Here is a 64,228-nt window from a genome sequence, read left to right as displayed (position 1 = left end):
GGTTTTCAAGCTTACTGAAAAGGTCACTCTACCCCATAACTGCTAATCGATAGATGAACACTTTAAGTTAGAAAGTTGTTATTGAATGTTATTGAAAAGTAACATTTTTTGTTCGAAACATTTTTCCCCAAACCGTACAAAAGTTTGGCGAAAAATTGTTTTTTCGTATCAAAATTGTTATTTCGTATAATTGTTTCTGTGGAATTTAGGCACTCTTCGAAATAAAATTTTCCAATAAACCCCATCAAAGTGGTTTGATTTTTTATAAAGACCATTTTTGTTCAAATTGAATGAACAAACGCACAAAAGCTAGATTTTTGCTATCAATTACTGCCTAAACTATTCGTTTTACAAAAAAATGTTTGCGTTTTATAAAGAACAACTTTCTAATTTAAAGCGTTCATCTAATGTTTGTCAGTTATGAATCAGAGTGAGATTTTAATTGAATCTGAAAACGATTTCGATGTTGGTATAATATATGTGCCTTGGAAACTAACATTTTTGTTTGAGGCATCTCTTCCTCGAATACATTTATTTATCGATGTCTCAAGCATATCGCCCAGGCTTGCTTCCATGTGTACTAAAAAAATGGGACTAGGAGTTAAATAAATGCAAAAAAATCAAAAAAAATAAATAAATTTTATATATTTTTTTTATTAATCATCTATAAAATAAATAATGACAATAAAATAAGTACTTTGATACCTATAAGTAAAAATATTGGTTGTCACAAATAAATATATTTTAAATCACTTGAAAATCGGATCAAAAATACATTCGACAAAATTTAAAATTAAAAAAAAAAAAAAACCAAAAATTAATTGAGTTGAAATCGATTGTATATTGAAAAATTACAATTTTGACGTACATTCAATACGGGGTAAAAAAAACATTTCAGTTTAAACTCAATTAATCCGGGTTTTACTTAAATAAATTAGATGTTATTTTATTTAACTGTGTTTTGTTTGTTTGATTATCGCTCTGCATTTTTATTTTAATTTTTATCACAAATTTATAATATTGCCATTCATTTTAATTTTATAATTTTTTTTCTTGATTTTCGTTTCGAGTAATTATTTATGAAACAAATGCTTACAAAAATTTCAAAGGAACTTCGAAATTCGAAAACTTGGAAATGTAAAGTTTAAGTTGTGTACCTTAGAGCTTTTATCAAAAATCAATTTTATAAGTACAATTCGTTAAGGAAGGCTGTTTATTGGTTGCAATTTTGACGCCAGGGGTAACAAATTAAGCAAATATCCGTATTCATTATATGCAATAGGAATTACATAAGTGTTATAGCTTTTACAGCCACTTTTTGAAAAACAGAGAATTTAATTGCTAATTTTGTTACCTCTGGCGGAAAAAAGAAAATAATTTTTTCTAAAATCGAATAGATTCCGTGCAAAATTCAAACGAAAATCTAATTTTAAATGTTCTACAATTTTTTATCAGTTATAAACCTTTGTTGACTTTCAAATGACCCTGAGGTCCGAAGTTCAAGATCGCTACTATATGGTCCATTTGGTAATTTAAGCTTATAAGTACTGTAATTAAGTTCTAAAAATTAAAAATCATATTTCAGTTTACTTTATTGAGAAAAACAATTCGATTATTATCTCCACAATTTTCGTTTAGGAAAGATAAATCTGAGAAATCAAAAAACTTTAAGGAACAAATGTTTGTGACCTTAACGCTACGAAAATTTTGTAAACCTTTTGTTACAAAATAATTACATGTTTTTTTAAATAAATTAAATTTGTTTAGTCATATATTAATTTTCTGTATTTATTTTCTCTTTTAAAAATTTACTGAATAAAATTATTCAGATCTTAAATTAATAATAATTTTAATTTTCTCTTTTTATAAATATTTGTATATACATTGGCACTCGAGTTTTTCTTTCGATTTTCATGATTTTTATTTACAAAAAAGGTTCGAAGTGAATAGATATATGAACGGCATAATGGATGATTTTTCTCGAAATTATCTTAATTTTATTTATTTATTTTTTTTTTGGGATGCGATTCAAACTTTGTATAGAAGTTTTTTTTTCTTCAATGTGAAGCTATGTAAAAATTAATAAAAATTTTACAGTAAAACTGTAAAAAATATAGTATCTTGTCAAATATTTATTGTTTTTTTAATTACTTTGTGCATCTATTTTTTTGTTTATATTTTTCACAATAGTTTATCTTCTTATATTTAAATTTCGTAATTATTTATATTAATTAATGATTTAAATAAGTCGTATTTTTTTCTAATGTACAGATGAATTTTGTACTGATTTTTCGTTAAACTTTTTTATATCGTATAGGCAAAATTATTACAGACGTGATATACAAATTGCATATAAAAAAATAATAATATAACTGTCCAAAATTTATAAACTAAGTACATAATTTTTAAGTTTCATCCAAACTGTGAATTATTATTAATATAAATTGTATATATTTCCTCGTCTAAAGTGCTATGTGTTGCCCAATTTTTAAGTACGTATTTTCTTTTAAGTGATTTTGTTTTTCTAATGTGCAAATGTTTTCTTATTTTGTGTATATTTTCCAAGGAAATCTCCAAAAGATGAAATTTTTTTCGTATCTTAAAAATATTTTGGAAAGTCTTTACAAAAATCATCCTTATTTACTAAGTTTTTTTTAAATGTTAATAAAATAAAATCGAATTACGTTAATTGTGTCAAAGTAGAAGTAGCTATTCTATTTCCTCTAAACCGGTGCAAATAAGTTTCATTTAATAAATTCTATCAGTTTGGAAGATCGTTATAGTTATATTAAGGCGAATTTTAGTTTCATACTAATATAATTTTTACTTAAAAGGGCACAGTTGATACAAAAATCTTTACGGAGTCTTTAAGGAGAAAGGAAAATAGAAAACTGTCATTTGAAGTAATGAGGACTTCGATTTATCGGATTCTTTCCCGAACTTGCAACATCCATTTTCATATCAAGATAAATGTCAAAGATTAAACAGCTTTCATAATTCCTAAAAAGGCTTTTAAGATTTTGGGCAAATACTAGTAAATATGGGGATGTTCCGAGCTTAATGACGGATTTAACAGGTGAGCAAAGCCCCCCTCCCTCCCCAGAGGATTCAAAAAAATGTGAATACATTCATTTTCAGTGTAATGCTTAAAAAATTGATTTAAAATATTTTCTACGCATCAATTTGCTTAAAAACTAGAAAGTAGAGCACAAAATTCGAGGGGGAAGGGGGGTTTAGAAACTAAAATTTCATGGCCCCTAGGGAAATTTTGCCCACTGGGTCTTTTCCCTTAAATCCGCATCTGTCCGAGCTTAAGGCACCTGAATTTCTAAGGCAAATTTGTCAAGAACATCCGTTGGGAATGTCGATCTTCATCCATCTGACCAGATGAGGCATATTATTAATGAAATTTTATTAATTTATAAACATTCCTATTATAACTTTCTTATCAAAAAACCGTTAAGGGAAAATTTATTAAAATTAATTTAATTAAAAATAGCACTTTTCGAAAGAAAAATTATGATAAAAATTTTAAAAATCAATATAATTTTATAAAAAATATGTCTCATCTGCTTATCAGATGCGTGAAAAACCATCTTATACCGTCTCTCAGACCATAATAGACATTCCCAAACTTAAGGCATCTGATTTTAAGAGCACCGTATTTCTTGGATGATTGCATCTGGCGAATATGAAGATATTTCTCTCATTGAAACGAGAGAATGGAAGTTCATATGAAGAGGACCTCCAACGATTATGGGATTCATTCCCTATTTATAAGGCACCTGATTCAGTTCAAAGTATTTATAACTGATAGAATTCATTAAAAGAAATTTTCCACATTGACATAATTACTTCGTCTCGAATTCTTTTTAAAAATAAAAAATATTTACTGTTCTTGGTAATTAAAAAAAATATCTCGAATATGTCGAAAGTCAAAAGATCACATTCTAAAATAATACTATATGCAAAATTAATTATTTTTCTACAACAAATAGTCCACGCGAATTTTATTATTTTTAACAATCAAAATCATATTAAATGAAACCTTTTTTAACAATTTAATTTACAAATTACGTTATTTCTTCAATGGTTCCATTTCTTTTTCATTTAATGGTGGTTGTTTTTGATATGTACCCTTCAAAATTTCTTGAATTTCTTCGAGTGAACGACCTTTTGTTTCGGGTACGCAAAAGTAGATCCATGTAATTCCGATTACACATGAAATTGCAAATATTGAGAATGGTATATGATCACCAAATTTAACAGCTAAACTTTGATAGAAGATTGTTGTTACGAAAGCTGCCATAGCTAAATATAAATCCATAACACATAACGCTTTTGCTTTAATATTCGTTGGGAATAATTCACTAGGAACCATCATTGGAATAGCACCTAACCCTAAACTATACATAATTACATAGAATAACATACATGTAAGTGGAACCCAGCCGTATTCCTCTTCGATCTGTGGATTAATATTATATTGGATATAGAAATATGCGGTTTGTGCAACAAGTGCAAAAAAACATCCTCCTGCGGAAATCATTAAAAGAATTCGCCGTCCAAAGAGATCCACAACTAATGTACAGAATAAACTTGATAAAAATTGAACAAAACCAAAAATAATTGCACAAATTTCACCAGAAATTAAACCACCGGCTTTTTGGAAAATAATTTCTGAATAGACTAAAAATGCTGATACACCGGACATCTGTTGAACGGTTTTTAAACCAAGTAAAATACATAATGCTTTAAAGTTACTGCGTACAAAAAATAATTCACTCCATTTTGATTTATGTGACATTTGTTCATCAACTATGGCACTCATTTCATCAAATTCTTCATCGACATTTTCAAAACCACGGAAGGCTTTTAGTGATTTTTTCGCTTTCACTTTTTTACCTTTCATTAATAAATAATATGGTGTTTCTGGCATCCACATAAATATCACAATTAGGATCAATGGAAATACCGATGCAATTCCCGCCATTGCTTTAATTGATACCCATGGACCCACACTATAAATAAACACAGCACCAAAGTCCATCATCATTGTAATACTATTACCTAATTTACCACGTATATCATCTTCGGCAATTTCCCCTATATACATGGGTAAAATTGTATATGTAGAACCGTCCGCAATACCCACAATAAATCTTGCAACTAGAAGTGTTGTTACATTGTTTGCAAGAATAATCATTATCCATGCTGTTAAATATGGTATTGCTGTTAATAAGATCGCATTTTTACGACCAAAATATTCTGCAGAGAATGCACCCAATGGTGAACCGGGTAATTCTGCGATTAAACTAATTGAGGCTAACCACGATCCTTGATCCAGTGTAATTGGTATTGATGAATCATTGGCGTACAGTTTTGGTAGTGAAGGTGATGCCCATACGAAATGCATACCAGATGAGAACATCGACAACGTAGCTGTAAAAAAAAAATTAAAATGAGTATAAATTATTTTAATTGATAGGCAATATACATTACAAAAGTGTATACATTATAAAAAAAAAAAAATAGAAAATAGTCAAAATAATGTGATTTTTAATTTTTATAGGCAATATACATTACTTTTATGTTATACAGTATGGCATATAGTAAAACAATTTATCTACATATAAGAGTCAGGTAGGTTTATAGAATAAAAATTAAAAAGAACCTTTTTATAAGAACAAAAAGGTTATTTCAAGGTTCAATCATTTATTAATCTTATATATTATTACTCAGCTCTAGGAAGTTTTTTCTGTCCCATCCTTATCTACCTTATTCCATTATCAAATTCCATGACTCAACCCTCACTTTCAAGCTTATTATGTCTAGGTTTGACAAAATATACTCACGGTCTAAAACTGTACCGCTTAGGAAAAAACACACTAGACAAATAATTTGAGTGAAAAAATATCATAAATTTAAATAATAAGTTTATTAGGCAAACATGTTAGTTTTTACATGCTCTCTTATATTCTAGACACATAATTACTATTTTTAATACATGTTCTCCTAATATTAATTTAAGAACTTTTGAGTTTTTTCATTTCTACGAAATTTGTTGTTTGTTTTTTTTTACCCACGGGTACAGTGTAGCCACGGGTTACGGTAACTACGGGAGGGGAATTCCGTACGAGTCGAGCTAGTTTATGTATATTAGACTAGCTGTTCTTTGCTAGCTGTGCTGGATCTTCATTGTTCTCACTTAAACCTCCTTCCCCCCATGCATAAAACTCGAGATATTATATTATTTTATGAAACCAAATTATTTTGCTTATAAATGAAAATCGTTCAGCGAAATGGGCGGGTAACTGTGTTATTTTAATTCTATGTGTTATTCTGATGTATGAGCTATATTATTGTAAAATTTCATTAAAATCCATTGAGTAGTTTTCGAAATCATCATTTCGAAAATGGGCTAGCCAAGTCTAAAAGAATTTTTAAATTTGGACAAGTACTACTACTAGTACATTTTTAAATTAAGTAAAGTATAAATTAGTCTGTCTATCCAAAACAGTAGTTAGATTCCAACCTAAAGCCATTTGAAAAAGATCCAAACGACTTTATTTTCAAATGATTGAAAAATGATCCCTAATGTTAAAGTCATATCAGAATGTTAATTAACACACTGTATCTGTGATTTTAATATTTAAATTTGAATATAAAATTTACATTCACTTTAAATTTTGATTTTGCAAAAGATTGTTTGATTATATTAATATATATATATAAGAAATCTTGAATATAAGTTTGATGAATTATATAATATCTGATATATTAGACACACCTTATACCACAAATACTGAGTGTTACAAGAAAAAAAGGCTAAAGAACCTCAAAAAAATATAATAATCGAATGTTGAAATTGACATACAACTATCTTAATGCTTAATCAAACTAAAACTTTTAACTTCATTATATCGATTATACATACAAAACAAAATTATTTATTTGCGGAAATTCCCAAAAATGTGACGTTTTATATATCACTTAGTTGGCAAGGAGCAGAAAGGAGCGGGGAACTTATTTGACAAGAAGCAGAAACTTTTTTTCAATTTGTATTCATATTATTCCTTCCTTCCCCTCTATTTCACAAAATGACCGCTCCGCTATATATATACCCTAGCAGAGAAAATGCTCCACATCGAAGCTTATTTATCACTTGGACTAAGTTAGGATTCATGGATTTTGTTACGTTTTATACTCACAGTATATATATAATGGATATTACATGTAAATTGTAGCATTTGTAGATTCATGCAAAAAAATTCCACTAAGATAATTCCGTTAGATAGATTTTTCATTATTAAAAACCAGAGTACCGTTTTTTTTTTTTTTCTGTAACACTCAATAAATTTTTATTTAATAATAAATACCGTACTTGATAAAATATTATATTATTAATAATTTTCCACTGTGCATTTTTAACCGGTTCAAACCAGTTATACGAAAGTATAAGTTTCTAATTTCTCAAATTCAAATAAAAAATTTACTTCTTATTATACCATTTATATATGAAATATATCAAGGTATATTAAGTTTAGTCCCAAGTTTGTAACGATTAAAAATACTGATGGTACGAAAAAAATTTTGGTATAGGTGTTCATAGAATCATCTAATTAGCCCATTTTTGGTTGTCCGTCCGTCCGTCCATCTGTGAATACGATAAATCAAAAACGAAAAAAGTTAAAAAGCTGAAATTTTTACAGCGCTCTCAGGACGTAAAAAGTGAGGTCGTAACTGAGCAACATAGGTCAATTGGGTCTTGACCTATTATGCATCTTGTAAACCGTTAGAGATAGAACAAAAGTTTAAATATAAAAAATTTTTCTTATAAAAAAATAATCAACTTTTTGTAAACATCACTGTTTACTCACGAGGGCACATATTAGATGCAAATCTTATAGTATGTATTAATATGGGATTATCAGTTATGTATGTGTGACATGTATAGGTGTGTAATGGAATAGAATAATCAACACTGTCTATACATGGTATTTCAACAATTAACTCAGTCAATTGTTTGTTTTCACTTGTAATTATTCATATTCATAGATTATTATGGCTAATAAAAAAAATTGATTTTACGCACATATTTTTTTGCTATAACAAAGTTAATAAAAAAAATTAAAATGTGTTATTAAGGAAAAAAAGCATGTTTTTCATGATAAAAAAGTAACATTAAGGCTGTAAGAACACGCTATTGGTAGCTTCCAAAAAATTACAGACGTGTTACAAACATAATATATTCATTGTATTATTCACCAAGAACTCGCCGAATGTTGTATTTTGAACGATCTTGGAGGTCTTGGAAAAGTTTCTATCCGTGAAATGAATAAAAAAATTTCTTAAAAATAAAACGCAAAGCAACTGTTTGCTGTAAATCGCTTATGAAAGAAAAGAATGTTGCCATTTCAAAGGTATGAATCTCCAAAAAAAAAAAACTAATTAGCGGCGAGCTTCGTTGTATGAACATTAGAAAAACGCCAAGCTCGGTCCAAAGGATCGTTTAGAGGAAACACTATCAAATAAATGATCTTGTTCAGTTTTTATCACAGAGATACTAAGATCATAGAGTCGTAAAGACATAGGAAACGCAATAAGTGAGTTATAGACCGCAGAGAAAGAGACAAATAGGCGTTTATAAGTTAATACGTTTGTAAATACTGGTCTTTTCTCTATTTTATCTCTATCTCTGTCTTATCGAAGATAGCTATACGCGTCTATTTTTATGGTAATGAAGACCTAGACAATGTATGGGAGGGGAGCTAAATCCGTAGAGAGAGGACGGAATGGAAATCCGGCCGTTACCATAAAAAAGGTGAATTACGCTTGTAATTATCTTAAACAGGCCCAATTACTGCAAAAAACATTAGATTGTGTAAGAACATGACATCGTCGTAGCTTAAAACAAGATGTAACCAAGATTTTATCAACCAAAACTATTAATAAATAAATTGAATTTAATAATTGGAAAAAAAGTATAAATGATTTTTAAACACAAAATCAATCACATGTGATAAATGATTTAGTGAGAAATAATTTAAAGTAATTAACAATCAATTTTAATTTTTAATTATATTAATACACACTAAAATATTAATAATAATCATTATACCCTGTATATATGAAATATATATCAAGGTATACCAATTTTAGTTTAGTCAGTTTGGAACGCTTAGAAATATTTATGATATTAACAAAATTTTGGTATAGATGTTCATAAAACCATCTAATTAAACATCTCAAAAATGAAAAGAGATGTCAAGCTGAAAATATAGCGTGCTCAGGACGTAAAAAGTGAGTAAACGAGCAAGATAGGCCAATTGGATCTTTCGTCCGTAGGGTCCATCAGATAAACCATTAGAGATGAAACAAAAGTTTAAATGTAAAAAAATGTTTGTCATAAAAAAATAAACAACTTTTGTTTGAAACATTTTTTTCTTAAACATCATGGTTTGTTTATTCGTGTATATTTCTTAATTTTTCGGACAAACATTTTTTACTCATCAATTTTTTATCGTACCACGCAATTAAAAACTTTTCAGGTCCTTCAGATAGTTTGAAATTTTTTGCCAATAAACTCTCAAAATTTTGGTCGTTTTGAAACGACTGACAAATATTACGCCTGATTCTAGACTTATGTTATTTATATCCAATAAAATTGAATTAAATTAAATTGTTTTTAATTGAATGTTATAAAAATATTTTAAATTTAAAAAGACAAACAATATTTAAACTTAAACTGTTTATTTATAGTTTAATTATTACATATTTTAATTTATTATTACTTTAAATTAATTGATTGTCTTGTGATTATTATGCAACTTGGAATGCATGTACAAGATGATTTTTTAAAAAGTTACCAAATTAATTTTTCCAAAATCGGATTGGAATATCAAACGAGGGAGTCTAATCAAACGAGGGCCAACTTTGTTTTCTTAAATGAAACTATCGAGTTTTATAACCGGATTCTGATTCTTTGCCACATTTTTAACTAGACAAAAAGCTACTATGCCTATTTTTTTAGTTGTATGCATTTTTTTTCATGTTAAGGAATTTTGTACGGAAAAAGTTCATACAAGACCCACATTAATAACTAGAAATCAATATTTTTGGAGTCGGATCGAATTTTTAGAGAGAAAGTAAAACCTCTAAGGTAACTGAGGTAAATAAGGACCAGAAGGTAATAAGAGCCACTGACGTGACGCAGTCACTGACGCCGCCTTCTTGTCAGTGACGAATAAGGCTTTATTGGAGCAAAATGTTGCTTTGTAGTTTTATAATTTTTCGTCATAAGAAACGGTAATTTTTTTTGGTTTTATTCATATAGTAACGTACACCCTCGATATTTTGTATATTGACGTAAAAATTGCAATAATTCGAGAAAATTTGTTCTAAATAATTTTATTAATATGTCACACGTTATCAATACTAACATACTAATTTAAAAAGCCACATACATCATTTTCACAATATAACATGTTTTAAAAAAATTAGCAAATTGTGGTGGATATGAATCTTGTAGGTCACACCAATAATTTTGTAGTTCACATCAGATTATGTAAATTATTGTATTTATAGAGTGGGGGGGGGAGAAGTGTACGATTTATTAAGAGGTCTCATTAACCTTTTCAAATTATTTTCTTAACACATTAAACTACATAAAAATTAAGTGACGAAAATTAATTTTGTTTCTAAGCAAGTTTGTATTGTGGAAATCGACATGTTTTCACTCAAAACAATAATAACATCAGGTTAAGAGTTATTAAGGGTGGATACTTTTGAACTGATCACACTGTATAAAGTTTTTAATTAGTACGCAACGAAACGAAAAAACTTTTGTCACAGGTGAATCCCATAATCCTCCCGTGGCAAAATTTCTTAAAACTAGGTGTAGTGAACAAGTGTATCAAGTTTTACTGCTTGAACACAGAAAGCAAAGTTGGGCCTGTAATTGCAGTTTAACATAAACACTTTAAAGATATACTAATCGATTTTGAATTTTCATTTTCTAGAAGACTATTAACTTCCTCATAATTGGGAAGTTAAAGACAATATTTACTGTATATATACATTATTGTGTAAATTATAAAATTAATTCCATTCTGATAAAAATAATGAATGGTATTTTTTTTTGTTTAATGTGTAATATCAATTACTTTGTCAATAAATATGAATAAAAAAATAAATAATAATTTTTATCATTAATTGTGTGTACATTATTATTGTTTTAAGTTGACATCACAATTCGAAAAAAAAGTCATTAGTTATACACAGACTGATTCATGAGAAGAGAATATATTAGCACAATCGTCTTAGCACTTGGGGAGTATCCATAAATCATGTGACCCGATCAAGAGAGGGAGTGGATTAGTTCAAAAGTTCTACGCTAAGCTAGGTGACAATGAAATCAAGCTACACAATTTTCTTGATCGATATTTTTTGGCACAATGCAAAATAATTTGCAGCCTTGTAGGTTGTCTGGCGAACTGGCGGTAATGTACTAATTAAAACAGAATGCTGATCCGTAGTTCCAATTTATACTAACAAGTGGCAATACTTGCACTTACCATTTATCATATAACTGGAAATTGCAATCATTTCAATAAAAGTTTATATTTGTTTCAAAGGTTGTAAAATTTATCAATCAACCGTCTGTCTCCTGTTTACATTGATTATATCGTTACGCCTGTAGCATCTTGTATATATGTGTCATTTGCTGTAATTAGCATGAAAAGTTTTGAAAAATAAACAAAACGATTTTATTTCAGTGAAATTAATTACATTTACTCTATAAAATTGTTTTATTAACTATTTGGCAATTTATTTAGCAAAATGAAAAATATAAATATTCAGATTTTCGAGAACTATTGGATTTATATAAATTAAAATTTTGTAATTTTTTAAATTTTTTCAAGCCCAGTAATTTGGAACCTTTCAGAGAAATTGAGTTATTTCGTGGTCTACGTCTTGAAGTAAAAATATATCAGCCATAGAATTTTGGATATTACTTTTCTTATTGAAATTAGGTAGAGATCTTAAAAACAAGTCGCCCTATTAGCTAAGTTGGTCAAGGCGTAACCAATTCCGTCCGCCGTATGCTTACGGTAGCGGGTTTGATTCCCGCCGTCGCTACAATATTAATTTAATTAATAGTTGTGATGGGCTGGTATAGTGCATGGTATATGCATGAAGGAGGTGCACTCAGCCTCTGAAAGTGAGGAGCTGATAAATGAAATTATCAGCGGAAAGGTGGTAAAACACATATATGGTATCACAATGGGCTCTATAGACTAAGTGTGACTTTCGTGGACAGCCAATATAAACTAACCTAACTTAGGTAGAGATTTATTGCGTTTACTAGTAAATTCCTGAAAAAACTGCGAATATTGCTGATTTTAAATCATTTTAAGACTTTTAAAATCATTTTTCATGTTGATTAAGGAAAATAAATTATAATCGCCAAACACCGCGACCGCATCAGATATTATTCTAACTATTAAAGAAAAACATATCAGCAATAGGGTCGTATTGCTGAATTAAATTCCCTCTCGATAACGTTCCCCAATTCTTGTATCTACATTTTTAAATTTTTATTTTAAATCAATATTGAGGAAGTACAGACAATCCACTTGTCTTAATCACCTTAATGCCATTAAAAGAATGTAATCTTTATCTCTTGAATTATTTGCACATTAAAAACAACTGCTGAGCAGCAAAGTTCAATCACCAAGGTCATATTTTCCCCTGATTAGAAGCTTCTTATAATTTTTTGTTGCCTATTACAAAGTGAAATTTACAAAATTTAAAAAACCCTCATAAAATTTTGCAAGTACGGAACCCTAAGCTCGCACTTCAAACATATCTAAGAACCTCTTTATTAAATTACCCTTTTCCTTAAAGTCTTTACCAAACTAAGCCGATTCTCTCTGAATTTGCACTTGAATCATAACTAAGAACACTCACCAGTAAATTACCTTTCAAATCAAACCAAAAAATCAAAATCGGTTCATCCGTTTATTCGCTGCGATGCCATAGGCAGACAGACAGACAGACCTAAACACAGAGCGGTCAAACTTATAACACCCTTTCTTTTAAGTTCGGGGGATAAAAAATGAGATTTTCATTTTTCCTGTTTTTGAATACATGATGTATTATCATTTCATGACATTTCCGAAACCCGTTAAATCGTGTTCTTGAGAATCGTGTTCTTCATCCCAACTCCTTTCCTCGTGACCCTTCGATACATTGTATAAGTCTACATTTTCGTATATAGGTGGTATTACTTAAAAAATTCGATTAATTACTGATGTATTACACTTTTGATAATTTACACTTCTGACTGGCTATAATAAATATTTTGGCATAAAATTATACATATTTTATCTAATCTAAAAATACAAAATATGTATATATATAATTATTATTTAAAAAAAAAAGAGACGATATTTAAATTTTTTGGTATTATTCACATAATATTGGTTTTAACTAGATATTTTCATATGAAAATGACAATTTTTTATTTAATAGCTTTTTTTTTTGGCAATGATTCTTAAAATATTTTTATTTACCGGGGCCATTTACTAGCCGCAGCCAAGTAAATTACTATCATGAATGATTTGGATGGTAAAATGTATATCATTTACATCTAAAGTATTCTTTAATTTACTAGTTATAACCTGTTAATAGTCAAGGGTACAATCACTACACGTCTCTTCTTAGATGCTAAACTTAAATATAGTACAAAAAGTCTAAAATAATTTTTGGGTCAAAAGTAAAATCCTTACTCTATTATTATCAATGCGAAAATAATTCCGTCTGTTTGTTATGCAATCAAGCCTAAACTACTGAACTGATTTAATTATGGTATATAAATACTCAAGAGCCTGAGAAAAGATATAAGGGGTTAAAATAGGGGATGAATGTTTAAGGAGATGCTACTAAAATGAATTATGAACCGATTTAAATTAAATTTGGTACAGAGATAGTCTAGAGATTGAGAAAGGATATAAGTTACTTTTTTATGCGAAAAAAAGGGCTTTAAGGGGTTAAAAGAGGGGATGAGAATTTAAGGGGATGCTACTAAAATGAATTATGAACCGATTTAAATGAAATTTAGTAAATATGGTCTAGAGATTGAGAAAAGATATAGGCTATTTTTCATGCGAAAAAAGGGCTTTAAGAGGTTAAAATAGGGGATGCAAGTTTAAGGTAATGCTAATTTGGTACAGAGATAATCTAGAGCCTGAGAAAGGGCATGTTATACTTTTTAATTTGAAAAAGACCTGTTAAGGGGTTGGAAGTTTGTATGGAAATTACGTCACTTTGAAAACTAGAAGCTTGAAACTTATTTTTTAAGCTTTTTATTAGATATAAATAAATACGACATTCAAATTTTGTGAAAATTTGACCCTAAAGGGGATGAAAGTCTGATTAAAAAATTTCTAAAAATAAAAAAATTTCTATAAATAAAAATTTCTAAATATAGAAGAAATACAGAGAATTATTACAAAATTTTAAACTGAAATTAACGCAATAACACAAAATAGGGGTTCATTTAGAAAAGTGTAAGCAATAGAAAATATGAACTAGGCCAAAGATATAAGTGTAGGTACTAGGTACTTAATCGATTTGAAAAATTATTTCACGTATCAGGGAGTAACATGAGCAGTTTTCAAAAAAATTAGGGTTCTGCACGAAAAGAATAAAATCGACGAAATTGTGAACAAAAGTGACGGCATATGAAGTGAAGGTTATAATACAATGATCTTTGTATTTAAAATTGAAGTTGACCAGCGAAGCGGGTAGTTTACAGCTTATATGTAACAGGTTGCCTATGATAAAAAACGAAAATTGTGCTTTTTCGATACTGAGCTTTTTTATTTAAAAATTCTTGGACCATTTATATAGAACAATATTTATCTACATATTAGTAAAATTAGCAAAATGATAAGATAAAAACAATCTATGACATAATCTTAAATAAAATTTTTTTAATGGAAAAAATAAAAAAAATATGTAATCTAAAAATTTTGAAGCCACATAATCCATACAATCCACACGCGAAATTTAAATAATTACCTAAAATATTAAATATAATTAACATAAAATTAATAAATTAAATAGTTATTATAAATGTGATTTTAAATCTAAATAAATTTATTATAATCAAGTCAGCATAAAAATAAGTGATTTTATGGAAGAATAAAGCCCACAAATTTATATAATTTTAGCCTTTGCTAGATGAAAAAGGATACAATTTTGACGCGGAATTCGTTGTGTGCGTAGTCATGGTAGGGATAATAAAATCGATGCCAGCGCTTTAAGTGAAAAATTTTGGAGATAAAGTGGGCTGTTATGACTAATTTGCAATTCTTTACATGTTAATGATATAGAAACTGTCAAATTAAAATGATTGAAAAACACTAATTAATTAAACTTAATGCATTAAAAATTGTGAAAATAAGAAATCAAATTGTACAAATATTATTTTTCAAATGTTAATTATCGTAATTATTTATTTAAATTTGTGAAACAAGAATATTAAATTTTAAATGTAAGTTTTCAATGCAATCCACACAATTATATATGCATCCATTAATTCTATAATTAAAGTAGTGTATCGTTGTCATGGAAACGAAATTCACGCTCGGAGCGAATAGCGACAAATCTGGATGAAACTGAAATATTGGATACTCTATCAAAAATTAGTTTTACTTTTTTAGGCTCTTAATATTATTTGGCAATAGAGAACTTCCATTTATTTTTTTTACCACAAATTAGAAGATATCGGCTAAAATGTGTATCCCTTAAAATACTTTCGGTAGTGAAAAATAAATTATGAAATTTGAAAAAAGTTAAAATTTATGTAAAAATATACTTAAATATTCTGATTTCGAGTCATAAAAGCACATTTTTCTTTTATAATATTAAAATTAAAAATCGTAATTTTTAAACTGTATATCACGTGACCTAAAACGCGGACAAGCCCTGATGTGATGTCATATCTGTATGAACCATAGACTATCAGTTGTCTATGAATATATCTGTCAAACTTATCTGTGTTATTTCGTTTAATGATACCGATATTACGACACCAAATTGGATGCCCGAGTTTTTGACAGTTTAAAAAAGGTTTAAAATTTAATTTATGTTTTTGGGAAGAAAGCGTGTGTATTTTTCTGAAATAAATTTTTGGTGGCTTTTTATTAGCAAAATCAACATTTTGAAGTACTTTTTCAAATATAGTAGAATACTCTATTGAAGGCACTTCCCCCGCCTACTTTTGTAAAGATTTTTTGCATTTACATTCAGTACGTGATACTGAACCTATTAAAATAAAACAAGTGAAAACAAACAATTGACTGAGTTAATTGTTGAAATACCATGTATAGACAGTGTTGATGCGCAATCGTTTGTTTTTTTGACGTCACGTAAATAACAAAAGATATTCACTTTTAAATAGACACACACACAACTGATATTCCTATATTAATACATACTATAAAATTTGCACCTAATTAACGCCCTCGTGGGTAAACAGTGATGTTTCAAACAAAAGTTGTTTATTTTTTTATAAGGAACATTTTTTACATTTAAACTATTGTTCTATCTCTAGCGGTTTACAAAATGGGTCCTACGGATCCAAGACCCAATTGACCTATGATGCTCATTTACGAACTTGACATCACTTTTTACGTCCTGAGTACGCTGTAAAAATTTCAGCTCGATATCTTTTTTCGTTTTTGAGTTATCGTGTCCACAGACGGACGGACGGACAACCGGAAATGGATTAATTAGGTGATTCTATGAACACCTATACCAAAATTTTTTTCGTAGCATCAATATTTTTAAGCGTTACAAACTTGGGACGAAACTTAATATACTATGTATATTTCATATATACATGGTATAAAAATCACTCCTGTAATATAATGCAGAAAAAAATTCTCTGTAGTCTAAAGTAATGTTAATAATCCAATAATAAACGAATTATTTCTTTATTAAAATCATAAAATATGTTATATTGATTATTGATTATATTGATTGATTAATAATAAAAAGTTTATCAATAGGCTGACTTAGACTTGTACTCAATAATTTTAGTTTAGTGATATGCATAATATTTATCGGGTTTTTAGTTGGTTAATACTTTAAGATTTACTTTACTTGAATAAAATAAATACAAATCATTTAACCCTTTTAGTCTAGCTAGTCAACAAAAATTATTATAAACAAATTATTAAAATCGGGAAAAACGACCAAATATATTTATATGCTAATAAACAATTAACTTGAAACTAATTGATTTTATAAAAAAAAATTTCAAACGAAAGTAGTAAAAAAATTTAGAGTGAACAATTTCGATATCTTTAGCCGTTTTCATAGCGATCAATTTTATATATATTTTTCGTTAATTATCCCATCATTATCCTCGAATTATGTGTAAAAAGTAGTGAATGATGTGTTGACGTCATTGCCGTTTGAATTTATAGTTAAGAAAAACCATTTTCAATTGTAAAATAACATAAAAAATCAATTAAAATTTTTTTTTAATTTTTCTTAGAAATTTTTAGTAAAAAATTTTTTTTAGTTGTTTTTAAGAAAAACAAGTCCTCTATTGTTTATAACTTTTAAAATTTTGTATTTACTGACAAACGCTTCTGGCACATTCTTTTGGACATCATTCCAAATTATCTTTTTATCCTGAAAACATTATCCTTTGTTATACCAGGACCAACTAAATAAGCAGTGATAGCTATTACTGCACACCTGCGAGTAAAATATTTTACTAAATTTCTTACAAACAAATTTTTGCTCAACGTTTAAGTCTTAAAAGTTCATAGATAATTTTTCTTGCTCTTTCAACTAAACTAATTTATGTAGGTCTTCTATCTCCAGTAACAAAAACAAAGTTGATTTTTAACTGACCTTTAAAAACAAGATCCAATAATCCAAGGTGCCCAGGATAGCTAATTCACTGCACAATAGATACAATGCCCTTACGTTATCAGTTAAGGGTTAATAATAATATGATGACATGATATTTAATTTTAAATATAAAATAATAAATAATGTATTTCAAGTTTATTATGTTAGTTAACTAAAGTTATTTGTTTTAACTAGAAAATAAATATAATTATTAATTTAATGATTATTGATAAATTGAGACCACAAATGTATTTATTATACAAACATTTGATAAAAAAAAATAATAATAATAATAATTGTTTGTCTTGTTATAAGCTTTGTTTGAAATATTTTATTATTTTTTTAAAATAATTATAATCCCCTATAAAATTTTTTGTGGGTTACTTTCAAGGTTAGTGCAAAAAACATTTGGTTTTCCGATTAAGATAAAAATGATGATTTTATAAAACGGCATATTTTATTTAGATTTACATTAAAATCGTAAATATCTTGGCATGAGGAGACACTATGGAAGCCTGGTTCACTTTCAAGTGGCATTACACTAGCTTATTTTTTGTACTACCCACAAGTATAAACCAATTTTTAAAAAGCCAATAGTTCACTTTCAACAAGTGCACTTGTGACTTGTGGTATTATGGAAACGAACCCTTTTGAAGATGTCGGTATTTTGTCATGTGCTGATTTCTAATTATAACGTCATAATAAACAGTTCATAATACTTTTAAAGGTTAGAAATTAGAAATGTGCAGATTCAAAAGAAAAACATCAACAATTAAAGCATTAGATTTTTTAAATAATACTAAAGAAAATTTTGAACTAACTACATAAGAAAAGTTATAAACATTATCATATTATTATTAAATCCGGATTGATGTTTGAGTGTTAATAAATACATATAATTATTAATAATTCCAGACAGTTTCGTTAGTGTCTAATTAAAGGATAATCATCACCGACTGACATCTTTAAAAAGATTCGTTTCCATAATACCACAAGTGACAAGTGCACATGTTGAAAGTGAACTAGTGGCTTTTTTAAAGTTGGTTTTATACTAGTGGGCAGTACACATTTAAAAAATAAGTTAGTATAGCGCCACTTTCTCATAAATTGACAGTGAGCCATTCAGGCTTCCGTAAGATAAACCTAAGACGTATGTGTTTTATAAGATAAAGAAAGGTCCACGCATAAACCTTATATTATAGCAAATGGGTCCCATCTATATTGTCTGAATTTTGTATATATGTTGTTGTTCTGAACTTTCTGAATAAATGTCTCAATACACTGATAAATCAATGTTTCAGTATCATTTCAACATTGATAAATGGTAAGTAATGAGGTGGTCTAAATTGGAACCACTGAAAAACGATCCACTTCTTGTTTAATAGTACAAATTTTTATCGCCAGTTGGCGAGATTCATCTGATTTGAATTTGAATATTTGTATTGGCCTAAAAAATGGTAAGTACAAGTATTGCCATCTGGTAGTCGAAATTGTAACTACTGGATTCGGATCTTCTTCTGATTTTAGTACGAATTTTATCGCCAATTGGCGAGTTGCAACTCCCAGTTAACATAGTTTTTGTAATCATAGAAGTAATCTTGAATAAAAAATTATTCTGATTTCAAATCTTACATATTTTGATCTAGACGTTCTTCATTCATACATTTGAACAATATAGTTGTAAATTACTATGATTACTCAATATACATGTATTTATTCAATACCTACTGAAAACCTGCAGTTTAAGCATACTATCGAACTTATATTTTATGCCACCGGTAGAGATATGGTTTTTTTTTCTCAGTAGAATTCATAATAAAAATATAATTTTTATCCTATTTAGATCAATTATATTTACGTCATCATTCATCAAAATAAACAAATATCATATTTGTAGCACATTTGAATGTCCGACGTTTAAAAAAACAAGTTGAGAGATTTAAGAGCAAAAAGGTTTTCTAGAGGCCCCAAAAACCAGTTTTTTTTTACTATTCGACAAAAAAAAAAAATGTTTTTAAGTTATAGCCTGAAATTGATTCAGAAAGTCGCATTTCTTATGGTATTTGGGCGATATCTCAGAATATATGTTTTCAATCATCAAATTTGTCCAATTTTTGTTTTATTCTTTTTGAGTCAAAATTATTCTATACACATAGTTTTGTCAAAATTGAAGACAAACGTTTTTTCTCAATTTTCTAAGGGATACTCATTAGAAAAGTTGCAATAATCATTAAAAAAATTTTTGTTTTTAATTCTGATAAAAGTTGATATATTTAAGGTAATATTGATCCAAAAATTGGATTCATTTGACGATTAATCGAGCATTTTCTATAGTAATGTTCGAAATCCGGATAAAATCTTATCCAGTTTTGGACAATATATGAAAAATTATACATCCAATCAATAAATGAATTTCATTTTTTTGAATTAAAATTGCTTTATACTTTGAGTCTGAAGTCAAAAAAAGGTAGTCAGTCACAGGAGCTGTTGATGGGAGTGAAAACTTAAAACTTTGAAATAACTGTGTTTTTATTTATTTTTTAATTAATTATAGTTTAAATTATTAAAATTTCATAATTTGTAAATTGAAATTATTAACGTGTGTATCAAAACTATTATAAATAATAAAAAAAGCAACAACACACAGTGTTTTCAAGCGGTCACCGTCCTAGAACTAAGTGTGCTCAATGTGGTATGTATGAAGCATGACGCGTGCCGATGAGGCGAATTCCATGATTTCTGTTCACCCAAAAAAGTACTCAACGCGCCTAAAGAAGTTTTCACTTCAAAAATTTGGTCAATATCTTGTAATTTATAAGGCCACGTGGCGTCTAATATTCAAGCGGCCGTGGAGATATAAAAAATGCAGTTATATTATTCATTTTTCAACAGGTTTTTGATCAATAAAACTATAAATAAAAATTCATATTTATAGTTTTATGAGATTAATAATATCAATAAAAAATAATTTATATAAATATTGTGATGGTTGATTGAAATATACATCATATTATATATAAATACACACAAAAATAAACAAATAATTTATTTAAATATTAATAAAAATAAATTTTAAATTATTTGTATCGTTCAATTTATCTTATTATATTATTCGTGATTCGTCGTGTTTATTCGTTTTATGTTGAATCGATTAATAAATACATTATTATTGTTATTTAATATTATATTCATATTTATGGTTGATTTTTAATTTAATAATTTTTTTTAATAAAAACTTTTTATCCAAATGAGATCTGGTCTATCAAAAATTCTTCACCTCAATAGAAAACTTGCATTAATTTAATTTTGTCACAAATTCATCTATAAATAAAATAATGTATTTAAGTAATTTATTTTTAAATTAATAATTCCATTCTATTATTAATTATTATTAAAAAATAGTTATACTAAGAAAAACGGTAGTGACGTATAAACAACCGTGGAGGCTGTGAATAAAACCATTTCTATGGAAATATGCGTTGTAATATAGTAAAAGCCAGTTAAGAGACAAACCATTTATCATTATTCATATTATTTTATAATTTCTCCGTGCGATGGCATTACAAAAGCGAAGTGTTGGGGTCACTGTTTTTTGAATTTATAGTTGTGAAAAACCATTTTCAATTGTCAATTTATATAAAAAATTTTGTTAAATAGAAAAACTCTTTTAATTTTTCTTAGTAATTTATAGTAAACTTTCGAAAAAAAAAAATTAAAAAATATATATTTTGTACTTGTGAAAATAACACCACAAATAAATTAATAAAGACACAAAATCAAAAACTAAAAATTGACAAATTATAATTTATTTAAATAATTAAATAATAAATTTCAAAATATTTATTGTTCAATTTATCTTATTATTATTAATTTATTGTTCGTAATTTGCCGTGTTTACTGTTTATTCATCATTGTATTGTCAATTTATTAATAATTACTTAATTATTTTAATTTAGTAAAATTGATTGCATGCTTTAGAGAATAATCAACTTGGAAAAAGATAATTTTTTTAAATAAAATAATTTTTTTAAATTATTTTTTATGTTACTAAACCTATCCCTTGTCCGATTGGGATTCTAATCTGGACGTTATGAATTGTTAGAAACCGTCCAAAAATTATTTATAACCTACTCCGGTAATTTTCAAGTACATTTACATTGAAAAATAAGGACTTTACAATAATTGTTTTTGATTTGTTTTCCATGATGTTTTGTAATTGTGAAAATAGTACCACAAATAATTTGATTAATACTTATTTTATTCAAAACATGAAAAAAATTCAAAATTTCCTCAGAAACCTTTTATAAAGGTAGTAAAAGTACCAATGCAAGTTTAGACTTGTGGTTGGAATTAATTGTACCGTATTTTCAACTTTGATAATTTATTTCGTTATAATTTCACAAATGTTGACGAAAAATAAGCATACAAATTTTCGATATCTGCATTGGTTTTCGAAGTATCGAAATCTAAATAATTAAACAAAGTTTTCAATTTTCCATATTCTGAAAATTACTCTACATATTGAAAAATTGTATTCTTACTTTTCGTCATATATTAATTAGCCGGGCACAACGCGTTTTTTTTGTTTTCTTATTAAAGTTTTTACTTTAATTTAAATAGTTTTTTTTTTTAATTTCCATCGACTAGTTTTGGAGAAATGTATGAAAACATATCATCCATCTACCATGTTCCCATAAGACTGATGTTTAATATGCCTACTTTAGAAGCCATTTATTTATTCAAATTATGGTTCACCCCCCTCTAAAATTTTCAGAATTGATTTAGACTTAGTCCAGCTTCATATAAAAAAATGAAGCTTTTTATCCAAAATTGGTCTGGCTTTTGTACATTTTTAAAACACACTAATCAAGTAATCTGTAAATTCAGAGTATTTAAACAGTTAAATTCGTGAGTATATTTATACAAGTATTTAATAAGTATTTTTACCTAATTATATTGTAATTAATATTAAGTATTTTTGTTTTCTAATTAAAAATGTTAATAAGTGGCTTGAACTTAATCTATTTTTAATGGAATTTTTATTTTTTGTTTATGAACAAACACCTGCTCAAAAAAACATGTGATAAAATTGTGAAAATTTGTTTAAAGAGTAAAAAAATTATTTTGGAACAATTTTTAGTAAAATATTCTTAAGAATAACATAAATAAATATAAATTTACCTATTTCTATTAATATTTATGTCATTTGAATAAGGGATCCGTACCAAAACGTTACTTTATCGTACCTAGTCGTTAATAAAATTTAATTAACGTTATCAAATTTATTTTCCAAAACTTTACTCATGGTAAATATTTTTTATTAACTCTTATGTAGTCTAATATTGCGGGAAATCTAATACTATCGAAGATTTTCTCAAAATTAATAAAATGTTTAAACATTTTCTATAACCAATATAAATAAATTTGAAAAATTGTAGTGAAAAATTCCTTTATACAGTGCAACCTTAATATAACGAACCTCAATATAACGAATTCCTCGATTTAACAAATTTTTCGCAATCCCCTTGAATTGTCCATAAGAGTCAATATAAAATATACCTCTACATTACGAATATTTTTTGCGAACAGTCTCTTTATAACGAATTTTCAACTATAATAAAAAATTTAAGTACCTCTAAATAACGAAATTCGTCAATTCAAAACCTTTATATAACGTATAAAGTCCCACCAATATATGACAGTTAGTATGCTCCATAGTATGTAATTCACGTCGCGAGAGGTTCCGACACTTTTTTCCTCTTTATAACGAATTTTAGACCAACTTAACCTCAATATTACGAACCTCAGTTTAATGAATTACTTGATATAACGAATATTTACTGATTCCCTTCAGATTTGTTATATCGAGGTTGCACTGTATATTTTTTGAAATGCCCAAATTCTGTCATAAAAAAGTAGAGAAATAACACATGAAATTTTTCTATTAATAGTAAGAAACTGGAAATTTTGACTACGAATAAAGTCACAAGAAAATCAGTTGAACAATAATTTATGTCCTGATATTTTTTTCTGTTAAACTAATAAATAAAGAAATATAATTTTATATTTACGAATATTGAATTTTATAAATATTTACAATTTAAAAATATTATCGCAAAATTTCCGATCCCGGGAAACTAATTTTTAGTATCGGGAAGTTAATGGTCTGGACCAAACGAGGCACACCCACATGAACAGCTTGTTGTAAAATTAAATTTTATCCAGAAAAACTTAACAAAATTGGTAACAATTTTTTTGGAATAGAATAAATCAACCAAATAAAATTTCAAATTAATCAATTTTAACAAATTATTTTATCATCAAAACCATAACCATATCCAATAAGTTTGTGGGGGACCGGATAAGATCAAAAGTGAGTAATTAATTCTAAAAAAAATTATCAATTTTTTAAGATAAAAAAATATATTTGTTTATTAAACAAATAAAAACTTTTTTAAAAAAATGACCTTGACATAAAAATTAATTAATGTCAAGGTTAGAACTTTAGAGGGGAAAAAACTTTGATGCAATAATTTGATTTTATGTGTTTTTGAAAATTTTGTGTTTTGGCGCAAATGTTTCTGTTTGTTAATAAACAATAATTTTTTAATTCAATGAAACGAACAATGTTTAAGTTAACTTAAAAATTAGTAGTGAGGCATCTAGTATGACGTAAATGTTAAGTGTTTGTTAAATAATCGAAAACTATTATACATGTATAACGTATACGTAATTCAAGTTGCCAATTTATTAATTTTTCAAGTCAACTTTAACATTAACCGTTCCATTGAATTAACAATTTATTGTTTATTAAAAAATAGAAACATTTGCATCACTAACTCATGCGTAACTAATGATATTTAAAATCTAAGAAACACATCCATGAGATTTTAGTAAAATGTGACCGGTTTCTTTCATTTTACCTGTACATAGAGGTTATAATATATGACTTAATTTAAGTGACATTGACGTTATAGAGTATCGTATTTTTCATGACTTTAAATCATATTATTTACGTAAATCGTTATGATTCAAACCTACGCACGCATGCAGATATAAAACTATTTTTAAAAAAAATTTTATTGAAACATCTGCCAACAAAAATTATTTAAAATGCATGTGCGACGATTATCGTAATTTTTTGGAGGTTTCTTTCGCTATGCATGTTCTTTCTTTGGTCTCAGTGTAATACACTGAGTGAAAGTAGAAAAGGATAGGGTTATTAAAATGATATAATTTTATTTATTAATTAGTCATTCTTTTATATGTCTTTTGTGAAAAATTCATATCGATTCTCTGTACGGTTTAGGAGGAATTAACTGTAAAAGTCAGTGTTTTTACCGAAGTTTTTCATTTTTATGCACAGTTCTTAATTTTGGTATGATTTTAAAGCTTAAACTTTGAGGAATATTGATAAAGTGCTTTTATAGAAATGGCAAAACATTTTTAAAAGCACTTATTGACTACAACACCAACATTTATTACGACTTCTTCATATACCACCATGTAAAAAGGGCTGTTTTTAATAATTAATTTATCGAAAATTGTATAGAAAATCGACTTGAAATTTATACAGAGGCGTATTAAATACTCATTAATTGACTCACAAAATTTCAGGTTTTTTGTAACACTTTCATTTTGTTATCGAAACACTTTAAGTGTAAATTGTCTCTAGAGTAAAAAGAACATCTTAAGTTTTTTTTTTGTTTCAATAAATTAATTTTAGTCACAAAAATTATATTTTTGTTAAAAAAAACTTTTTTGACGTCTTTTTGAATGAATTTTCACGTGAGGTGTAGATCTATTTTTACACTGTTTGACAAACTTTATTAATAGCTTGTCTAATTTATGAGGATTAGAAATTTTAACCGGACAAATGAACAAAAAATTAGTCAATTATTTTTCTATCGCATATGCGATTAATATAATATCCCTATCCCTATATATTATAAATGTGAAAGTAAGGATGTTTCTTTGTTTGTTTGTTACGCTTTCACGCAAAAGCTAGCGAATGGTTTTTAATGAAACTGTACAGCAATACAGCTCATACATTAGAATAACACATGAGCTATAATTTTTAAAGATACATAAAGAAAGAGAAAAAAATTAAATTTAATCTGACATTTACTATTTCAAATTAAAGGTTTCAGTAAAAATTTAAAATAGTAAATGTCAAATAATTCAGTGCCACCTTTTCTAATATACTCAATGAATTATTCCTATTTTACAATTAAAAAATTTGAAAACTATGCATATCTTTTAGCTGAGCGTAAAACAATCCCTTTGTTATAAAAGGGGAATAACTGAGACTAACAGATGTGGAAGCTATGAAGCGGTGGTTTTTACTTTTAAGCCCAGTGAAGCGGGCGGGTATCAAGCTAGTTTTTTATAACTCATGGATACTAAAAATGCTTCTCTGGAAAGGCGCATTAATGCAAGAATTAAAACTATCATAGCTTGGTCAATATATAAATAAATTTGGTCATCCGAATAATTTTTTATATCTACAAAAAATATTAAAAGTTATTCCAAAATTTTAAGTTGTGAGGAAATCCCAAATTTCTCGGAATTTTATTCACTAGATTATTTCATATTTTTGATATTTGAAACAAAAAAACCGGGGAATACCATTGATAAAATTAAAATCATATAAATATTTTCCTTGTTTTAGCCATATATAACATATTTTATCGGTCACAATTTTTATACAATTACTCACTGTTGAAATAAAAGTGGGGAGTCTGTTTTTTTTATTCTATCGAAATTAAAATTATCGAAGATTTATTCAAAATATTATTAAGGTAGTACGAGCGGCAAGGCAATTTTGATATGTGGTTGAAATAATTTGTACCTTATTTTCAACTTTGATTATGAATTTTTTTATAATTAAACAAAATTTTCAATTTTCGATATTTTCAAATTACTCCTGATATCGGAAAGTTTTATTGTTACTTTTTATCTTATATTATCAAGTTATAACATAATTCACAATCAAAATTGAATATATATATTTTATTTGTGTCCCCACTACCGTGCTCATACATCCTTAATTAGTCGTACACAACGGTTTTTTTTTTTTTAGTTTTCAATAACTTATTAATATTTTAACTTTAATTTAAATAGTTTTTTTTAATTCCCCCGACTAGTTTTGGAGAAATCTATGAAAACATATCATTCAACTATCGTTTTCCCTTAAGACCAATGTTTATAAGCTACTCTGAAATCATTTCATAAAATTTATTAGCTTCTCTATTGATGTAAATTTTGTTTTTCAAACTTCAAACAGTCCAACTACATACAAAAAGAATCAAGCCTTCTATTTCTGCTGAAACTCAAATTTTTATTTCTTTTAATTATTATATTAAAAATCTTTTTATATATACAAAAAAATAGAGTAAAGTACCTCCTGGCTTGTTTTTGAAGTCAGTTAATAATAAAATTGAAGGTTATTTAAACTTAAAAATAAAAAATTATCTATTTTATTAATTAGTAAGGCTTAGTGTTACAACAATATATTTAACTCTACTAATAAAACAGTAAATATTTCATTTTAAAATTATAATTCGCTCTTCAAATAATGTAATTAACATCTAGTGTATTCTGTATAATTTTAAATAGACGTAAACGATAAACTGTTTTAGGATGCGGGTATACAAACAAAACGAACGATGCACAAATCTTATGGTAATTGGATCCTAGTTAAATTTTTATGTTCTATAGTTGGATAAATCTACCAGATTGTGATAATAATTTCGGTAAATTTTGGGAAATGGCTAATTTTTTTTGTATAGGTTTCTTTTCTTATAAAAAATCGCCCTATTAGCTCAGTCCGCGGTATGCTTAGGTTTCGATTCCCGCCGTCGCGACAAAATTAATTTAATTAATAGTTGTGATGGGTTGGTGTAGTGCATGGTATATGCATGAATGAGATGTACTCAGCCTCTAAAATTGAGGAGCTGATAAATGAAATTATCAGCCCAAAGGTGGTAAAACACATATATGGTATCACAATGGGCTCTATAACCTAAGTGTGTCCTTCGTGGACAGCCGATATAACCTAACCTAACCTAACCTTCGTCGTAAAAAATACAGAAAAGAAGTTTTCCGGTTCCAGAACGATCCGCACGACCTTCGTCACGCGGTTTATATCTATACATTGTTTTCTTTGGTGACGTTTTCTTTCTTGTATTGATCGGTTGAAAAACAAAATTGTTTGTTAAGAATTTCTGCATCGACCTTACTTGCTATCAAATCCTGTACATAGCACAATAATCTCAAAATTTCAAGAAAACCGCAGTAACCTCATATTTTCAACATTGAAAATATAATACTGTGGTAATTTTTCGAAAAATAAAGGAATTGACTCGCCAGTCTAGAAAAAGATGTAACTTATGATAATGAAAAAGGGTGGTAAATTTAAGCCCAATACATAACCTCAATTTTGAGAAAAAGGAATTTTTCTGAAAAATTTCAACAGCTAGTACAGTTCAGGCAAATCATCGAATTTTAACTTTTTTTTTTAAATTAGAGATTTCTATATATGGATAGTGAAAGCGGTTTTTTTTCGGAAAGTGCTAAAGGTTTTTTTTTTTCAAAACCTGATTATGAGCCGAAACATTACAAAACAAAAATGCAAAAAACTCGAAAAAATCCAGATTTGCAACATTACAAGGTACATGAATTGAAAATTTCCAATTCCAGCAGGCAACTAAATATCGTTAAAAATGTTTTACCGGGTTACTTTTGATCAGTTTTCGAGGAAATTTCTTGATCGATATCTGAAGAAAAGTTCATAATCGATATGAGTAGAATAACTCATTTTATTAGATAATTGATATTTTGAACCTATCACGTCAATGTCAAAAAAATTTACTATGATAAAAAAACTAAAAAAGTCACATAATGTCAAATACTTAAAAAAATTTGATAAAAATATGAAATGGAAAATTAGACTAAAAATTCGATAAGATACATGGATGGCTAATAATTTAACTAATAACACAGGTCACGATTATATTTTGTTTAGCATTTTGTAATAAAAATTGTCACATTCACACATTTGAACATTAAAGGGGTTTTACTGTTATTCATACATGATGTCAATGAACACACAATAAAAGCTCAACGGAACCATTTAAAATACAGTAATTATTATCAGTTATAATATAACGCTTGACGAAATAAATTTTTTATTTTTTAATTGCGTTTTTGACACGACCAGTCTTAACACATATAAAAATACATGCGTCTAGAATAAGGATTCGATCGGGACCTTTTCATTGTCGTCGTTATAACCGGTTTTTAGTCTGTATTTTTATTTTTTCGATAAATTACATAAAAATATATTAAAAAAAAAAAAATAATAATAATATTCATATTCAATCTGAAATTATTTGCAATAAACATCTGAAGAAATCGATGCTATAAAAAGTTTATTTTTAAAATTTTCTGTGTAAAGAAGTAAAATAAATTTTGTATTCAGAATTTCATTTTATTTTGTGTAATGATATTAAAAACTAAAAATATTCCGTGATAGTATGACGTCATAAAACAAGTCGTGTCTACAGTCTGTGTTCAATACATTGCAATTTGATAAACGGATGATTCTTATAGAAATGATTTTTACTGGTGAATCGTAGTTTTACATTTTAATCTTCCAGGAAAAATACATTACACAACTTTATACAACATTACGATATGAAAGACATTCTCAGCACTTCCACATTTAACTTAATCATCAGAAGGATTTAGGAAAAAAATAGACCGAAAAAAATTTCTGTAATAGTGTGCCATTTTTGACAACTAAAGAGCTAAAAACTTCAGAACCTAATTAACTCCTCTATAGTCGGCAAACTCAATCTAGCCAACTCGTAATTTACAACAATACTCCGGGTCTACAAAATTTTTGGTCTATTTTTTCGGGTTCAATTTTCTTCGATTACCGATATTAGGTAGAGATAAGTTTTTTAAATATAAATTATAATTTCTAGGCAGCTTTGTCGTTGCTAACATTATTCAAACAATTAAAAAGAAAAAAATCTATTCAAATCATTTTAGGGGTTAAATTGCCAGACAAAAATTCGGTTGTTTTACTTGATACAAACGCTCTTGGTTGCAAAACGTACCTCATCCCTACCTCTTGATTTCCAAATTGACCAAATCTGTTCAGTTTTCAATAGAATTTTTCGCATAAACAATTTCACTTTTTAAAAGGAGCAACTTTCTACTTTAAAGTATTTTATCTTTTATCAATTGTGAACTCTCGAATAGACTATTTAACGATCCTGAAAATAAAGTCCGTTATTAGATATTTGACCACTTTCAAACAACTTTTATTTGAAACATTTTTTTTTTTCGAGATTTAACTCATTTTTCGGATTGTTTACTTATGTCTAGTTAAAACAGACCCTCGTAAATGTTTCTGTTGTTCGAAATGTTGGCTTCGTAGTACTATTTCTATATTCTATTCACCCTATATTTTCTTTTCTAAGAAATATTTTCACATGAGGGGATGAATGAACAGTAAAGTAAGTAATTTTATTGATTTATTTTTTTAAGAAAATTGTGTATTATAAACGAATCATTCACTTGCCCAGCTTGAGTTTATATACAGTGGGAGGCAGAGACATGTACGATTTTGAAAATGCTATAAAACAAAACCAGTCAGTTTTTCCAAATTAACATTAAAGTACGTAAAAAATCATTTGAGAAACTTAATTGTACTTTTGAGCAAATTATAAATTGTATTTTTAAGTAAATTATAAATTGGATTTTCAAGTAAATTATAAATTGTTTCTTTAATTAATTAAAGTTAATTAACTTAAATTATAAATTAGTCGGATCTAACAACTTGCGAAAAGACGACACTAAAAGGACGGAACTGGCAAACGGCGGTTAAAATCTTGCGAATTGTGATGAATAACTTGGTCGTCTGTGAGAATGTGATACATGTGAGTGATACATCTTTAGTTTTACAGCTTTTTCAAAAGCACACATTTCTCTGTCGTAAACAGTACATTTATATAAAAATCGATGCCTGTCTCTGTTTTAGAAGAACTTAAATAATATAGAAATAATTCACAACACAAATTATTTTACAGCAATCTAGAAGACGCCATTCAGACGCCGAAAAGCAGATATTATTTCTTTGTACAAATTGTAAATAAAAAAAAATTTAAAACAAAATTTGCAGAGTTTTAATAATGTACGAGTGAATATTTAATATTGGTTTTATGGCAAAACGTTAGATGGATGATATGTTTTTATAGATTTCTCCAAAACAAGTCGGTGAAAATTAAAAAAACTATTTAAATTAAAGTTGAAACATTAATAAGTTATTGAAAACTAAAAAACTCGACTAGTTAAGGATATATGAGCACGGTAGTGGGGACACAAATTAAAAAAAATTTTTTTTTTTCAATTTTGATGGTGAATTATGTTATAACTTGACAATATAAGGCGAAAAGTATGAATAAAATTTTTCGATATCTGAAGTAATTTTCATAATTTCGAAAATTGAAAATATTGTTTAACTATTTAGCTTTCGATATTTTGAAAACCAAGACAGATATCGAAAAATTGTATTCTTATTTTTCGTCTACATTCATTAATATATAACAAAATTCATCATAAAAGTTAAGGTACAAATAATTTCAAAAGTAAATTTAAAATTGCCTTGGTGTTCGTACTACCTTAGGATCAGCAATTTTCGCAAGATCTTTCGGGAGTAAGTACCAGCAAAACCACTCGCAGATACTAAAAGCTACTGATCTTGAAATCACCACTGGCCTCTAATAGACATTAATTTGAAAGAAGTTTAAGTCTATGCTAATTATGTCCTTAATATCTATCCTTATATATTATAAATGCGAAAGTAAAGGTGTTTGTTACGCTTTCACGCAAAAACTAATGAATGGATTTGAATGAAATTGAACAATAATAATATAGCTTATTAATCAGAATAACACAAGAGCTATAATTTGTGAAGATATATTAGAAAATAAAATTTAATTTAATGAGACTGACTAATTTTACTGCTCCATCTATGGTCATAATTTTGAACCATAAATTAAAGATTTCTGTACAAATTTAAAATAGCAAATGTCAAACAATTCAAAGCCATCTTTTCTTATATACTCAATGAATTATGACTATTTTACACAAGTTGAAAACTGCATATATTTTAATTGTGTAAACAATCCCTGTCAGTGTTATTGAAGGGGGATAAGGATAAGTGACATCAAAGGAGGTGAAGGCCATAAAGCGATGGTTTTTAGTTTTAAGACCAGTGAAGCGGGCGGTTTTCAAGTTAGTATAAACATAAATGACTTAAGTTTGTTTAAGTAAACAAATTTAATTATACTGAGTACGGATTTTAAATATAGATAAGAAAGTTGATTAACACTCTTGTACTTAGGTATCTACCTGGTGATATCACTAAATACAGTCAGCTATTTAGCAGCTAGCACCTGAATGTCGGCCAGTGCCTGACTGCCACAGTCAGTGGAACACAGACATAATATTTTATTTATCTGCGTAAGTCTTAATTTTGAGAATTTAAAAAAAAAAACTTGTTGAAACCTTATCTTATTCAACATTTTTTTATTTATTTTTTTGCTAAAGATATCAATATGATTTTTTTTTAATTATGAGATGTGATAAATTAATTTATCTCTTAAATTAAAAAATTCTTTTTGCAATATAATAACAAGTCAAAACAAAATTAAAAAATTCCCGAGAAAATTTTCGGGTGGAACCCTAATCACGCACTTGTAACGTATCTAAGAACACTCTTTATTAAATTACCTTTTTCCTTAGAGCCTTCTCCAAACTGAACAAATTTTGAGGATCATCATTCATCACCTATTTTTAAGTTGCTCCGGGTATGGGTACCCTAAAATCGTACTTGAAACTTAACTAAGAACACTCCCCATTAAATTACTTTTCAAACGAAACAAAAAAATCCAAATCGGCTCATCCGTTTAAGCGCTACGATGCCACAGACACACATAGACAGACAGACAGACACCCACAGACAGACAGACAGACACAGATAGCGGTCAAACTTAACACCCTTTTTTTGTTTCGGAGGCTCAAAATAGAGAAAGGGAACACAGTGGAAAAACTGAAATATTTCTATTTTAACCCTCGAACTAAAAAAAAGAGATGTAATAAGTTTGACCGCTATGTGTGTGTGTCTATCAGTGGCATCGTAGCGCCTAAACGGATAAACCGAATTAAATTTGTTTGGTTTCGTTTGAAAAGTAATTTAACGGGGAGTGTTCTTAGCTATGTTTCAAGTGCAATTTTAGGGGAAAACGTAATTTATTGGAAAGAGTGTTCTTATATGTTTCAAGTGCGAGTTTAGGGTTCCGTACCCGAAAATTTGTTTGGGGGTTTTTTTAATTTTCTTGAATCTGCTACTCATTAGTAAAATTGTTTCATACATTTTACCAATAGATATTTGATGCGAAATTAAATTTAAAAAAACTATTGCAATAGTAAATTTTACTATCACACAAAACATTCAAAGAATATTGATTTAAATGCAACGGAATCCTAAATGTATACGACCTTTACACTGAAAAAAAAATTACATACATTCACACACATAAATTATGTGATTGATAAACATATAAGAGAATTCATTAAGGCCTTGAACAATCCGTACTAATTGTTCTTGTTTTCCTATTAATTAATTACTTATTACTTCCAATGTAATCTATTAATTAGTTCTTTTAATAAAATAACACAAAAAATTTGAAGAAAAAAAAATTAATAATTTAAAAAAAAGAGTGATACAACTTAATATCAATTTAAATAGTTTGTACTCTCATAGAATTGTATACATTATATCGGAAGTATTTAATGGAAAATTACCCTTTTTTTTGGGTAAATAAAAATTAAAGTTAAATGGTGCTAAAGTTTTTAATATTTTACTAATGATTATGCCTTAAGGCACTTGTGGGCACCGGTTACTCTTTTTTACTGAGTAAGCTCTTCAAGTAGTTCTGGTATGTTCCAATGAGAGTAAGACAGAGAGGTATGTTCTGGGGTGAGACTCACTTAGTGTAAATACCAATTGAGTATTTAGAGTGCCTACCAATTATTTTTTTTAAATTAAAATATTTATCTTTGAAAAAATATAATAATGTAATATAAAATTAATTATTTTTATTCGTTGTGTGCATAGTCATGTTAGGGACAATAAAATCGATGCCAGCGCTTCCAGTCAAAAATTTTGGCGTTAAATGAGGCTGTCATGACTAATTTGCAATTCTTTACATGTTAATATTATAGAAAATGTCAAATTAAAATTATTAAAAACATTAATTAATTAAACTTAATGCATTAAAAATTGTGAAAATAAGAAATCAAATTGCACAAATATTATTTTTCAAATGTAAATCATCATAATTATTTATTTAAATTTGTGAGACAATAATATTAAATTTTCATTGTAAGTCATAAATGCAATCCATACAATTCTATAATAGTGTATCGTTATCATGGAAACGCCTCCTATAAAACTCACGCACGGTATGAATAGACTGAGAAGCAATGGTCTTTTTCATTATTAAAATCACTTACAAAAGAAAATTACCGTTTTTTACTTTTTCAATTCAAAGTAACCCTCGAAGAATTTTTTTTTATACGATTCTCTTCAAATTATCCTATTGACTTTAAAATTCTCAAGAAAATTGCGATAACTGTTTATTATGCTCCCCACTTTTCAATTGTCTAAAAAGGTACATTGCAAAAAAATTTTAATGTACAACACTAAAAATCTTGTCAACTCTAGTAGTTAGTTGGTTAAGACATAACCAATTCCGCTCGCAGTGTGTCTACGATAGCGGGTTCGATTCCCGCGTCACAAGCTGATCAATGATCACTAAGCTCACTAGTTGATCAATGAAATTATGATCACTAAATGATCAATGAAATTATCAGCGGAAAAGTTGGTAAAACACATAAATGGTATCGCAATGGGCCAATATAACCTAACCTAAGCTAATGTACAAACGAGGGAAATGATCTTCCAATAATCTACAATATTCACAAAGTTAATAAATAGCTTCTAGAACCAAATATCGCAACTCGATTTATCTTACTTTAGTAATTGTGGAGGTAAAATGCCAAATTTTTCTCGTCTAAGGTAGACTTCACCAATAATAAATAATATTTACAAAACATGTAAAAATACAGTAAAACCTCATTCAAAGTTATTAAATAATATACGGAATTCTAAATAATTGTTACAAAAGAGTTCATTTCCTAGTTAAGTACATATTATTTAAAAGATTTCAAAAAGAATACAGCATAAAATTTATTGCATATGACGCCATACTTATTAATTTTGATACTAATTTTTAATGAATTGTTTACATATAAGCAAATTAATTAATTTCAAGGCTATTTATTTATTTTAATTTTTTTAATATTTTATTTAATGAAAATGAAATTAATTGTATATTTTATGATTACATAATCATAATTACAGAGAGTCTCAAATTAATGCAACTTAGGGTATTTCTAACGGCATAAAGAAATTTAAAAAATATTAGGGCTATTGACCGTCTTTATTAGCTGCTACAAAGGACCCCGAAAGATTAGATAGGGAAATGGCTTCCTGTGAAACTTTTTCAAACCCACCCCCAAAATGTTCTACAGACCGTTCTTATCAAAAACTCTCACGGCTCCAAAAATTTTAAACGAGTAGTAATTATACTACGGATTTCAATAAAACTTTATAAATTCATTTAACACAATTCGACTAACACAGTTTCCAAAAATCACCAAAAATTCCTAGGTCATCGGGCTTTTTATAATTATTTTATCGTTCAAAGTTGACTAAAACAATGATGAATCATATAGGTTATCCTTTTCAATTGGATATTTCTATATAAAAAAATCTAGAGAGTTTAATAAAAACTATCTAAAATATTTAGAAAATCCTGTAGTTAATAATAATACCATAAAAATATAAGGTTGTCAATGATATAAAAACAAAATTTTAATTTAATTCTAAGTTCATCGAAGATCCATTATATGATAAACGGAGACGACTATAGTTAGTATATTGATGATTGAAGAGAGATATCTATATTATCAAATTTATAAGCAGCACTTGCACACAATATATTACATATTTTTGTAGTTGCATGGTATTGTAAAGCAAAAAATAACACATTATTTGACTACAAAGCATGTATTTGGATTATATGTATGCACCGTGCAATAAACCAAAACTTTTTTACAATACTGTAGGGATACAAACACCTTAAACTGCTCGTTAAAAAGTTTTGTGTCCAAAAATTTCAACTTTAAATATGTAGTCGTTTAGTATGTATTGAGTATATGCATACACACTATTTCTTAGTATTATGTACAGTAACTAGGGATTCAATAGTGTTACCCCTCTTACCTATATTATTATTTGACTATAGTGATATAACCAATCAACTTTGAATGTCCACCAAGGAGTTACGCGATCTCGCAGAGAAAAATTGAAAATAGCCATCGACAGGCACTTAGAGCTCAACCCGCTAATTTTCAGTAAATACATAAAAACTATAGATATAAAAATTTTAAAATAATATGAGTAGGAAAAATAGTTCCGTGACACACTGTAAAATTCATTTAACTAGTATAATTATTTATTTAATATTTTTATGTATTCCCGCTTTAAATAAAAACGTGTTTAGTGTCTTGCGATTTAAATCACACGAAGTTAGATCTGTATATATCGTATTTCAACTGTTTTTCTTTCATAAACCGTTCTTTCACCTAGTATTTTTATTTACAAATCAAACTACCGGCATCTTATACAATATTATTTCTCTAACATGTTTTTCAGTATCTCAAATTAAATTTTCCTTATTCTTTTATCAATTTACATGATTTACCACTCATTTTAAAGCTTATCGGGTTGGCTAATTTACATTATGTAATTTGTATATCATATCTGTAATAAAATTGCCTATAAATAAAAAGAAAGTAAATTACTCCTTACATATTATTTTTTATACCATGCATATATGTAATGTAATATGCAAGGTATACTAAGTTTGTCACGCTTAAACATATTGATGTTACGAACAAAATTTTGGTATAGGTGTTCACTGTTCATAAAATCACCTAATTAGTCCATTTCCGGTTGTCCGTCCGCCTGTGGACACGATAACTCCAAAACAAAAAAAATATAAAGCTGAAATTTTTACAGCGTACTCAGGACGTAAAAAGTGAGGTCGAGTTCGTAAATGAGCAACATAGGACAATTGGCTTTTGGGTCCGTAGCACCCATCTTGTAAACCGTTAGAGATAGAAAAGAAGTTAAAATGTTCCTTATCAAAAAATAAACAACTTTTGTTTGAAGCATTTTTTCGTAAACATTACTGTTTACCTGTAAGGGCGCAAATTAGGCGTTAATTGTATAGTTTGTATTATATGGGAATATCAGTTATGTATGTGTGACATGTATAAATGTGTACATGTGATAGAGTAATCAACACTGTCTATGCATGGTATTTCAACAATTAACTCAGTCAATTGTTTGTTTTCACTTGTCTAGTCTGCTTTTAGTCAAGGATACCGCTCTACGGAATTACTCACGGGTCGAGCTAGTTGTATTTAATTTTTTTTAATAAACTTTTTTCAATTTATAATATTTATATCGATTTTCAGATTTTCCGACTGCGAGTATTCTCATAGAAGGAACAACATGTATTTGCTATTCAAGTGATGTATTTTTATCCTATTTTTTCCTTTTTAAGGGTAAGTTTTATATTAATTTCTATATGGAATAATTTATATAATATTCAAACCTATTATTTTAAGGTTAAACAAATAAACTGGAAAAACAATATTTTTTTTTTATTAAATGGATATAATTTGATAACCTTAAAAAAAAAATAATTTTTACAATGGAAAAATACAACACTGGTAGAGAGTTAGTCATTATATTTAGCAATGAATTAATAAAATATAAATAAATAAACTTCATTGTTATAACAGAATAATTTTTATTCGATTTCAATCAACAAGCAACAAAAAAAATTATATTGATTATAATATTATTCATGAAAACAAACGGTAATAAAGAAAAACTGCGATCTCGAGACATAAAAATTTATAGTATCTTTTTTATAACAAACTAGCAGTACACTTCGCTGTGGGAGGATAATAGTGATTAGAAGCATCTAGTTAATTTTATCAAATTTGATAACCCCATTTTTCACGTAACTTACATTTTTTTTTAATGTACACATCATGGCATGCCTTTTTATTCATTACCAGACTTGGGTATATTTAAAGTACAATAAAAGATGTTATAATAATCGGATAATAAAGGAAAATTAAAGAAACCCTCATGGAATGAGGGTTTCTTAGGTGTCAAAAATCATTAATAAGGCAAGAGTTAGTGGTGCAAATGTTTCTATTTGTTAAGGATGTATGAGCATGGTAGTGGGGGCACAAATTTAAAAATAGATATTTACAATTTTGATAATAAATATATATTATTACTTGACGATATAAAACGAAAAGTAAGAATAAAATTTTTCGATATCTGGCTTAATTTTCAAAATATCGAAAATTGAAAATTTTGTTTAATTATTTAGCTTTCGTTATTTCGAAAACCAAGACACATATCGAAAAATTTTATTCTTATTTTTCGTCTACATTCATGAAGTTATAACAAAATTCATCATCAAAGTTGAAACTAAGATAAAAATAATTTCAACCCTTAATCTACCCTGCTCTTACATCCCTTATATGGACGGTGACACTTAGTTTTTTTCTTTTCTAATTCATTGCTAATATGTTTACTTTCTATTAAAAAGTTTTTTTTAATTTGTTTTCATTCATTCCAAATGAAAATTATCAAAAACTTTCAAAATATGTCGTTTTTTGAGATTCCTCCATAAGAGCCAATATATTTTAAATCGATTTTTAATGACTTTTTTCTTAAAAGTTTGCATGGTTACCTAAGCTGAAATTTTAACCACATATTCTTTGAGTAAAAGACTACCTACAAACAAATTTTGAGCCTTTAAATCAAACATTGTTGTCATGCTCATACATCCTTAAGAATCAATAAATTGTTAATTCAATGCAATGATCAATGTTAAAGTTCACTTAAAAAATTAGTAATTAGACATCTAGTATGACTTAAATGTTAAGTGTTTGCTAAATAATCGAAAACTATTATACATGTATAACGTATACGTAATTCAAAATGCCTATTTATTAATTTTGTAAGTCAACTTTAATATTAACCGTTCTATTGAATTAAAAATTTATTGTTTATTAACAAATAGAAACATTTGCACATTTGCGCCCCTAACTCATGCGTTACTAATGATATTTGATGCCTAAGAAACACATTCCATGAGGTTCTATCAAAATGCGAGCGGTTTCTTTCATTTTCCTTTATTTGTAACATCTTTCACTGTAATATAATATTCGATTGATATAATTGATAATATTCGATCATTCGATTTTGTAAATATTATAAATAAAAAAAAAACCCATATTAACACGACATTTTGGCAAACGTTCTACCTCCTAAGGGTTAAATATAGATAAAAACCATCCTCGAAGAAGGTTGTATATCACGTAAAAATTTGAGCTCAATCGATGCAGAACTTTTTAAGTTCATAAGCAATACAACGAAAAAAAATTTATATATGTATATAGATATAATATTAAAAATTGAATTAGAATAAAGGTTCTTATCCCTTGTTTAGCAAAAAACCACTAAAGAAATAAGATATAATTTAAATTACATTAGTTTCTCAAATTTTTATATATTATGTAATAAAAAATTGCTAAATTCTAGGAAAGGATATCCCAGAATGCCTACATGGAGTAAAATGGCAGAAAAGATAGAAAATTAAATGTGCTTATATTGAAAGATATTGGCGTTATTTCATTTGTTTAAATATTATTAGTGTAAATGCTTCTTAAACACGGAAAAAATACTTAAAAAATTTATCAGAATGAAAAAATGTTATTTTTGTAAACAGTGATTTGCGGTATCGCCAGTCACTCAAGGTTACCTACCGTCTAGTAATATAAATTTTATTATTTAACTTATTTCTATTTAAAAAATTCCCGTTCGAACTCATTTTGAAAAAACAGACAAGTAAAAAGATTTTTGCAACTTAGTCTGGAGATCAATAACAATGGAGCAAATTTCAATTATTACATGTTAAAATCAATAAAAATTACTGAAAGCATAATTTTAATACTTTTGGAACTAAAATATAATTAGAAATGGCTTAAAAAGAGGAAATTTTAAAAGATAAAAGCATACAAATCAGGTCCACTCTTTGTAACAATCATCATCAAACTGTGTTAAAAACTTTAAATAACGCATGACCTTGAAACGCTTCGAAGGTCTAGTTGACCAGAAAAGAGTTAAAAATAGGTCTCGAACACTCCTACAAAAATATATACAAAATTTCAGGGGAAATTTTGTGTTTAAAAAAAATATTGCACTAAATAATACAAAAAACACTTAAAAATTCTACACTTGACCGCTTTTATTTAATTTTTATCTAAAGCCATCGTTAAATATCACTCAAGAAAAATATTTTATCAAAAAAAAATGTGGTCTTAACATGACCTTCAAATCATATTTTATTGTTTTACAAAAAAAAAAACCACTCAGATTATAGCAAAAAAAATTCTCCTATTCTTTTACATTGTTAAGAAATACACCGAACATAACAATTAACAAACAGATTTACCTTAAAACGATAATCTTTACATTTTAACCTTTTGTAAAAAGGTTAATTTTGTTATTATTTATGTTTAAAAAAAAAAAAAAACAGAGACAAAAATATAAATAAATAAATAAAAAATATATTTATAAAAAAAACACAATCAATTAGAAAAGGATAAGTTAATGGAACAAAAAAGAATAAAAAAGAACACTTTTTTTCAGTGATAATGACCTGCAAGTGTAGCGGCATATTGTAACCAACGTCTTGTACAACACTTTGTAGCTGTTTTAACCCGAACATCAGTTTCCATTTCCATTTGAGTTTATGTTTTTTTGAGTTACAATAAGAGAAAGTGGTTAAAATAAACTTTATCAGTCTTTTGTTTATTTTTTTTTTATAATCACTTTTTTATAAAAAAAATATCACTTAAACAACAAAAACAACAACAACAAACAACAAAAGGAGAAAAAAAATCACTACATTACACTCGGTGACAAGAGAAAAAAAAACTTTTTTAATACAATGTGTAACAAAACCAATTATTATTATTTTTTACTGAATATTGCAAAATGTGTAATAAGTTGCCATGTGTACCAGTGATAGAAATACACTGAGTCAGACTAGAACGAACACAAGATCTATATATTAAAAGTAACGTGTTAAAAAGAGAGACGTATATAATATATTATTTTTAATAATCAGTGTATTATATTTTAACAATCGTTGTGTGTATGCGTATTAGTGTAAGTCTTGTGTGGAGATTTGCAAACATTTATTTCAGTGATATGAGTGTAATTATTATGTTTCGAAAATTTTTCATCAATAAAATATATTAAAATTATTATTTTTACATTAATTTCTTTTTTTCTTCCATTTTTTTCGTCGAGTTATAATTGTGATAATTTTATTTTAGTATTGTTTATTTTTTATTAAAATATTTGGTGTCTTTATTTAATTTTCTCTGATCTTTTTTTTTGAATATATTAAAATCATACATCATAGGGTTCGACCATAATACACCCATACATACACAAATTATGATGTATACATACTTAATCCAGTATGAGATGGCTTAGGTGTATTTGAAAATGTAATGCGAGTCTAGGTAAATAAAACTGCACGCAACTTTTTATGGTGCCATTGGTTTAGAATGGAACAAGTTTGGGTACGCCCAATTCTCACGAATGTAAGTGAATATATGTGTCTCTAAGCAAAAAAAAAAGTACAGAAATCAAGAAGTGACTGACTTCACGCTCGTTCCACGATAACGTATAATTTGTGATGTTTATAATTAGTTGGCCACTTTTAGTTATTGATTGGACAGTCTCTTTTGTTATTGTACAGTCTGTACAAATTGGTCTCTTTAAACACCTATATTATTACTGAGTTTCTTTCTCAGTCTTCCCAGTTAGGCGTGGAATTCTTTATAAGCTTTTGTGCCCTCCTAGGATGTATATTACTGTAGTCTTGCATGCTCATAATAGAGTATTCCACTATGTATGAAAAAATACTTCAAAATGTTGGTTTTCCTAATAAAAAGCCAGATAAAAATATATTTCGGCAAAATAAACACGCTTTCTTACCATAAAATTAAATTACATTTTAAAGCTTTTTTATAAACGGAAAAACGCTGCACATTTTGGTGACGCAATATTGTTAAAAACAACAATTCTGTATGTAATTATTATATGTATAAATAAAGGTGAAGGTCAAGATGTCACATAATGGCGGCTCGTGGTTTAAGTCACGTGATATACAGATACAGGTAAATATACCGTTCTAGCTTCGAGTGATCATTCTGTTAGAAAGACGTTTCATCCTCTTAGTTTGACTAAACAATGACAAGTAAGCACTCCAACCAAATGGTTCAACGAGTCAAGTTAACCTCGCAGCTTTGTACTCGGCGATAATATGTTTGCCTCGCCAATAAATGTCCCATCTCTTTGTTCATAGATTAATTCACACAATCCTTCATTCGGATAATTATCAGCAGATTTGCAAAGTTAGATTTTCACGCTACCATGTAAATACATATAAACGTGAAACAATTTTTTCAATAAACCTACACCATTTTATCTTCGATTACATATATATTTAGGTTTATATTTATAATAATATATATAAACTCCATACAGTTTTTAATATGGTGACCGTCAACATTGACTGACTAACTCTAAGAATCATACATACTGTGGTAGTTTAAACCGGTTCAAAGTGGTATTGTACAGTCTGTAATGATTATCCAGACTTTTTGTAGATGGATAATTTTAAATTTTATTTATTATTACTAATATATTAAATACAATTTAATTATTAATAAATTAACCCAATGATACAATACAATTTATTAATATTTTTGTAGTTTATTTCCTTAAACAAACACTTACAAAAATAAATTATTTATTACAAAATTTTTTTATTTTAATTAATTATTCGGATCTATTACTAATTATTTTGATGTATTTATTAATTTAAAACATTATTAATTAATTTAAATTAAAATTTAGATGTTATATTTTATGTATTATTATGTAATTTCTTTCAATTTTATAATAATTCTATATTATTCTTATATGTGTATAGTTCCTAAAATAAACCATAGATGTCAACGTTTTTTATACAGAGTGTATGTTTTTATTTATTCCTGTAGATGGCACTTAACTGAAATAAATTAAGATTTCTTATTTTTTTGCATGTAGATTAACATTTTTGAAATTGAAAATCTGAAATAAGAAAAGGAAAAATCGAAAATAAAGACAGAGTTAATCGGTAAAAAAAGAATTCTCATTGATTAAATTTAAAATAATTTTATAAGCTCCTAGGCTAGTAAATACATTATTCGTGTATCCAAATTAAAAAATTTATGAGTAGGTACTATAAAGAAATAGATTAAAATTTAACTTTAGAGTTGTCGAGAAGGTTTTATAATGATCAGCTCTCCTACTATGAGCATGAAATCATGAAAAATGTCATTGCATTTGTTGATTACCTCGTAAAATTTTTATTTTCCAAGACATTATTTGAATATTAATATATTAATTCATAATTCCGTATTCGTGAAAATTGATCTAAATAATACAGTAAAACTGTATTATTAATAATAAAAAAAATTTGTTATCTAAAGACCGGATTCCTCAATAATCGCTTAGAGCAGAACCAAAATAATCGCCATCTTTCAAAAATATTTATAAGCAGGCCTTTGTCCTGGCGATTTCGATGTATCTTTCGTTAAAATTTGGAAATGTACGAGAATAGATGACAAAAGATCTGAAATCAAAATTAAAATCTATTAATAAGCATAAAAGAATAAGCATATAAATAATTTTTTCTATCTTATTCTTGCAAAAACAACTTTTGATATGTAGTTTCTATGGCAATTATAGATTATGACGTCATCGAATGCTATTTTCTTTTCTTTTTATTGGTACATTCAAATCCTTCATATTTTCGTAGTTATTGATGTTATCCAAAAATTGATTTCACACGATGTTGGGGCTCGATAACGAACGTCTTTTGAAAAACACAAATTCATATATAAATGAAAGAATAATTAGTCTAAAATATATTTAAGTAGTTTTTTTTTAGATTAATAATTTCATTTTGTTATTAATTATTAATAAAAAAAGAGTTCTATTTTTGAATAAAAAAAAAAAAAAAAGAAGGTAGTGACGTATTTACAACCGTGGAGGCTGTGAGCCAATCGGAATCGCACTAATTTACATTTTTCAGTTGGTTTCTATAGAAAATTACTTTTAATCAGACAATACATTCATCATTCTGATGATAAAACGATGTGTTGACGTAACTACCCTTTAAATTACATAAAAAATCAATTAAATTTTTTTTTTTAAATTTTTCTTAGTAATTTTAGTAAACTTTTGAAAAAAAAAAAATTAAAAAACATGCAACTTCTCTATTTAATTAATCAATAAATTATTTTCTTCAAAATTGCCTATAATTTCAAATGAATGGGCTAATGATTGAATACATAATCTGTATTTAAAGATTTTATTTTATTCAAAATTGGTAAAATGTTAGTTTGTATATACTGATAATCTGTAAAATAAGATGCCCTAGTTTTGATAAAACTTTTAGTTTTTCTATTATAATCTTCCTTATGTGAAGGTGTTACCACTCCCCTATCCCCACTACTCAAAATCTTAAAAATAATATTATATTAATTAAAATTATTGTTATTTTCTAAAAATTGTCGACTATGAAAAATATCTTTTATCGATATTTATCCTTAGAAAAACCCTTAGGAAAAAAGAAGTGAAACGTAAAAAATTATTATGTCTGTAATACTCTTTTTGCTTGCTATGGCAGAGTATTTTCCGTTTAATTATACATAGAAAATAAATAAAAGAATATTTTTTTGGCAAAATCTCAATGATTGTAATTATAGTCAAAATCTGTTCTCAATCTAAAAAGCACATGAGATATTATTTTAGAAAATCGATTCTATGTCTCGACCTACCTTTTATCCGACTAATTGAAACCAGAATAATTTAAAATCTGGTATCAAACTAGAATAAAACGTGTTTGTATTCAATACACAATTACTGGTTAATTAATTAATAAGTGAAGAAATTATTCGTAGAAAATTATTCGAAAATAAAACATCAATGAAGTAACAAAAATGTTTATTGATAAATATGTACGTGGTCTGTTAAGTTGACTGTAAATAAATAATTAAAATTTTTTTAAATTATTTAATTTTTTTCGCAACTTAAACAAATGGAAATATTTCAGTCAATTTTTCTTGCAACTGATTGCAATAAACGACATCAAAATCCTTATAAAAGCACACAAATTTCAACAACAACAAAAAATTATTCAAAGTCCATTAAAAGCCGAGATTTGAAGAATTCACGATTTTGGCAATTTCGTGTAAATTTGCAAATATTTTTGTTTAAAAATTTTACAGTAAATAATTCATTATATTGCTAAGTAAAATGGCTTTCTGTGAAACTTTTTCTAACCCACTCTAATATTTTTATTTGGATCATTCTGATCAAAAGCTCTCAAGGTCACAAAAATTTTAATAAAGTTTAAAAAAAAAAATTTTAAAAGTAGTTTTGGAGCTACGCTTGTTCAAAGCTACACATATATTATAGTTTCAGTTTATTACTTACTAGAAAAATGGCTTTCTATGAAACTTTTTCAAACCACCCCCAAAATGTTCTTCAGAACGTTTTTAACGGGTATGTTTCGAGCTACGGGCAATCAAAGCTTGATATACATTATAGTTATTTATCCCGTAACTCGAAAACTACTCGTTTAAAAGTTTTGTGACCGTAAGAGTTTTTGATCAGAATGATCCAAAGAACATTTTCGAGTGGCTTAGAAAAAGTTTAACAGAAAACCAATTTCCTATCTAAAATGGCAGAATCCTTTCATTCTTGTACTATTAATAGTTTCATGAGAAAAAGGTTTGAGCGTTGTCCTTTCATTTTGAATTTTCCATTACATCCATGATCCATGGATGGAATGGAACAGGAACTTCCCAACACCGAAAAGTTAATAAATAAAAGTGTGTTTATAACTTCATAGATTGATATAAAGATTTTCTAAAAATAATATCAATAAATTATAAGAGTATAGTAGTAATAGTAATTAAATTTAGAGGTCAGTTTGTTTTTAGGTATTACACCTAATATATTCTAAGTATAATTACTTAGTAAACACAAATAAAATTTTTCGTATAAAAAAATGCGGCTTTATGCGGATATACCCAGTATAGACTTACCACCCCACACGTATACAATAATAATAATATGTGTCCACAGATGCCTGAAAAGACAAGCGATAAGTATATGTTAACATCATGAGACACATACTGACCGCCTGACTAGCGAGCGTCGAATAAATTTTTAGTACCGGGTAAGATGTAATACCTATACTCATATGTAGTACATTTAACAATATTTATATTAAAATGCGAATGAGTATTTTATGAGAATGTAGGTAGGCTTAAGACTGATTGTCAATTTTGCTTTGTTTTCGAATAAATAAAAAATAAAATTAAAAAAATTTTTTTTTTGGTTCTTTTGCCTACCTATTTACAAGTTGATTATTGCATATCTTTATACAGGATGGGCCTTAAACCAAATAGAGTTTGATGGGAAACATCATGTTATGACATTAGATTAGAGTTAGTTCTCCGGGTTGCTTTAATAGTTAATTTAAATCGTAAAAGATAAGAGATAGAATGACACTTTAAATTATAAAATTGATCCTCATAAGAAAACTAATATTTTTTATGTATAACTTTTTTCTCGAAAATCGTTAACTTTTGTCACGAAGCCACGCTAGCCAAAAAGTTGTCAAGGGAACTAAAAGACAAACGTCTGTGTCCATGACTTTGACATGAAGTTCAAGGTCATTTGACCTAGATCTTCAAATGATCTTGAAAATTTACCTGGATTTAAAAGTTATTAATACAGGTAAATGACCTTTATTGTCCTTGATAACTTTTTTACACGAAAATCTGTGTACAATTTTAATTAAATTTTATACATTTGTCACACTGACATCGTTTTGTTTTCGTTGCTGATTTTCAAAATTTGATAACTTGTAATAAAGTAAGAAATAGGTAAGTGGCCACAGCAATGCGTGGCCAGGCCAGCTAGTTGTTTTATAAATTATACTCGACATAAATAATTAGTTATTGATGAGCAAGTTGATATATCTTTAATTCAAGCTTTAAACATAACGTTAACTTTGATAAGGAGATACAATTTCATCTACGCAAAGTGATGTACCTTGAATCTTACAGCTTCATGTACTTTGAATACATCCACTTAATACATTGTGACAGGCCCGTGCGCAAGAGAGGGGTTTTGGGGATCAAAACCACTCTCATTAGGAATCTACCCACATAAATTTTGAACTAACAACGTAGTCCAATAAAATCGCCCATTTATGAGACCCATTTTCAATGACAAATCAGATATCCATGCATATTTTGAATTCGGTACATTTCTTTTTTTGAGCTCGGTACAGTCTTTGAGTCGAATACTTCAAACAGAAAACCTGGATCTTGGCGAGGCTATCAAACTAGCTGAGGCTTCGAAATATATTTTGATTAGAAGAAGAGGAAACGTCGGAGAAGGGTTCAGGAAAATTTTCAAAACCTTGACCGATGTCTGCGATGAATACGACCTAGAATTGCGGAAGCCAAGGTTCGCGTCATAACAGACGCTCGATTAAATAGACTGATTCAGTTGAAGAATATAGATCGAATTTTGATTTATAGATCGTCTCTTTCTCAATAAAATGAAAAATTTTGATAAACTTGCTCGACTTTCTGAACTAGAATATTCAATTTTGCACGATGATTTCCGTGACATCTGAGTCGACGAAGTTCAACTTTGGCGAAAACGCATTGCCGGACGTGGTTCCAAAAATTCACTCGATATTTGTAATAAAGATGCGTTTCCGAATGTCTACTAAATATTTCGCGCTCTGGCAATTTTGCCAGCAACAACAGCGACGAATGAACGCTCCTTTTCAACCTTGTGTCGTCTCAAAACATACCTTAGATCGACAATGTCTGATCGGCAAACATTGAATTAATATCACATTTGGACCTAATTAAATATTATCTTGCTCGAAAAAATAATTCAATGTTTTTTTTGACTTTGTGAGCTAACATGGTGAACAAAAGTTGGAACCCCTCCCTTGGATAATTCCTGCGCACGGGCCTGCATTCTAATATGTATGCATTAAACTTTACACTTGTTGATACAGAGACAGAGATAATTTCCATTGTGATGTTTTAATGCATAGCTATAAAAAAGATAATAATTGTAAATTTTAATTCTAGGTACTACACCTTCCCCTAATTACAACGACGTCTCATGTATGTACGATGCAATGCGTACGAAGCCCAACATTATTAGGAAAATAATTTTTATCTTGTTATTTAGATTGTTCACTCGTATAATTTGTGATGAACATGATCGAATTTAGGTCAAGTGCATTCGAAAATTACGTTTTATTTTGAATTAAAATATGTATAATATGTTACCATCACTTATCGTAAATAGTGCGGAAAGAGTATATTATAATTTTGATTTATTTTTGAGCTAAACGTTTTAAACCTTCCCTAAATTTTGCTTAGTTAATATCTGATCCTTATAAATGATTAATAAATTTTCAATGTAAGAAATATAGGTAGAGAAAGGTGGGGCACATGATCTGTGCAATCTTCAGAAAAAATTCTTCTTTTTTTATAGGTTTTGTACTTTTACTAAGAAATCTAAGCTAATTTCTAGTTAAAGAACGGATCAAATTTACTTTTATTTACAAAGAAAGTTTGTTTGACAGTTAGTAACATGTCCTTGTTCCTATTAAGTCGAAAATTTCACCTTCAATGAATTCTGTAATAAAGAAAAGACATTTTTTTATAAATAACTGTTTTTTAATCTGACCATGGAATATTAAATTTGTCATCGAAAATATTTTATGGTTTTCAGTTTTCTTTTGAAATATTTACTTGCATTAAAAAACGTTGGTTTATTAAGTAAAAAATACTTTTTAAATGCAAGTTTTTGTTCAACGTGATGGACGAGAAAATAAATTTTAATGAACCATAGTAAAGAAAAGAAAAAAAATGTGTACTTTTATTTGGCGATTTCATTTTTTCCAACAATTTAAAAATTTATTTTTATATCACCTCTGAAGTATCTTAAAATGATCTTTGCTCATTTTATAGCCCTAAAAACCGGTATGCAGGTTGAGTTAATGTCAAGGAAGTGATTTTTTGGGAAGGCCAACTTTCTAATCCCTTCCCTTTCACAAACTCTCCAAATTGGACTATCTGCTAAAGTTAGTGTCAAAGTCCTGCTATTTGGGAGCGTTAGTCAACTAGCCCCCTTCTTCATATATTTATGTTGAAAAATAGTGAATTTTTACGCTTCTTAAAGTTTTTCTCAACTTAAAAGTTTCTCCAAATTGATATGAAAGGTTTACTGCAATTTATCTGAGAGTTGAGTTTACGTTAAGAAAGTACCTTTTGGCAATGTCAAGCTCCCACTCTCTTCCAACCATCTTAAATAATAAAAAACGGTCAAGTGTGAATTGGATTCTTATACGCAAGGCTCCGTACCTTCGTACAAGATATACCCCTTATGTACTTTTTATATACTTTTGTAAAAGGTGCAATAGATTCTCTATAATAATATGTAATTATTAATTTAATGTAAAACGTTTATTTATGCAACACCCACTACAAGTATGCATTGTGAGTAAGCTACCATAAACGTAGGTATAATTATTGACTGGAATTTATTTTTAAGTTGTATAGCTGACATTTTGGAATTCACCATTATTTATTGTTATAACGGCAATATTAATACACAGTCAATCAAAATTTCAACTGTCTTGATATTGCGGTTTATGAGATACAGGCCACTGACAGACAGATGAACGGACAAACGGACAGAAAGTGGAATTTAATAGTAAGGTTCCGTTGGCTACCCTTTGTTTGTGAAACCCTAAAAGATATCTAATGAGGTAAAAATATGACCCAAGGCTTTGTTGTTCACGATTTTTTTTTTAAATTTCGTCAGGCACGCTTGTAGTTTAGTGATTTCTAAAATTAGTTCAGAATCGAATTAGTGGCGAACATAATGAAAATATGAGGGTTCCGTTTTTTTATCATTTAGCAACGGACCATTAAAAAAATAATGACATTGCATCTAAAACTATAATTACGGAAGTTTAAAGAAAGATCTTTTTATTTGATTTATTTGTTACAAACATAAATTTTATTAAAAGAAAAAAGCGTCAAGTGCAACATAGCCTTTATTACGTAATAAAAAGTGTTGATTTGATCGAAATTATTAAAAATTATTAAAATGTTGTTGCCAATGGTTTCAATACAATAAATAAACTTTATTTTTAATTTTTTTTTTTGTTCTCATATAAAATGTTAGGAATATCCAGAGGAATTGCCTCATGGGCCCTATTTTACAAAGTATACAAAATATACTGAACTTGGACCATCTTTTCAAATTTCACAAAAGGCCAAACTAACGTCAAAGAATTAGTATAATTATAAATAAAAAAATGGCTCAAATGTTATATAGAATAAACAAGTGAAATTTACAAAATTTAAAAAACACCCGACAAATTTTTGGGTATGGAGCCCTAAACATAACTCTCCGTTAAATTTCCTTTCAAACGAAACCAACAAAATGAAAATCGGTTGATCCCTTTAGGCGTTACGATGCCACAGACGGACAGACAGGCACACATGCATAGCGGTCAAACTTATAACACTACGTTTTTTTAGTCCGAGGGTAAAAAATATATTAAAATCATATGAAATTTTGTATAGTTATGAAAATTTATTTGTTATTTGATGCAAAAAAAGCGTCTATTACTTCTGTGACACTCTGTATATAAACTATCATGGCTACTGATATGGTAGAATCTTGAAAACATAAATTTACATCGTACAAATGTATGTAGATTTATGATATCAAATCGTACCAATTGGCTTGGGAATTTTCGTATAGGAATAGAGCGATTGTTATACTTTACTTAATTTTGCCCTACTCTACTCAAATTTATTCGCATGTAAGCATATTTTTCAAATTTGCCGCATCTCAATTATATTTTATAGATCTACCGTTATGCTATCAATATACATATAAAACGATCGACGCGACCAATGTATGTAATTTAAAATTTGTTTGTACAATATTGTAATGCAACTTGCCTATTAAAAATAATTATCATAAAAAGTCGTCAATACTTAAAGATTTTGTATCTATGTTTCTAAACGGCTGAATCAGGGCCGGATTAATCCTCAACGGGGCCCTAGGCAACCATCAATTTGGGGGCCCTTTTTTCACGCCCGTTCCCTTCTTTTTTCGATTAAAAAATACAAACTTAATCTGACTCAATGCAAAGTATACCTAATATCTCGAATCGCTCTTGTCGCGTTGTAGCTCTTTCAGCAGCTTTGATTTTTTTTTAATTGCGAGAAGGATCGTTCGGCAGAACAATTTGTGATCATTAATGTTAAAAAAATCCGAAGAGCTATTTCTGTGTTAGGAAATACATCGGCTAATTGATCTTCCATTAGAATCTTATACAAATGACTATAAGTTTTGTCAAAGTAGTCGGAAATGTCCTTTTTAGGAACTTTGTCTAGTTCGTCGGTCGTCGCCTTTTGAATGCGGCCAATTGAGTTTTATTTATTTGAGTAAAATTTATTTTCAGTTCTGATTATATTTCCTTTCACTCTCTAGAATTTTATGTTTGTAAGAAAATTTTAGAAGTCTTTTTCATTTTTTGGGGGCCCCCTAAAATCGGGGGCCCCAGGCAACTGCCTTTTCTGCCTACTTGTTAATCCGGCCCTGGGCTGAATTATAAAATGTGAGAAATCAATCGATATGATTTTTTGTTTTAAAAACACAATAGTTGAAATCTTCTCAGTTAATTCTTTTACATTTTTTTAAGGATGTACAAGCACTAAGACAATTTTAAATAAAAAGCTTGATTTTTTTTGTATATGAAGCTGGACTAAGTCTAAATCAATTCTGAAAATTAAAAACAGATTATTATCAAATTAATAATATACAAAATATGAATTTTAGGAACCTTTTAATTATTATTACAGTTCAACCTGTTTAAATTACTTAAACTTAATTTTCTGTTTTATTGTTTCTATTCAGAAAGCAGAAAACACTTACAGTTACTTATAAGATTAATAAATCAATAGAAAATTAGATCTATATAGATCAATTTATTTAAATAGCAAGTTACCAAGTGTAGACTAAAATTATAATGCCCATAAATATGTTAATTGAAATGTATGGAATGTTTCTAGTCATTTGGAATATTTCAATTGACAATATTCGATCATAAAATATTTTCAATTTTATACTAAAACAATTTGAAACTCGTTAAAAATTCATTTGATACAAGAACAACAAAATATTCGATAAATTTGAAATATTCTGTTAATTCAATTAATATTACATTTTTTTGCGAATTTCCGAAGGAAATGGAGCTATTGCTTTTGTACTGATGATGGAACTCATCATCGATCCTATCTAATAGATGTCAACCTCTCTATCTCTCTATCAAGAAGGGTTTTTGGTATTTGAAAGGTCAAGTTCGTTAATGAGAAAAATCGATAAATAAACAGGGAGTGAGGGCGTGCGCAAAGTACAAAATTTTTGAATTTTCAAGGAAGTTCAGTTCAGTTTTAAGCAAAAAAGTACACTTGCGATTTTTCAAGACGCTTAGTTTTCGAAATAAAAAGTCTTAAATCATTAAAACTGCTTATATTAGATTTTAAGAAAATTGTATTATTTTTCCAATCACAAAAGGAATTCGTTTAGCTAACACAGTTTTTGGCTAAGAATTTTATTTTACAATACATATACAGTCAAACCTGGGTAAGTGAGAACTGTATAAGTGAGAAAACTCTATAAGTGACAGTAATAGCCAGGACCCGTCATTTTAAGCTCCCAAAACCTCTATTAGCGAGAAACAGATAGCTCTGTAAGAGAGAGTCGTTTTTCCATCATGAACCTCCGTAAGTGAGACTGCTACTTATATATACCTCTATAAGCGACAGTCGAGCTTTATTTATTTATATTATCTAGGAGGAACTATACACTCATACTGTAACAAATGCTGCGTACCTCTATAAGAGAGAAACGCTACCCATGTACCTGCATTAGCGAGAAACTCGGGTTAGTGAGAAACTTCTATAAGCGAGAATGTGATTGTACTTCCTTGAACTCACGCTTATCCAGGTTTGACTGTATTGTAGAAAACATGCTATAATAATAGGATAAGACAAATGAAGAGAAGCAGTGGCCCACTTTAAGTCAATTAGCGAAATTAATCGATCATTTTAAATTATCAACGTTTTAGAAATATTTCAAAAAGAGAGCTTATAGAATTTTTTATTATACTAAGAAGATTAGATATGTTTAAAAACATATTGAACATAGGATATTCATGATAATTACATAGTTATAAAGATTACATACGTAAGAATATTAACGAAAACAAATTGAAAATAAACAATTCATTTGACTTAATGAATCAACATATACCCTGTGTGTATTACACATTAATAGCGTTTATTTTCATAATCTTTTAAATGATACAAATAAATTCGTAGTGCAGGAGCTGTGTCAGTTAAGCGAATTCCTTCCGAGATTGAGAAAAGAACACATTTTTCTTAAAATCGAATATTATGCAATTTGAATTTTTCAATAATTTTATTTCGAAATTTAAGTGTCTAGAGAAAAAATCACAAAAGTACTTTTTGCTTAAATCTGATCAAAATTTTGATTAAATTTTTTTATTTTGAATAAATTCAAAATTTTGTACTTTGCGCACAAACCACCCTAATTCCCTTGTTGTTTATATATCGATTTTTCTCATTAACGAATTTAACCTTTCAAATATCATTCTTTCAAATTTTATTCAAATAGAACTTAAATTGCAACCGCTAGTGAAAAGTTAAAAGTTTTTTTTTTTTTTTTTTGAAAGTTTTACAAATAATAATCGAGCAAACTAGTTTATTAATATAAATATTTTTATTGAATTAGTTTACATCAAAAATTTTAAATTATATTAAAAATTTATTTTAATTTTGATTTGTCTATTAAAGTGGTTCGGCTGTGTCAGCAAATACGGTGAATGTCCAATTTTTTTGCGGTAAATGACGATACAAAATCCCTTGATCACAATATACAGAGTTTTGAGGCCTCTTTCGAGGCAAAATTTTGAATTATTTCATTTTAAAATTGTGATTTTTAACATAGTTCCGTATTATGGCTTATGGAAGAACTCACAATAATGTTAACTAATGTACAAAAATTTTGTTTATTTACGGCATACAAATTGAATAGTCTACGAAATTTTTAGAACATTTTCTTACATTTACGTCATACAAATTGCCTAGTTGACTATAGTTGACTAGTCACTTCACAGCTGAACCACTCTATTTTTTACTTTTTTTAATTTTTGATATTTTTGCTTTTTTTTAAGCTTTGTTTTTTTGTGATCTCATCTATTGCATGAAAAAGTTGTTTCAGACTTCCTTGTCGCACATTTCCATTCACACTAAAATTTCATTTTTTAAAGCTCGTTATTCAAAACCAAAAGTCATCTGAATGTTATGAAAAACATTCTACCAAATTCTTAGAAACTAATATAAACTGTATTAATTATGTAAAAATTCATTCTAATATTTTATTTTAAAATTTAAAAATTTTTTAATTTATTTAATCACATTTGTCAAATATTTGATAGTCAATGCAATAATCTGTAAAATTATCATACCTAACAATTACCTAACGAATTGTTAACTAATATAAAAATATTATTTAAAAGAATGCATGGAAAATATGTTGCATTTATATGTACTTTGTAATTCAAAATATGTTGCAATAATTATACTTTGTGAGTCATTTATTTTATCGTTAATAGGGAATATTCATGTATTTTTTTTATATTTTTAATTCATTGTTTACACCGTTATAACATAGTAAAAAATATAAATACTGCTAAAAAATGCTGTATTTAAGTGTAAAAAAATATTTAAAATACATTATAATTTTGAGATATTTAAACGCAGTTTTTTGGCGCTCTCTGTTGATGACGCATAAGTACGTGATTTGTCAAAAAATGAATTTTCAACACAGAATTTACACTCGTTATTATTAAGTTTTCTAATAAAAAGTCGTAGAATAGTATAATTTAATGAAATATCATATAAAATGTAAGTAATTAATATCATACAGTATGTCAACAAATTTGACAAGCCCGTACTATGATGTCACGTCCGTATACAAATTTGAATTTCCGTTTTAGAAATTTTTAAATGCCCTCATTGAATTTGTATTTTTATTAATTAATTTTAAGTAATTAAAAAGATATTAATTACTAAAATAATGGTTTAGTTGAAATGTCTAGTCATTAAAGTTACGGAAGAAAAATATTTGAACCAAATTTAAATTTCATGAATATTCCCTATTATATTAGTTTTTACTTTTATTTAATTCCACGCCATTGCATAACAAGATAATTCAAGCATTCCTTAAATTGCATACTTAAAAAATTTTATAAATTAATTACTATTATTCAAGCGTTAACGTAGGGATAACGCATTGATGGAAGAACCTCTAAGTGGGCTTTAGATGACAATAATCTAAGACCTTTCTAATTATATTTAACATAAAGAAAGGTAAGCAAAAACCCTTCTATCTTACAAATGTGTGGGTGATGATACCAAATTTTGTTTATTTTAGAGTTAGTACATATCTTAAGGATGTATGAGTGCCAGGGCAATTTTGGATAAAAGACTTGATTTTTTGTATATCAAGTTGGGCTATGTCTAAATCAATGCTGAAAATTTTAGAGTTGGGTCACGCGGTATTTAACGTCTTAGGGGAAAACGATAGATGTATATGTTTTCAATGATTTCTCCAAAATTAGTCGGTGGAAATTAAAAAAAAAAAAAAACTATTTAAATTAAAGTCAAAACCTTAATAAATTATGGAAAACAAAAAAAATCCGTTGTGTCCGACTAATTAAGGGTGTATGAGCACGGTAGTGGGGTTACAAATTTAAAAAAATATTTATTTTCAATTTTGATAGTGAATTATGTTGTAATTTGATAATATAAGACGAAAGAACGAATAAAATTTTTCGATATCTGGAGTAATTTTCAAAATATCGAAAATTGAAAATTTTGTTTAATTAAAAAAAGCAAAATTTTATTCTTATTTTTCGTCTTATATTGTCAAGTCATAACAAAATTCACCATCAAAATTGAAAATGTACAATTTTTTTAAATTTGTGTCCCCACTTCCGTTCTCATACATCATTAAATAGTCGAGCACTACGGGATTTTTTTTGATTTTCAATAATTTATTAAGGTTTTAACTTTCATTTAAATAATTTCTTCTTTATTTTCCACGGACTAGTTTTGGAAAAATCTATGACAACATATCATATCCCATAAAATCAATGTTAAATATGCCTACTTTAGAAGTCATTTATTTATTTAAAGAATCGAGCAACCGCCATAAAATTTTCAGAATTGATTTAGACTTAGTCCAACTTCATATAAAAAAAATTTATCCAATTTTGTTTTGGCGTTCGCACATCCTTAAAGAATAGATTATCTTCTTTATACACAGGGTATAAAAATATATGTATAAACAGATCATCAACTCTCGAAAATTGATTGAAACAAACTTGATTTTTAAAATAAAAACAAGTCAAAAAAATAATAAACTTATATTAAAATAAATTAATTACTCATATGTTTTAAAGTGTCAAACACACATATCTATATTATTATGTTTATATGAACTTGTGTTTCTGAAAATGAAAAACTTAAAATTTTCTTTCGTACCTACACTTAAAAGAGCATGAATATAATTAGTGTTTAAAATTATAAAAACATTACTGTGAATATTGCAACGACATAACAAAAACCTTCAAACACTGTGTGTGCGTTGAAAAAAAGAAAATTAATTTTTCTTTTTTATATTCGAATAGTGCATCTAATTTATCAATTTTCACGTAATGTATTGATTGATCATTTTTCAAAAATTATTTTATTTATAAATATAAGTGCAATTGTGAAGAAATTCCACAGTTCATTAAAAAAAATTATTAGAAATGGTGTAATTAAATCAAAATTAAGTGGTTATTAATTTATGTGACTAACACATAATATTCGATTTTCATCCTGATTTTTTGGAAGAGTCCCAAAATATATCAATTTTTTTTGCTCAAATGGTATGTATTTTATTTTTTTGTTTATTTGACATGAGTTCATTATGATTTTATTTTTAAAAACTTTAAAACAGATTCCATGAAATAATGTTAAAAATAATTTCTAAATAATTCGAATTTAAAAAAGTTTAATTTTAATTAATATAAAAATAAATAAATATGGCGGTCACTAGTCAATGGTATAAGTTTTGTAAAGTTTATTTTTGATTAATAACAGATTAAGATTTTTTTTATTTTGTACTAATTATTTAATTGAGAGCGTGGCATGTTTCGACCATAAATCATTCTCAAATTATTAAATTTTTTTAAACACTTTTGACGTGATGTTGTTAAGTATATATATAAGAATTACTCCACAAAGCCAAAAAATTTTAAGAAAATTATTTAATCATTTTTTTTTTTAGTTTACAATGAAAACGAAAATTCCGAAAAACTTTATTAATAAACAATTGTCTAGCATGTTGAAAAATTAACTTTAAGATAAATTTCCAACGGTAATAAATTCTTTAAAGTATTTAGAATACACCAAAATTTTTTCAAATTTTTTAATTAATATTTAATACTTTAAAAAAATTATTTAGTGTGAGATACTCGTTTTTGACAATATTACAGCAATATTAAAATGACGCAAAAAGACCTATTTTCAGCGGAGATAGATTTCCAGGAGTTGAAGTTTTTTATTGGAAATTTTCTCCTCGTTAAGATCCTTTTTTTTTTAAATTTCTTAAAAATTAATATTTTACGAAATATTGATGAAAATACAAATACCTTTTTTTTCAACGAGCTATTACACGTATTTTTACGACTAGTATTTCTATATTTCCCCAATTTGAATTTGTTGACTAGAGGACTAGACTATAAATACTTAATTATCATTTATGCACATTTGAATTCTGTTACTAAGTTTGTTAAATTTTTATCTCAAAACAGCTTGCAGATTTATTTACCTTTAAAACATATTTTCAAAAAGATTTGTGACATAATTATATCAAAATCATAGATGTTTATTAAGGAATTTGATTTTACTGGAAAACATCTCAGATTATCACATAGTCCAAATAGAACCCATAAAAAGTGTTAAATTTTAAATATTTTATGTATTATTTCTTTAAAAAATGACAAATAAAAGAAACTCGATTTAAATAAGTCATCAAAACGGTACCCTTTTTAACACGACAGCGCGAGCGGCGAGGGCTATGTGTTTGATCGGTATGCATGTATGTATGTACGTTCATTTGTTTCCTCATAACTTCTAAACTATATCATAATTTGACAAATGAATTATCATAATTGTCCGTTGGTCACATTCAATTGAACATGGCGCCCTCTAGAGGATATAAAAAGTCATGAAATAAAAAAAAATTTAATTTAATAACACCGTGTTGGGTATCAAATGAAAGGGCTTAATTAGCACATTTCAAACAAAAAAACTTTATCGCGAAATTATATCCCTAAAATAATTTAAATAAAATAAATTCTAAAATCCCGACGACTACAAAATCACTCTCTAAAAATTATGAAACAATAAAATATTTTCATCTGAAATTTTTATGACAAGTAAAGTCGTCATTATAGTCGGAGGACTGTCTTGTGGACTAACTTTTTAATCTTAGACGACTGTACAAAGGTTACCCGATTGTAATGACAATTTTCAGATGATTATATAATCAAAATCCGGTCGATTTATCTCACTGATTGGGTATTCTTGAGGAAGAATTTTGAGATAATATTTTGTTATACCTACTAGAGCGTAGTAGATCTAACGAAAAAAGTTAGCCATCTAATGTGAACATCTATGATAAATAATAATGTTATTATTTAAACTAGAAATCAAATAAAATATATTTTAAGAATTTTTCTATTTATTTTGCTAATTATATTAAATAGAACAATTCAAAATTAATTTTTATTGATACTTTTTATTTTTAATTTTTTTATTATTTATTTATTTAAAAAAATTTTTTTTTTTTGTAGATTTTGTGACGTAAATGAAGATAAATTAATTTTAATGAATTTAAATTCCATTATAAATAAATATTTACAAAACCCCCTGGATGGGTTAATTTCAATTTTGAATTGAAAGTTTTAAAATAAAAAGACACGATTTATAAATTCATTCTTAAATAAAATATTTTAAAAATTTTGTTAATAAGTGTTAATAATTAAACAAATGTTAATCATTCAATTAATCTTTTTTTTTTAATTTATAAAATAACTAAATTATATTAAATATAAATAAATATTTACAAAATCCTCTGAGATGAGAAAATTTTAACTTTAAGTAAAAATTCGTTGCGTGTTTAATATTTTAATAATTAAAAATTTTTGTTAATTAAGCGCTAAACAAAATAATCATTCAATTAATAATTTTTTTTTTTAATTTATAAAATAACCATGATCTTTAAAATAATTATTATTAAATAATTATACTCTGTTTTAATAATTATTTTAATAACTCGTCAGCATATTTGTCTTTTTGTCTTTATGTTGAATAAAATATTTACAAAAGTAAAACATTTGTGAAAAAAATTCGTCGCTTTACTTTTATGTCGATAAGAAACATGAATTAAATTAAAGAACACGTGAAAAAATTTTATTGTAAAATCATTTTAATATAAAAATAAATTTTTATAAATATTCATTTGTTAATGTGTAATTGGAATTAAATTTCGTTATTTAAGAAAAAATTAAAATAATTCGATAATGGCGGAAAAAAATTCCACATGTTTAACACCAAGGTGGCGTCAATATGCGGCTGTTATTATATGTAAGTTTAAGCTTTTTTTCTAATTATTATAAGACAAATTATTTACTCTGGAAATAGACTTGAGTCTTTTTCAATCCTAAAAACAGAGCTACTTCCGGTTCTATGTATATAGTGTCTTAATAATAAACCGTTTTATCATGTACATTTTACAAGATTACACAGATTCAAATCTTGTATTCACCAAAACATTGCTAAAAACGTTTTGCAATTGATTCGCAAGAGTGGGCAATTTTTGGCAAAGTGGGCAAACAGATTTTTATTATTGTCTATTGATTTTTATATTTTGCATGTATTAAATATATATCAAAGTATACTAATTTTAGTCACAAGTTTGTAACGCTTAGAAATATTGATGATATTAACAAAAATATAATTGTTCATAAAATCACCTAATTAGTCCCTTTCCGGTTGTCTATCCGCCCGTCTGTGATCACTATAACTCAAAAACGAAAAGAGATATCAGGCAGAAATTTTTATAGTGTGCTCAGGGAGTAAAAAGTTTGAGTTCGTAACAGTTTAAGTGATAAAAATGTTCCTTATAAAAAAAATAAAAAACTTTATTTGAAACATTTTTTTATAAACATCACTATTTACCCGTGAGGGCGCAAATTAAAACAAAACTATGGAGTCCATTTTATCCAAAACTATAAAAGATTGGGAGCTCAAAATTTGCAGGTAGCTTCAACTAGTTGTTTTGTAAACATTCTCCAAAAAATAAAAAAAATTCTAGAAAAAACTTTCGAAAATTTTTGAAAACCAAATAAATGGCGGTCGAAAAGCCTCCATAATTGTGTTGGTTTTTCAAACTTTTCTAATTTAAAAAAAATGATGCAAAAACTGAGAACTAACATCCGACACTTTCTCTACAGGGTATTTCTACAATTAACTTAGTCAATTGTTTGTTTGCACTTGTTTATTTACAATCTACTTGCTGTAAACACTTCCGCCCGTCTGTCGACATGATAGCTCAGAAACGAAAAGAGATATCAAGCTGCTTTTCTCTGTAATATTGCGGTTGTCCCACTCTGTCCTGTGTTCCATTGCACCCCACCTTTCCCTGTATCATACGAAACGTTCTAACTAAAAAAGGGATCATTTGGTGGTATTCAATAATGATTGGGCAAATGTTTTGCTTCTAAGTACTTAACTTCTAACTAAACAATTTTTCTTTTTTTCTAGCAACCTTTGCAATGTTTGCATCTGGTATGCATTATTCATGGACATCTCCATCTTTACCAAAATTATTTAGCAACGATTCCACAATTCGAATCAACACTGAACAAGGTTCATGGCTAGCATCAATCAGTTTATTAGGAGATTTAATCGGTGCTCCAGTCGGAGCATTTATAGCCGATTATCTAGGACGAAAAGAAGCTGTATTTTTCAGTGTTACACCATATTTAATTGGCTGGATATTAATTGCCGTGGCTGAATCATATCCAATATTACTTTTAGCCCGTTTCGTAGTGGGTATAGGTGATGGCTCTTCATATACAATCTTACCCATGTACATTGGTGAAATCTCCGATAATGATATTCGTGGTCGACTCGGGAATTTCATTCAAGTAATGGCAGATTTTGGTGCACTATGCTTATATTCAATCGGACCATTTGTCTCGATAAAAACAATGGCGGTAATTTCGTCAGTGATACCTATTTTAATTTATATTGTATTTCCATGGTTCCCAGAATCCCCGTATCATTTACTAATCCATGGTGATTATGATAAAGCACGAAAAGTTTTACAAAAATTTCGTGGACGTATGGAAGTTGATAATGAATTAAAAGAAATGAATAAAATTGTCGTAAAACAATCCGCTATGTCCAGCAGTTGGAAAGAATTATTCGTAACAAGAAGTAATTTGAAAGCGTTGCTAATTTTAATGGGATTAAAAACCATTCAACAATTCAGTGGAATTTCTGTGGTTTTAGTGTACACGGAACTTATTTTCGAATCTGCGACACATAATGGATTATCGCCAAGTATATCAGCAATTATTGTTGGTGCCGTACAACTTGTGTTCAGTTTCTTCTCAGCGGTCGTTGTTGATTATGTTGGTCGCAAACCATTATTGATTGCATCAAGTTTAGGATGTGCTATTTGTTTGGGAGGTCAAACATTGTATTTTTATTTCCAAAATCATCCAAATATTGAGTATTTCCAATGGTTGCCAATTACTTCCATGATTGGGTACATTATAATGTACAGTTATGGTTTGGGAGCACTTCCATTTATGATGCCAAGTGAATTGTTTCCAACGAATATTAAAGCCAAAGCATTGTGCATTATGGATGTTTATTTAGCTCTGGCGGCATTTGTTGTAATTAAACTGTACTATCCGACTGCCATGATGTTTGGATTTTATGTTCCTTTTGCATTTTTCACATTTTCATGTTTAATTTCCATATTCTTTATTGTGTTTTGTGTGCCAGAAACAAAAGGACGTTCGTTAGATGAAATCCAAGAGATTTTAAAAGGTAAAGGTATCAAGGGTAATCAAACTGCCCCATGTAAATGTTAGAAAAAACAAACAAAAATAAAACTGTAAAAGTGATTATAAAATAACGACAAATTTAATTAAATGGTGTAGAAAAAATATGTACAATTCGAAAAATCGGGAACTTGAATAGTTGTAATGTGCCAAAAACTTGTGATAAATGTGCCATGTTTGTTTCATACCCAACATAATCGTACTGGTAAAAGACATTTTAACTAGTTCCACTTAGATTAATAGTTAAAAAGACATGGTTTTCCTGAGTCTCATTTTAATGAGTTCAACATCTGCTTGGAGATAGTTTTGTGTTTTCGTTATAGAATTATAGACTACAAGTCCATGCTAAAAATTTTCGGGTGAAATGACCCGCCTAGAATCATATTGAAAAAGATGCTCCTATATGAAAGTAAGTTTAAGCACTATGTGCTTAACTCTCACCCCTACACCAGCAAATATGTACGGCATTGCTTGATACTAACTCTGCATAAGTATTCGAAGCGAACTACATAAATTACATACATAAATGTTTGATCTAATGTCAATTTCCAAAGCCCCGCATGATTTATTTCTGTTTGGCATTTATGTAATTCCCTTCGGCAACGCCGTACATATTTGCTGATGCAGAAGTGAGACACTAAGGGGTGTGATATTTATATTCTCACCTGTACTCTCCTGTACCGCGAAAAACTGACGCCATGGTGCTTAAACTTACTTTTACATATAGGAGCATCTTTTTCACCCCAAAAATTGTAGCATGGGCTTGTAGTCTATTATCAGAAGACTTTGAAATTTTTAATAGTCAAAAAATTTATGAACTTTAAGTTGAAAATCAATGTGCCTTACTATTTCTAGTCTTCAGAAGTTTAGAATAAACCACCTTAAAATTTCAATAATTTTAATCACCAAGATTGGGACTCTATAACCTAGATTAGATTTTTAAATTACGAATTTAGTCAAGATCTCATCGCAAAGGGTTTAATCATTAATCTTAAATTAATTATTTATAAATATGATTCATTAATGAAGCTGTAAAAAAAAATTCAATATAATAGAGCGGGCACTAGAAGGAGTATTCGTTTGCAAAATACGATGAAAAAATGCAAGGTTAGCTAAGCTTGCATTTTTATTCCATACAATCCAAAGAATGAGGAATTCCACGGTGAACTTCTTTTTGACAGCTGTGAAATGTAAACTTTTTGAACCAAGTAAGGTAAATCTAAAATTATTACTTGGAGCATTTTACGTCAAAAACCATTTATTGTGATATTTTCGTATCTGCCACATGCCCCATTTCCGAAATATTGACATTTTAATATTTGGAAAAACTTCGAAAGAGCCATTTTCCAATATGAAAAACGATTCTTTGAACATCGGATAAATTTCTGAAGAGTAATTACCGATTACTTCAGATTCCTCAATTTTTAATCCTGAAAAATATGGTATAATTCCCATTAATAACATAATGTAAAACAGGGATAATGTACTTTCAATCTGAGGCTTTGCAAATTGCG

At 27.6% G+C, this 64,228-nt stretch overlaps 2 protein-coding genes across 3 annotated transcripts in view; one reads left to right on the top strand and one right to left on the bottom strand.

Annotated features, from left to right (window-relative positions):
- Positions 1 to 3,539: 3,539 nt before the first annotated feature.
- On the bottom strand, positions 3,540 to 41,068 carry LOC123294667 (facilitated trehalose transporter Tret1-2 homolog). The gene is made up of 2 exons (XM_044875769.1): positions 40,896 to 41,068; positions 3,540 to 5,442 (listed from the first exon to the last, which is right to left on the bottom strand). The coding sequence occupies exons 1-2, from the start codon at positions 40,978 to 40,980 to the stop codon at positions 4,079 to 4,081; spliced, it is 1,449 nt and encodes a 482-aa protein (XP_044731704.1). The 5' UTR covers positions 40,981 to 41,068; the 3' UTR covers positions 3,540 to 4,078.
- A 19,033-nt stretch (positions 41,069 to 60,101) lies between these two features.
- Positions 60,102 to 64,228, top strand: part of LOC123295527 (facilitated trehalose transporter Tret1-like) — a 4,932-nt gene continuing 805 nt past the window's right edge. Inside the window, exons 1-2 of one of the 2 annotated variants that reach the window (XM_044876906.1) lie at positions 60,102 to 60,222; positions 61,402 to 64,228. The exon at positions 61,402 to 64,228 is cut by the window's right edge and continues 283 nt beyond it. In XM_044876906.1, coding sequence (XP_044732841.1) covers positions 60,159 to 60,222; positions 61,402 to 62,744 — 1,407 coding nt within the window. In that variant the 5' untranslated portion in view covers positions 60,102 to 60,158 and the 3' untranslated portion in view covers positions 62,745 to 64,228. The remainder of the gene's footprint in view (positions 60,223 to 61,401) is intronic. The other variant, XR_006535152.1, reaches the window with a different exon arrangement.

Source organism: Chrysoperla carnea, chromosome 3 (genome assembly GCF_905475395.1).
Source record: "Chrysoperla carnea chromosome 3, inChrCarn1.1, whole genome shotgun sequence".
NCBI classification, from domain to species: Eukaryota; Metazoa; Arthropoda; class Insecta; order Neuroptera; family Chrysopidae; genus Chrysoperla; species Chrysoperla carnea.
Note: the sequence above shows the minus strand (reverse complement) of the source record. Positions and strands in the feature narration are given on the sequence as shown.

Coding starts and splice junctions, on each gene's coding strand:
- LOC123294667 (XM_044875769.1), bottom strand. CDS start 40,980: ATGGAAATGGAAACTGATGTTCGGGTTAAAACAGCTACAAAGTGTTGT. Junction 5,443..40,895: donor ATATGCCGCTACACTTGCAG/GTCATTATCACT, acceptor TTTTTTTTACAG/CTACGTTGTCGATGTTCTCA.